At 45.5% G+C, this 54,914-nt stretch overlaps 2 protein-coding genes and 1 pseudogene across 3 annotated transcripts; 1 reads left to right on the forward strand and 2 right to left on the reverse strand.

The window, feature by feature from the left end:
• Positions 1-16,618: 16,618 nt before the first annotated feature.
• On the reverse strand, positions 16,619-28,211 carry Cd300lb (CD300 molecule like family member B). 2 transcript variants are annotated; one of them, NM_001347651.2, is made up of 4 exons: positions 28,049-28,211; positions 22,134-22,239; positions 19,864-19,954; positions 16,619-18,901 (listed from the first exon to the last, which is right to left on the reverse strand). In NM_001347651.2, the coding sequence occupies exons 2-4, from the start codon at positions 22,231-22,233 to the stop codon at positions 18,733-18,735; spliced, it is 360 nt and encodes a 119-aa protein (NP_001334580.1). In that variant the 5' UTR covers positions 22,234-22,239; positions 28,049-28,211; the 3' UTR covers positions 16,619-18,732. The 2 variants fall into 2 exon arrangements, with proteins under 2 accessions (NP_001334580.1, NP_954691.3); NM_199221.3 differs by having other exon boundaries at positions 22,134-22,463.
• Gm11699 lies at positions 26,711-27,111 on the forward strand (annotated as a pseudogene).
• Positions 28,212-49,944: 21,733 nt separating the features above from the next.
• Positions 49,945-54,347, reverse strand: Cd300c (CD300C molecule). Its single transcript, NM_001368239.1, has 4 exons — positions 54,185-54,347; positions 53,407-53,754; positions 51,364-51,484; positions 49,945-50,265 (listed from the first exon to the last, which is right to left on the reverse strand). The coding sequence occupies exons 1-4, from the start codon at positions 54,255-54,257 to the stop codon at positions 50,118-50,120; spliced, it is 690 nt and encodes a 229-aa protein (NP_001355168.1). The 5' UTR covers positions 54,258-54,347; the 3' UTR covers positions 49,945-50,117.
• Between the last annotated feature and the right edge of the window lie 567 nt (positions 54,348-54,914).

A 54,914-nucleotide genomic window follows, 5' to 3' on the forward strand; every position in this document is an offset into this window, starting at 1 on the left:
GTCTACAGGCAGGACAGGCTTCAAATAGGTGGAGAGATACAAAGCAGACACTGAGAAGCATTTTAAACAGATACATTTCATTTCTACATGAATGATATTTGCTTGTGTATGTGAGTGCACACCTGGGTGTGCCCACATACCAAGGTGTGCCAAGGCGTGCATGTAGAGATCCAAGGACAAGTTGGAAGGAGTCAGTTCTCTTTTACCATGAGAGGTTCAGGGATTGAACTTGTATTGTCAGACTTGGCAGCAATTGCCTATAGGCATTGAGCCATCTTACCAGCCCAACAGGCTTTTTACTCCTCCTCCTCCTCCTCCTCCTCCTCCTCTTCCTCCTCCTCCCCTTCCTCCTCCTCCTCCTCCTCCTCCTCCTCTTCCTCTTCCTCCTCCTCCTCCTCCCCTCCCTCCTCCTCCTCCTCCTCCTCCTCCTCCTCCTCCTCCTCCTCCTCCTTTTTTTCTTTAAAATGAGACAGGGTTTCTCTGTATAGCCTTGGCTATAGTGGAACTCACTCTGTAGACCTGAAAACTCAAGAGTTCTACCTGTCTCTGCTACCTGAGTACTGGGATTAAAAGCATGTGCCACCACGCCCTGCTACCAACGCGCCTATTCTTGAGATACACATTTACCCAGTAATCTATGTCCTAATCCCTATTCTTTCCCTGAGAAGTACTGGTGAGGTATTGCTAGTGTAGCAGAAACTAGAAGCCTCAAATCAGACCAATGACTCATTGCAATGAGTATTTGCAATAAAGAAATATGGAAAAAATGGTATACTGTGGGACACATGGCAACACGCTACAGCTTCCACAAGAGTTTTTTTTTAATTTTTATTATTATTATTATTTATTCTGAGGGGGGAGGTGGCAAGGACAGAAGGTAGGTATGAAGAGATAGGGAGATGAATAGGATCCAGGTGCATGATGTGAAATTCACAAAGAATCAATAAAAAACTAACTAACTAGCAATTCTGACCAGAAGAAGAGGAGGAGGAGAGAGAGAAAAAAAAGGAAGAGGAGGAGGTTAAGGAGGAGGAGGATGAAGAGGGGAGGAGGACAGGAAAGAGGAAGAAGAGGAGAAGGAAGAGAAGAAGGAGGAGCAGAAGGAGGAGAAGGAGGAGGAGGAGGGGAAGGAGAAGGAGAAGGAGAAGAAGGAGAAGGAGAAGGAGAAAAGGAGAAGGAGAAGATGAAATGGTAGTAGTAGTAGTAGTAGTAGTAGTAGTAGTAGTAGTAGTAGTAGTTGTTGTTGTTGTTCAGATAACTGAACCCAGGGACTCAAGGATGCTAACCAAGTGCCCTGCCACTCAGCTATGTCCTTGATTCTAATACTCTTTTTACTATTTTATTTAGAGACTGGTGTCTTGTTAAACTGCCCAGGTTGACCTTGAACTCATCCTGTAACTCAAGCAGGCCTTGAACTTGCTATCTATCCTCCTGCCTCAGTTTCACCTGGCCCTACTGCACAACAGGGGTTAAAATTCATATCTGTTCAGATGGAATGGTCAAAGTAGAGACATCCACAAAAGAGGATCACCATGGATATTTACATGACGACAGTAACTGTCACCAAAGAGTCTGCCCAAACCACAGGCTTGCACAAGTCATGATGACCTTGCACAAAGAACCACAGCCTTGCAGCGCGACATCAGCCCAGAAGCTATCTGTTCAGCCTCACACTGGCTCCACCTTTAATACTGACCTTTGTGGTGGAGGACCATTGCTTCAACACAGCTTATGTAACCTTCCCGACCTTCCTGTTAATCCTCACCTTCCTTACTCTCTCACCCTATGACATCTTGCACCCTCTCTGGCACACATGTTCCATATTGTACCCAATAGGCTCTTTTCCCACCTATTCGGTTTAGCTCAACACAGTATCTTCATATCATTCTAGCAGAGACCCCCCCCCCCCCCCCAGAAGGAGAGTGTGCTAACTAGCTCTCTGTCAGCTTGATCATTTGGGAAGAGGGAACTTAAATTGAGAAAATGCTCCCACCCGACTGGTCTGTGGGCAAGCCTGTGTACATTTACTTGACTGATGATTGACGTAAGTAAGGTTCAGTTCACCGTGGGAGGAGCCATCCCTGAGTGACTGGTCCTGGGTTCTATAACAAAGCAGGCTGAGCCAGCCTGAGGAGCAAGTCACTAAGTGGCACTTCTCTATGGCCTCTGCATCAGCTCCTGCCTTCAGGCTCCTGCCGTGAGTTCCCACTGTGACTTCCCTTGGTGATGGTTTGTGGTGAGGGAGTGTATGTGAAATAAATCCTTTCCTCCCCAAGTTGCTTTTGGTCATGGTGTTTTATCACAGCAATAGAAGCCCAAAGATAGAGGGGGTTTGGAGTATTTCTATCCATCCAGGCTGCCAGCCAATTGCAGCTGGCAGAATAATGAGCTGAAAGATGTCCTTGTTCCAATCCCCAGAACCTATGAATGTATTTTACTTAAAAGATACTTTACCCCCTCTAGCTGCCATCTTGTACCCCCATGTGTGTGTGTGTGTGTGTGTGTGTGTGTGTGTATGTGTGTGTGTGTGTGTGTGCCTGACTCAGCTGGTCTGCCCTAGACCCCCCTGAGCGTGAGCCTCAGTCCCCCTTGAGGTCCCACTTTCACTCCAACAAGATGAAAGAATCGAACGATCGTGAACCAGGAAGAACTCAGGCACAAGTGCACATCAGTGGGAAAGAAGAAGGTGGTTCACAGAGCAGCCATGGCAGATGATAACAAATTGCCATTCTCCTTAAAGAAGTTAGGGGTAAACAGTATCTCTTGTACTGAGGAGGTGAACATGTTTATAAAACAAGGAACAGGGATCCATTTTAACAACCCGAAAGTTCAGGCATCTCTAGCAGCAAACGCTGTCACCATTACAGGCCACTCCGAGACAGAGATGCTTCCCAGCATCCTCAGCCAGCTTGGTGCATGCAGTCTGAGTAGTTTAAGGAGACAGACTGAAGCTCTGGATGCCAAGGATGAAGTTCCAGATCTGGTGGAGAATTATGATGAGGCTTCTAAGAGTGAGGCAAACTGAACTGAAGCAACCTCTGAAGAAGGTGACTCTTGCAGAAGTTACAGGAACTGCTATTTTATGTCATGACTGCTTTTTAAAAAAAAATTTTTTTTTGTTGTTTATTATGGATCTGATAAAATCTAGATCTTTAATATTTTTTTTAGCTCAAGGCCCCCGGACACTGCAGCTCTTTTTAGTTTTCGCTTATACCTAGTTCATTCTTTGCAGCAAATTAAGCTGAAGAAGCCTGGGTGGGAATAAAGTTTGGAAAAGGTTAATAAAATTCTTTGCCAGTTTAAAAAAAAGGCACTTTACCTAGGTGATGGCATGTGGATTTTGTGTGAGACTCTGTGTGTGTGTGTGTGTGTGTGTGTGTAAAGTGAGTCTGAATTATCAAGGTATTTTCAGCTATATGTAAGAATGTGAAGAGAGCCTGTGCTAGCTGTTACTGAGAAGAATGAAGGAGTTGTGAAGATAGTACACTGGCTCTGAAGATGGACATACGGACCATGAGCCAAGGAGTTCAGGGGACCCCTGGCAATGAGAAAAGGTAGGTGAGGGGACGCCCCCTAGAGGCAGAAGGAGGAACAGCCTATCAACATCTTGATTTAAGAATTTTGATCCAATATATATCAAAAGATGGCCTAGTCGGCCATCACTGGAAAGAGAGGCCCATTGGACTTGCAAACTTTATATGCCCCAGTACAGGGGAATACCAGGGCCAAAAAGGGGGAGTGGGTGGGCAGGGGAGTGGGGGTGGGTGGATATGGGGGACTTTTGGTATAGCATTGGAAATGTAAATGAGTTAAATACCTAATAAAAAATGGAAAAAAAAAAAAAGAATTTTGATCCAGAGATGTAAGGTCTGTGTTGCTTTAAGACACTATAACCTATTGAATGGTTTTGGCGTCTTTATCAATAATCAAGTGTCTATAGGTGTGTAGGTTTATTTCTGGTTCCTAGATTCAATTCCATTGATCAGTGTGTCTGTCTCTGTATCAATTCCATGCAGGTTTTTTTTTTTTTTTTTTTTAGATTTATTTATTTATTTATTCTATGTAAGTACACTGTAGCTGTCTTCAGACACACCAGAAGAGGGAGTCAGATCTCGCTAAGGATGGTTGTGAGCCACCATGTGGTTGCTGGGATTTGAACTCTGGACCTTCAGAAGAGCAATCGGGTGCTCTTACCCACTGAGCCATCTCACCAGCCCAAAGTTTTGTTTTTGTTTTTTTTTGTTGTTGTTGTTTTTTCGAGACAGGGTTTCTCTGTACAGCCCTGGAACTCACTTTGTAGACCAGGCTGGCCTCGAACTCAGAAATCCACCTGCCTCTGCCTCCCAAGTGCTGGGATTAAAGGCGTGCGCCACCATGCCCGGCTTCCATGCAGGTTTTTTTTAATCATTATTGCTCTATAGTACAGCTTGAAATCAGGGATGGTGATTACCTCAGAAGTTCCTTTATTGTTGAGAATTGTTTTTGTTATCTTGGGTTTTTTTTCCATATGAAGTTGAAAATTTCTCTTTAAAGGCTTATAAAATTGTGTTGGAATTGTGTTGGGGATTGTACTGAATTTGTAGATTGCTTCTGGTAAGATGGGCTTAGGTTAATCCTACCTACCCACGAGTATAGACTCTTGGGGCTCTCAGAGACTGAAACACCAACCAAAGAACATACACAGGCTGGGCCTAGGCCTCCCCACACATATGTAGCATATATGCACTTTGGTCTTCATGTAGGCCCCAAACAACTGGAGCCGGGGCAGGGGGGCCCTAACCCAAAAGCTTTTGCCTGTATGTGAGATATGTTCTTCTAGCTGGGCTGCCTTGTCTGGTTTCAGTGGGAGAGGATGCCAGGGTGGGGAGATACCTGGGGGCCCCACCCACTCAGAGGAGAAGGAGATGGTGATGGGTAGAAGGATTGTGGGAGGGGGTGACGGAGAGGAGGCAATGAGCTGGATGTAAAGTGAACAAGTGAAAAATAAAGAAATAAAAGACACTATGACCAGCGACTGCAACTACGAGCTCTGAGCTTGAGTAGAACGGCTGCTGGTCAATGGGCCCAGCTAGAGATGGAGTCCCATGGGCAGTGGTGTCATAGGCAGCCCCTGAACAAGGTGGGCCCCAGGGAGGACTTGGCTCAGCCATGAGAAGACAAGCCCTCAGAGAGAAGTCGAGTGTCCTCAAGGCCTGTGAATTGAAGGTTCGGCTGTCAGCTTGTAGATGTCCTCCTTTCAATGCCATCACAGTGTCAATTAAATTCATCCCTGAGTCCCTCTGTGGTGGCTCACACCTGTGATCCCAGACAGAAGAACCTCAGAGGGTCTGAGGTTATCCTGGGCTACATAGTGAGGTGTAGGCTACAGAGTGAGTCTGTGTCTCTGAAAACAAACTAAACAATAAAAACAGTTTTAAAGTGAGTTTGAGAGAGGACCTTCAAAATATGGAAAGATTCAATGCTATGTCACTCAACAGTGAGGACAGGCTCTGAGAAATGAGTTTGTGGACAGGACTTGGAGCATGCTAGGCAAACACTCTCACAACAGAGGCCTGTCTCCAACACCCCCACCCCCCACACTATAGTTTTATATTCCTGGCAAAGCTGTAGGTGTGTTTATTTATACCACACTATACACCCGCAAGTAATGGTTTCAGCGACAATGTTAGGCAGCTCCGGCGTCACGAGGGAATAATTGTCATCTCATGACATTCTTTGAGATCCAACATCACATATGTGGTCTGTCGTTGACTAGATGTGGTTCTGTGGCTTGTGACTCTACCCGGCCATTTTGCACATATTCACGTAGATGTGGTCCTCATGTTCCTGCTCCCTCGGCCACGTGGATGCTGGGCTTCCCATTCTGAGCCCCCCTTTCCCACCCCTCAGTGTTTCAGGCCACAACTACCTCAGAGATCATTCTACATTCTCATGTAAGAATGGCAGCACCATACCATAATAATCCACTGCATGACTATGCTGGGTAAGTGTTCTACCACTGAGCTACACGCCCACCCCTTTAAATTCTTAGCTAAATTCAGGACTCCCTGAAACAGGCTCAGTGGTGGGTAAGACTACAGGAAGAGCAGTTGCAAAGCCCCCTCTCCTTAAAAAAATTAATTAATATTAATTAATTATGCTCACCGACAGAATCTGATGGAATGTATGTTAAGTTAGTCCTAATCCATCTGTCCAAAATTATTGCAAAGACCTAAAGTTTTAAACCATAACCTCAAGGCAGGATGGCAAGTTCAAGGTCAGACTAGAGTATATTAACAGACCTGTCCAAGGGGAGGGAGGGAGGGAGGGAGGGAGGGAGGGAGGGAGGGAGGGAGGAAGGAAGGAAGGAAGGAAGGAAGGAAGGAAGGAAGGAAGGAAGGGAGAAGGAAATGGTCTGAGGAACACACTGCCTTTTTGGCTGACTTTGCACTCACTGAGTGTGATGGTTTATATATGCTCAGCCCCTGCAGTGGCACTATTAGAAGGTGTGGCCTTGTTGGAGCAGGTGTGTCACTGTGGGCATGAGCTTTAAGACCCTCCTCCTAGCTGCCCGGAAGCCAGCCTTCTGCTAGCAGCCTTCAGATGAAGATGGAGAACTCTCAGCTCCTCCTGCACCATGCCTGCCTGGATGCTGCCGTGGTCATGCCTTGATGATAATGGACTGAACCTCTGAACCTGTAAGCCAGCCCCAATTAAATGTTGTCCTTATAAGACTTGCCTTGGTCATGGTCTGTTCACAGCAGTAAAACCCTAACTAAGACACCGGGCTGCCCCAGTGGTTTTGGGAGCTGATTCCACCTTGGAGCATAACTGAGGGATTGGACAGCCAATGTCTCCACCCTGTGGCCACTGCTAGAATCGCACATGTCTTGCTCTAGCTGTCCAGCCGGGACAGAGAATTTTGCATTTTCTGTGTCTTGCGACTGTGAAGGGGAAGAGCTTGAATTAAGAGGAAGGACAACAACCCTTGCCTGGCACTCCACTCCCCTGCCCTCCCCTTGATGTGGAAAGAGAACCCGAAACTTCCTGATCGCGCGTTTCCTGTGCTGTGCTCTGTTATCTCATCCTGATTCTTGACGTTTTCCATTGATTGCAGCCTGCCCAAGGGAAGGTCAGTCACTGTCCCTGTGGTGGGTATAGAAAAATGGGGGACAGAGTGATAGACAGTGAGGCAAGAAGATGCACAGATATTTTATTTTATTTTATCTTATTTTATTTTAATATCTCATGTACCCCAGGCTGGCCTCAAACTTTCCAGGTAGCAAAGGATGGCTTTGAACTCCTCATCCTCCTGCCTCCACCTTTCAAGTGCTGGGATTACAGGTGTGTGCCATCATACCCAGTTTTAACTGGTGCTGGGGATAGAAGCTAGGGCTTCCTACGGACTAAGGAAGAACTCTATTATTTAAGGCTATCTAAGTATTAGGCCTGGAACACAATGCCCAGAGGCCCCACATTGGTCCTTGTCACACGCAATGCCCAGTGTCCCAGCCATTGGTCCTTGTTGTCACCCAGACTCTCTTCCAGACCTGGACTCACTCACGTGCAGTTTCCTTGCTGCCTGCCCAAGCTTCCTTTGGATTAGACCCTACAAATATGGACCACGCAGCTCAGCAGAGCCCACAATGTACTTCTGAAACCCAAGAAACTGTCAAACCCAGAGTTCTCGACTGCCTGGGCAGAAAAGTGAGGAATGGGAATGGCAGAATCCATGGACACAGTTTAGTGGGGGCACCAAGAAGGATCATTGACCCCCCCAAACATCCTATTTATATAAATGACTTCCCTTCCTCTTTCCTTCCATCCATCTCTTCCTTCTTCCCACCAATACATAGGTCTTAGTTTTAAATGGAGACAGAGTCTCAAAGGGACCTGGAGATCAGCTATGCTCAGATGTCAACACTGTATGAAGAAATACCTTCAACTGCAAGGATAAAGCCAGCCAGGTGCTGGGTGTGGTGGCACATGCTTGTAATCTCAGGACTTGGGATCAGGAGTTCAAACTTATTCTTGGCTACACGTTGAGCTGAGGAGCCAGTGAGCAGGGGGGACAGGCCTCCTGCTGAGGTAGAGGTGAGCAGGCACCATGGTGGCTTCCTGAAAGTAACTCTCAAATGGTGAACAGAGTCTCATAAATAGAAGAGACCAGTGACCGAAGAAAAGATGTGATGTTTGTATGTCCACGGAGGAGGAGTGTGCATGACCCTCAGAAGTCAGAAAGTGGGGAGTGCTGAGAACAACTGGGGAGGCGTGAACCTGCTTGGATTTTTGTTTGTAAATAATTTTGAAGGCGCTGGGAATGTATTTTTAATGTTGGGAACGATTGAGGAATAATCATTGTAGAAAAAAAATGGAGAAGAGGCTAGAGACACAGCCAGTTACTAAGAGCATCCACATGGAGACTCACAACCGCCTGTAACTCCAGTCCCAGGGGAGCTGACACCCTCTTCTGCCCTCTGTGGGTGCTGCACAGTGTGGCGACAGACATTCACGCAGGCAAACAGTCAGACACATAAAATAAAGTAAAAGAAATAAGCTTCAGTGCCTGGAAATAATTAAAGAAAAGCTGAGCCACGCCGCACTCTGAGAGACCTAGAACACCATTCTTACATCTTTGAAACTTTCTCTCTATGCTGCTGACTTAATTATAGTTAGCTATAATTAGCAAAGACTCACCCCTGTGAATCTGCCCTCCTAACACTTTGGAAGTTGAGACAGGAGGATTGCTGCAAGTTTGAGGCCAGCCAGGACTAAAGAGTGAAGCCCTATCTCAATGAACAAACAAACAAACAAACAATAAACAAACATCTTAGTTAACGTGCCTTTTCTCCCATTCTCTATCATGCCCATCTTTCCCCATCCCTCCTTCCTGTATTTAGCTTGTGTTTATCAACTATCTGCAAGACCCCGGCTGGTGCCATAGCCCTGGGGATGGGGAAGTGAGGACATAAACAAGTTTTCTGCTCCCGGGCTTCTCCTTCTTCCTCCCACTGCTTGTCCCCAACAACGAACTTCTGGTGGTGGCTGCCACAAAGAAGAGTGCTCACGTGCTTCTGTAGAAATGAACTATAAAAAGCCTGGAGGGTGCGAGTTGACTCAGGGGTAAAAGTGCTTGCCTCTGTTTTGAGTTTAACCCCCAGAAGCCATGTTAAAAAGCTGGACGCAGTGGTGCAAGCCTGTAATGTTAACACTGCTACTGTGAGGTGGGAGGTATAGACAGGAGGATGTCCTAGAAGCAGAAGCAGTGGATAGAAATACATCTTGGTTTCATGATAGGAAGAATGCACATGGCTGTCTGTGTATGTTCCACCAAGCATGCTATTCTCCTGGATTCCAGTCACAGCTTCCTACTGTCTCTGGTTAGCCTGCCCCCTCTTTATGGTCAGGAAAGTGTCCTTCCATAAGGTCTTCAAGGCGAAGGTTTCGTATATTTTTTAGGTGGGTGGGGAACACTTTGTGTGGGACCCTCTCTCCCCATAGTTGCTCTGTGGGGTCAACTATGAAACGGTATTCACTGCTCTTAGGTGTCCTGTGGTGTCTCTGTGTGTCAGAGTCGGAAGAAGGGCAGTGTTGACTTTCTGTTATCCTGGCAAGTCTATATGTTGGGAAATTTCCAGCACTAGTTATTGTAGGAAGCAGACAATGGCTCTCGACACAGGCACATCACTAAATGAGTCCTAGAAAGACACATCAGAGTGTCCTCTCTCCTACATAATTGAATCTATGACATGTGGCATCTTGCTGCATCTCTGATAACCCAGGTAAGTGGCCCAGTGACTGATGGATAAGATTAATGTCCAAAGGGCTGGAGAGATGGCTCAGTGGTTAAGAGCACTGGCTGCTCTTTCGGAGGACCTGGGTTAATTCCCAGAACTCACATGGTGGTTCACGGCTATCTGTAACTCCAGGTTCAGGGGTCTGATACCCTATTCTGACCTACGTGGACCCCAGGCACATACATGGTACACATACATACATGCAGGCAAAATATCCATATACACAAAATAAAGACATAAAGTTAAAAAGAGTAATATCCAAGGTGGAGGTCCAGCCAAACAGCTTTGTCAAGGGGTCACACTGGGTGCCACAGCTGTACACAGGGACCTTTTGACAGGGACTTTAAGCTGTGACTGGTGGGATTTCTGTCACTTCCTTCTAACCCTATGCCAGCAGCACTCTATCTTCCTTTGGCTGATGCCACCTGAGGATACCCTGAGATTAAGATGTATCCTCCCCAGAGTCAGAGAGGGGACCCGAGTTAACACTGGAGAAATGCCTGTTCCCTGATGAATAGTTTTAAGGGATAAATTGGCAGCCAAATAATACAATATTCCTCCCTCCCTCCCTCCTTCCTTCCTTCCTTCCTCCCTTCCTTCCTTTTTTCCTTCCTTCTTTTGTTAGTTATTTAGTTATTTATTGATGGATTATTAATACATTGGCAGGAATATAGCTACTGGATTTGTCACACGCATCTGGAAAGCAGTGATCATCTAGGCTTCCTCTATGAAGAATCAGTTCCCTCATAGAACCTTTTGTTGAAGAGAGAAACATTACCTTGTCCTGGAGACTGAGCTGAGAGGCTGAGCTGAAAGGTCAAATTTCCAAGACTGCATCCCACAGAAAACTCACACTCACACACAAAAAATGCCATCTGCAAAATATCAGTTTTATGCAGGAGAGGGATGCTTTAGTGTGAACCCTGGGCTCTCATGATGGGTCCCTGTTGAGACAGGATGAGAGAGTGAGGGGCTGCTGTGCCCACACACACTAAGGGGCAATATGTGAAAGGTCCAAGAGCAGAGCAGAGTTCCAGCAAAGCTTGCTCAGAAGCCTCCTGCCCAACTGCCACACCCACAGTGAACTGGCAGAGGATTCTGCACCTGGTTGCGAGGTGCTCACACTCATCTTATCATTGGTTTGTTTAAAGGTGACCCTATGAGTCTGAACCAGGCCACAACAGTTCAAGGGAGATGTGGAAAGAGTGCCTCATGGAATGTTTTAGAAGAGACGGTTCATCTCTTCCTTGGAAGCCACTGGGGCTGAGTGTGATGACGGTGTGCTGTGTGCTTCCTGGGAACTAGGAGGAGTCAGTGTTAGCACGAAGGTAAAGATGGCGACGGCCAGAGAACAGGAAGGAACTTGCATCAGCCCACCCACAAAGGCCCCAACTAGACTGGCTTCAAGTCCTGCATAGTCAACAGTGAGAACATAGAGGAAGTGGTGGCTGCCCTGAGCCAAATGCCCGAACCAGGAGGCTCTTCAAGGAGGGGAGCTTAATGTGGTAGATTCAAAATCATCTACCTAGGAGCAAAGTAGGAACATGAACAGATGAGAAACAGTTAAAATATAACTGGGGGGCTGGAGAGATGACTCAGCGATTAAGAGTGCTACCTGCTCTTGCAGAGGACCTGGGTTCAGTTCCCAGCACATACATGGCAGCTCAGAACCATCTGTAGTTCCAGTTCCAAGGGCTAGGGTACCCACATTTTGCTTCTATAACACCAGGCATGCATGAGGCATGCATATATATATATAGACAAAACACTCAGAAACACAAAATAAAAAGTGAGTGTTAAAATATAGATGGTTTACCTTATTGCTGAAGACATCATGTGGGAAGCCGTTGCAGAGTGGCAGTTACAGAGTGGCAGTTGCAGAGTGGCAGTTGCAGAGTGGCAGTTGCAGAGTGGCAGTTGGCTACTGCTGGCCACCACACATACATAGGCAGTAAAGGTTCTTTTGCCAAGATGAGGTTTTGAGAATTAACCAAAGTTAAACAATCAGATGAGAGACAAGTTAACCAATCAGATGAGAGACAAGTTAACCAATCAGATGAGAGAGAACACCTCTCCTAGGCCTATATAAGCAGCACCAGTTCTGGGCTTGGGGTCACTTCGCCTCTGTAATCAAGCTCTCCCAATAAACGTGTGCGGAAGGGTCCTGTTGCAGCGTCGTTCTTCCTGGCCAGTCGGGCGCATGCAAGAACATCACACAATGCAATTATAGGTCACAAAAGAATAAAGCTGGAAGCTTCTCCTTAGAAGCTAATAGTGCAGGAAAGCGCTATGTACGTGATGGGGATACTTACCCAGGGGGACGATCAGTGGTCTTACCCAATATAAACTTTGAATATTACAATATCAACCTGTCAGGCAAGACGGACTCACTGATGTAAGAGCGGCATGGCTGTTTTGAGCGTACCTGGTGGGGTCTGGGAATCACCGCACAAACCACTCAGACACCAATCTTGGTCAAATAGGGATGGCTTATTGAACATCACATCCCAATACTGATCCATCAGGGATGCAGCCCAGACTCGGGAGCTGAACTGCGTCCTTGATCTGGACTGCATCCTTAAGTTAAGATCCTACAGGGCTTTTAAGTCCCAAATCTACAATCATGTGTGCCAAGTGATTCCACCAATCAGGATTTAGGGATGGTGGTTTCCTTAGAAACATGCCTTTGTTGTACATGCATCCTGATTCAGTTGGTTGGGGTATTCAGTGGTGGCAGGGAACTTGCCTTGTCTAACATTCATGTCTTAACATACCAACCAGGATGTCAGTTACCCACATACATGTCTCTTTCTGCCAAGTAGGAAGCCAGTTCCCAGGGAGGTAAACTTTACTTGACCCCTACTCAAAATGGAAGTCTTATTCCATATAGATTCTTTTATTGGTGCAGAGGTCCCTCTTATGTTGGGGGTCCATCCCAGGGACAACTTATAAAAGCAAAGACCATAAAAGCTCATAACCAGGTGCAGGAAGTGCTGCCCGGTGGTTGGTTCATGTCCAAGCTTACTGTGGCTAACTATACAAAGCAGTTCTAAGTGACTTCTGTTGTGATTGGTTTCCAAGAACACCAAAGCACAGAACCTCCTAGTGAAGAGCAGAAATAACATATGAGAAAGTTTCCTAGTAACATTAGTAACAGCACAAAGTGGTAGACCAGACAGGCAACCATTACCTAAAACTTAACCTTTCACCTAGGCCTTAACAGTAGCCAACCACTATCTGCTTGAATTTCAGGCCCACTACCTGGGAAAGAGTGACAGCCTAGTACTGTACCCTTGCTCAGAAGCACTCTGGTATTTTGCCAAACAGACACATAGTCAAACTGCTTTCTAAATATTTGTGTTTATATACAGGGACTAGTGCTGCCCTTGGCCTTGGTTGGAGAAGAAGAACCTCCTCCTGGTCCAAGTGCTGAGAATGAGTGACTGTGGGTACTCGTCCATAAACACCACATCCGTGTCACCCCCTCCAAGGCCCAGGGAACACTGAAGAAGATTGGCTGCAGAGAGTGCAAGACTTGAAGGATGGGAGGATGGCTTAGTTAGGGTTGACTGCTGTGAACAGACACCATGACCAAGACAACTCTTATAAAACACAACCTTTAACTGAGGCTGCCTTCCAGGTTCAGAGGTTCAGTCCATTATCTTCATGTAGGGAAGCATGGCAGCATCCAGGCATGTTACTAATGTTACTAGGAAACTTTCTCATATGTTGTTTCTGCTGTTCACTAGGAGGTTCTGTGCTTTGGTGTTCTTGGTAACCAATCACAACAAAAGTCACTTACAACCAACACACACAATCAACCAACCCACAAAAGAAAAGGGAAAAATATTTATTCACGTAACAGGAGAAGATCGACTTCCAGGCGGGTAGAACAGGGTCTTAAAGTCCACACCCACATTGATACACCTACTTCAACAAGTCCATACCCACTCCAACAAGGCCACAACCACTCCAATAAGGCCACACCTCCAAATAGTGCTACTCCCTGGGTCAAGCATATTCAAACCACGACAGGAATACTGTGAAATGCTGTCCTCTGGACATGATGTAGATGTTGCAATTGTGATCACAGAGCAGCTGTGGCCACCTGCACAAGACTCCTTCCCACCCCCCACAAAAAAACAAACAAACAAACAAACAAAAACAGTAGCAAGATTGAGATGAGAATGGGAGAAGGCAGTGGGATTGGATGTGATAGTACACTGTATACATGTACAAAATTGTCAACAAGATTTTAAAATATAACTGGAAAACAGGTTGGGATGTAGCTTAGTTGGTAGAGTGCTGTGTCTGGGTTGAATCCCCCACACCACATAAAACTGCACACGAAGAAACCACACCTGTTGTTCCAGCAGTTTTGAGGTGGAGGCAGGAAGATCATGAGTTCAAGGCCATCCTCAGCTACATAGTGAATTCAAGGCCAGCCTGAGATATGTGAGAGTCTGGCATAAACACACAACCAACCAACCCACAAAAGGAAAGGGAAAAATATTTATTCACGTAACAGAAACAATGTTGTTAGTTTGGGATGTGACAGTCTATTTTACACTCATGTGAATATGCTTTAATCTTCTCATAGAAAGTGAAGTCCTTACCCACCTCTAGCAGCCAGCTTGTTTCAAGTCATGTTTGCCCTGCCATAAATTATCCACAACTTCATATATAGACAAAAAAGGAACACTCTTTTTAAATTTCTTAATGATTTATTTTTATTTTATGTGCATTGGTATTTTGCCTGCATTTATGTCTATGTAAGGATGTCAGACAGTTGTGAACTGCCATGTAGATGCTGGGAATTGAACCTAGGTCCTCTGGGATGCTGGGAATTGAACCTGGGTCCTCTGGGATGCTGGGAATTGAACCTGGGTCCTCTGGAAGAGGCCAATGATCTTAACCACAGTTACATCTTTCCAGCCTCTGAGCAACACTCCTTTAATTTTCTTTAAATTTTTATTGATTCTTTGTGAGTTGTGCATCATGCACCCCAGTCCCACTGATCTCTCCACCCCCTTGGATCCACCCTCCACCCTTATAACCTCCCCCCCAAAGTAAAAAACACACAAACAAATAAACAAAACAAAACAATACAGAGAAAACATCTCATCATGGATGCTGTGGTGTGTTGCAGTGTGTCTCACAGTGTGTCCCACACTGTATCCCTCTGTCCACCTTCTTTACTTTTAGATGTTCATTACGAGTCATTGGTCAGGTCGAGATCTCTGGCTTCTGTGACAGTATCAGTATTGGATCCTCACTGGGACTCCTCCTGGTTACTCTGTTGTTGCCCTGTGTCATGGAGATCCTGCAGCTTTGGATCAGCAGGACTGGCCGTTTCCCATGCTCCAACAGTTCACAGGATGATGTAGATTTTGGGGTGGGTTAACTCAGAGCCATGGATCTGGACCTGGGTGGTAGCTAAGCTGAATAGCCTGCCAGCTCTCCTTTATCTGAGCCACCAGGGCAAGCTCTCCAGCAATGCTCTGGCTAGGCCACCCAATGCAATCATTGGCAGAAGGCAGGGTCAGGTCTCTCACTCTCATGCCCTCTGGACTGGCTCACCCATACCCACACCGCCAGAGTCAGCTCCACTGTGTTGCTTAGTCAAGGTGCAGAGCCATTCTCCCAAGTGCTACAGCTGGCAATGGGATGGGCCAGTTCTCCTGCATCTGTACTCTTGAGCTGGCTTACTGGTGCCTTTGCCATCAGGACCAGCTCCACTGTGTTGCCCAGGCAAAGTGCAGGGCCCACTTTCCTGAGTGCTACAGGTGGTGAGGGGCAGGGCTAGCTTTTATGACCCTGGGGTCACTGAGCAACACTCTTCATAGAGTATAAAGAATAGTTACATGAGGCTATACCAGTGCCTGGCAAATACAGAAGTGGATGCTCACAGTCATCTATTGGATGGAACACAGGGCCCCCAATGGAGGAGCTAGAGAAAGCACCCAAGGAGCTGAAGGGGTCTGCAACACTATAGAAGGAGCAACAAAATGAACTAACCGGTACCCCCAGAGCTCGTGTCTCTAGCTGCATATGTAGCAGAAGATGACCTAGCCAGCCATTATTGGAAGGAGAGGCCCTTGGTCTTGTAAAGTTTATATGTCCCAGCATATATCCCCCAGTATATAAAAGGAAGGCCAGGGCCAGGAAGCAGGAGTGGGTGGGTTGGGGAGCAGGGCGGGGTGGGGGGGAGGGTATAGGGGACTTTCAGGATAGCATTTGAAATGTAAATGAAGAAAATACCTAATAAAAAATAAAATAAAAAATAATTCTGTTGCTTAAAACTCTTGAGCTTATGGTCTGGCTAGTTCCCAAAGCTAAATGGTGCCATCTAATTATAAGGGAAAATTTCCTCTTATGTGATTTCTTTTGTCCTTTGCTTCAGGAAAAATAGGTTCCTTCTCCCTTTTCGCCCAACAATAAAATGTATTGTGTAGCTAAAGTAGACTGCATTGCAACTGCAATGTGCAAAACTGAAAACACTCAATAAGTTTCCTCATCTTGGCTGTAAAAAAAAAAGAATAGTTACAGAATGGGAGAGAATGTTTAAAAATAGTATATCTGAGGAGAGATTATATCTAGAATATATAGAAAAACAATCTGGCTAAAAAGCAGACAAAGCGAGCAGGAGCCACAGCTCCTCAGTTAACAACACCCACTGTTCTAGCAGAGGAATGAAGTTGGATTCCCAGCACACAAATCAGGTGACTCACCGCCATCTGTCACTCCAGTCCCAGGGGATCTGATGCCCTCTTATGACCCTCACAAGTACTACGTCAATGGCACAAAGCTACATGCAGATGCACATAATTAAAGAATACAAATTAAAGTAAAAAAATTGTTTTTAATGGACAAAGGACTTGAACGGTAAGGGTGTAGCAAGATGCCCAACATCTCCAATTATCAGGGAAATAATATAAATTAAAACACCTGGAGAAGGGTTGTAATCGCAAATAAGCAGACAGAAAACAGTAAATGTAGATGAAGTATGTGGAGAACTTGGAATGTTTACATCCTGTTGGTGGGAATATAAAACATTGTAGCCATTGCGGAAAAGGATACAGAGATCATTCCAAAAGATTACAATGAGGATTGTCACGTGACCCAGCAATACTCTTGGGTATACATGCTAATTACTTGTGTCACTGCTGTGACAAAACACCTGAGAAAAGAGACTGAAGGGAGGAAGGAAGGTTTGTGTTGGCTCATGGTTGGAAGGGCTACAGTCCATCACGTTGTGGACCGCATGGCAGCTGGAGCGGATCTATTTGTAGCACCAGAGTCAAGAGCTGGCTAGCCACACTTTGTTCTTAGGAAGGAAAGAGAGACGGACCAATGGATGTTCAGTTTGCTTTATCTCTTTCCTCCCTTTTATTCAGTCTGAGATCCCAGGTTATGGGATGGTGAGTGTCCACAATCAGGGTGGGTCATCCTTCCTCAGTTAAACTTCTTTGGAAGCACCATCATAGAGAGGCTTGGAGGTGTGTCTCCTAGGTGATTCTGAACCCAGCAAAATCGACAATCAAGATTAACCATCACAATCATAGGCAAGAGAACTGAAGACAGCATCTTAAAGTGAAACCTTCACCTATACACTCATGCTCTCTGTAACATTATCCACAAAGGCCAAGAACAGACAAAACACCTGTGAGTAAATGAGCAGAGGAAGAAAGTGTGGTATATCCACACAGTGGGATGCCTTTCAGCATTTAACATAAAGGAATTCTGTCATCCACTGGAAGGTGGATGGTCCTTGGGGACGTGACTGATGCTAAGGCAAAGCAACCCCAGAACGATAGACACCTCTTGATTCCACTCGGGTGCATTAGCAAAACTCCCAAGGGCAAAACGTTAGATGGTGGTAGCCAGGGCCTGGTGAGGTGAGGTAGTGTTGGGGGGTCGGGGTGGGGAAGGGAGGCATTGCTCAGTAGGCTTAGAGTCTGAGTCTTGCAAGATGAGACTGTTCTGGAGATATGATGTCTTTGCAATGTGCACATCAGCTCTGTGCTGTGCAACGGAAGCACCTCGCAAAAGGCAGAGTTCATGTTAAGTTTCTTCCCCACACCCCAACTACAGTCAAAGATAACCCTGTGAGCAGGGGACCATTCTCGTGGCCTCTACCTTCCTGGCTGGTGCTGTTGGTAGTTACTCTATGAGCTACCCTTGGCCTGACTTCCTCTGCAGTGCAGATGTATGCAGTATGGGCCAAGGGGAGTCCAGGTGGGAAGACATGGCTCTCTCTGCCTCCTGAGCTCTCTGCTGCCCTCTCCTGGCTAACCTTTGCTTAAAACCCGCATGCCTCCAGTCTGAGATCTATTTAAGGCTGTGCAGCCTTCTGCCCCTGACCCCTGGAGCAAAACACACCTGCTGGCTAAGTCATGGATCCTCAAGTTCTCTGCAATCTAGATCCTGGGCCTGTCGGGCAGGCGTTAGTCTTCTCCTTTCCTCAGAAGTGCACGCTAGGGGCGGGCTCAGTGTCCAGAACATGGAGAATGAACGCTTGCTCTGCTTTCACAGAGTTTCCTATGACAGAGTCATAGGATAGGTGGTCTAGACACCCCACTGGTCCCTTATGCTTTTCTGTGCTTCTGTTCCAGGCCCTGCATAAGCTTTTCCAGCAGGGCACGCACAGCTGTCTTTCTGCAGCTTGGGCTGTGTTCCATCGATTCTCACCCTGGTTGACCATGGTGGGTAGATGGGGTAGGGCTGATGAAGATGTAAAGAGAGAGTGAGGTGCTGGTCATGCAGTTGAGATGATACTTCAGGAAGATCCTGAGTTGTAGCTCCACGCTATGCAGAGTGTAGCTCATGCCTGGACTAGCCTTCCAGGCACCAGCCTTGGTCACCACCCACCGAGGATTTAAGGACATTTCTTCCCTGGTCCTGGTCTCCTCTGAAATGAGAGTCCAGAATGGGAAGGCTCTGCTTATCCATCAGTCTAAGGAGAAATGTCTTTAGCTAGAAGTTCAGAGTCCAAATCGCTACAGAGAGTGTGTCTCCACTGTTCCTCAGGGACCTTCTGAGTTGACCTCTTCAGCCAGAGGACAGCACCAACCAAGATGAGCAAGGCAGGCACCTTCACAAATACCAGGAGCATGTAATAGGTCCTGTGACAAAGACACAGCCATTAGGGTCTCATGCCCTCGAGCCCCATTATACCCTATCCTCCAAGACATGGAAGTCAAGAGCTAGCTCATCACACCCTACTTGGAAGATTCTCTCAGGGACCTTCTCCAAGCTTCACCCAACCATGAGGGCATCTCGGTGTCTCCAGGTGGCCTTGATAGGGCCTGTCCCCTTATCCTAATTTTATCTTCTGGGGCTCTCCTTTCCCATAATATCCCTCAACCCAGCAGAAACCTGAAGCTCTCTATATCTAGGTTGTGTTTGCTTACTCTGCCCTCAACAATGGCTCCAAGTTAGCAAATCATTGTCTCTGCCCTGTTCTCATGATGATATGGGGTCCTTGTCTCTCCCTTGGCAGTCACAATGCTGCCAGGGCTTTTTTGACCAATTGGCTGGGTAGTGATGGACAGCTCTGCAGATTAGTTTCCTGGTAGGGCTGGAATGGGGACCACAATGGGTGGGAAGTGCCAGGGGCAGAGGTGGCTTGGAACCTTGAGTCTGGACTATGACAATCACTAGCTCCTAGTGATAGCACATGGGTAGGAGTCTCCAGGCTTGGCATCCCCATAGGAGGAACCTGTGTAGAGGAGTGCCATAGTTAGGGTTTTACTGCTATGAAGAGACACCATGACCAAGGCAACTCTTATAAAGACAACATTTAATTGGGTTCACAGGTTCAAAAGTTCAGTCCATTTATTATCATCAAGGCAGGAGCATGGCAGCATCCAGGCAGGAAGGATGCAGGCAGAGCTGAGAGTTCTACATCTTCATCTGAAGGCTGCTAATGGAAGACTACCTCCATGAAGCTAGGAATAGGGTCTTAAAGCCCACACCCACAGTGACACACCTACTCCAACAAGGCCACACCTCTAAATAGTGCCACTCCCTGGGCCAAGCATATACAAACCGTCACAAGGAAGGAGGGAAAGACCTCAGGACTCACCTCTTCTGCAAGTCAGAAGACACCATGTCTGTACTGCCGTCCACAGTGGGCCAGGGAAGTTGATTAGAAGTCGACATGGTATCTTTACCCACTAGACATAAACAAAGATGGCCATAGGTTATGACACAGATTGGGGAATAGTTCATGCATGGCTCACAAAGGTATCCCAATCCAACCGGCCTTCACCAGGTGTCTTAGTCAGGGCTCCCATTACGATGAAGCACTATGACCCAAACAAGTTGGGAGGAGTTTATTTGGCTTATACTTCCATGTCCATCACTGAAGGAAGCCAGGACAGGAACTCAAACAGGGCAGGAACCTGGAGGCAGAAGCTGATGCCAAGGCCATGGAGGAGTGTTGCTTGCTGGTTTGCTCAGCCTGCTTTCTTATAGAACCCAGGACTACCAGCCCAGGGATGACAACACCCACAATGTGCTGGGCCTTCTCCTATCAATCACTAATTAAGGAAATGCTCTACAGGTTTGCCTTCAGGCCAGTCTAGCGACATTTTTCTTAATTGAGGTTCCATCTGCAGTGGGTCTAACTTGTGTCAAGTTGACTTAAAACTGTCCAACACATCAGCAGATCTTTCTTCTCCTGGATTAGGAAGACTTGTCTCTTTGATACAGTCCTTTGACTGCTATCGAGCTGTCTGACTGCCCATAACTCATCTCCTCCATCATTGTTATTAGTAGGAGAAATGACAGGGAGATATTGACCATAGTTTATTCTGGAGGAGTAGACATACCACAATCTCTTTCCTCTCACTTTGATTAGAGGCAAGAATCTCTGTTCCTTGCCACTAGATAGTAACTGAGTAAGGCTCAAGGAGAGATGATCTCAGAAACAAGTGTCTACTGACCAGGATGATAAATGGCAAAGGACTCCTGGAGGTCAGTGAGCAAGAAGGCACAATGCTAGTTAAATCATGAAGGACTATGAGGAAGGAAATGTCACCATGAGGAAGCTCTGGGGTGTCTTGCAGTGGGCGGCTGGGTCATGGATTCCTGAGTTCATCTCTGAATTACAGCCATCTTTTGAGCTACTTCTTGACCCAGCAAACCATCCACACAAAGGCTCTAGGTTTTAATCATGCTTGGCAGCTGAGAAGAACTCTGGATAACTCCAGTTCTAACAGTCCTCTGACCAGCCACGATCACCATACAAGCTGGTGTCCCCTGTCCCCCTGGACACTCAAAGCTCCACATGAGGCACACTTTTTGGCCACTTCGTCTTTTGCCTCTATATCTTAATCAACCCCCTTTCTGCCTCCACAGATCTTCTCAGCTTCCCTTCAGTGGTAGTCCTGGGGAAGTCCTATTAGGGTCACCCTTTCTGAACTTCACTTCCCTCAGGAGGCAACTTCTGTGTCTCTCTCACTGGTATCAGCCCTACCATCTCTGCTGCCCTCTCAGGAGTCAGTGTGGCTGCTGAACTGAAGAAGGTCTGCATATGGCTAGATGGGTGGAAGTGGGGTAGGCTGCTCCGCAGGCGCCAACAGAAGGTCCTGGAGTCCCTCACTGAGGCTGAGGCAGGGAGAAGCGGGAAGAATCAGGGAAGTCTCTGTTTCTGATTTAATAGCTTTCTCTTTGAAGCATCCACTAGAAACTTCTCAGTCTGATGAGCTGAGGACTTCTTCAGGCATCTGAGACCTACGTAAGCCTCCAGTGGAAGAATGGGAGTTTCCAGGGCTGTGTATCTCCAGGACAGCAGGGCTAGGTCACGGGTTCCAGAGGGAGATTTTTATTTTTTATTTTTTTTTATTTTTTTTGGTTTTTCGAGACAGGTTTCTCTGTATAGCCCTGGCTGTCCTGGAGCTCACTTTGTAGACCAGGCTGGCCTCGAACTCAGAAATCCGCCTGCCTCTGCCTCCCGAGTGCTGGGATTAAAGGCGTGGGCCACCACGCCTGGCTCAGAGGGAGATTTCTAAGCCCCAGTTCCACACCAACATCTGCCAATCAGGACACATGTAGGTGGGATTCCTTGGAGAAACCTCAGGGGCTGACGTTGGTAAAGGTGTTCCTTACGTCTGTTACTGCCTTGTTCCATCTATCTATCTGTCTGTCTGTCTGCCTCCCTCCCTCCCTCCCTCCCTCCCTTCCTTCCTCCTTCCTTCTTTCCCTCCCTCCCTCCCTCCCGCTCTCCCTCCTGCCTGCCCAACCGACCGCCTGCCTGCCTGCCTATCTGCCTTCTAGGCTTTCAATCCTTTCTTTATAGCCTTTTTAGCCCTGAGTGCCAGGGCCTTGTGGTACCCAAGGGAAAGTGCTTACCCGAGTAGACGTTCACTTTAACTCTGGTCCCACGGTCAGTTCCGAACTTTTCAATACCACACCAGTAAGTGTCCGTGTCATTTTGCCTGAGCATCTCCATGGTAACCTGGAATGAGTGATTTTTCTGATTGTCCCTGATGGACAGCCGGCCGCTCTTCGTTTCTTTCTCTGACCCAGTGGATCGGATGAGGACCCTGCAAGTGCTCCAGCTTGCTCCCCGGCACCACCACTTCTTGTTGGTTTGCCATCTTGAGCTATAGCGACATTGCACAGTCACTGACCCCTGCTCTGGACCCCTCACCAATGCTGGGCCTTGGATGGAGAGGCAGCCTGAAAAACACAATGTCAGGGCATGGCTTCTACTCCTCTGAGTCAAGCCAGTGTCCAAAGAATTAGATAAGGGTCCTGGTATTCCAGCCAGCCTGACCCACTTGAATCCTCACATCTATTTTCATTAACCCCTGAATGACTGTGTCCTGGACTCTCCAGACTCTATCTTCCCAGGTCTCCTGCATCATGTGACGCTTCTGATTTCCTGTCCCATTTTCCATGTCCTCTTGCCACAATTCTTGTCTGATGGTCTCCTTCTGTGACTACTCCACTCTGTGACCTCTTCCTCCCTGCCATCTCCTTCAGATCTTAGAGTAATTAGTGGCATGCTGGTAAATGTTTAACAACTTTCTATCTAGGTTAAAAAATGTTTTGTTTAGTAACATCTGTCAGTCTCTGGGATGTAAATGTCCCCACTGTGACCGACATCAGGGTATCAGTGAGCATGGAGCTGAGGTGATACATCTCAAACCAACAGCCGTGAGCTACTGTGAACTGGTTCTACAGGCAGTTGGGAAAATCCAGGACCTGGCTCACTTTCTTCCTGGATGTGACAAAAGACTGACAGGCAACTTAAGGAGGAAGCAGCTTTTTGTTTTTTTTTTTTAATTTAAATTCAGATTCATGATGGACGGGAAGCATGCATCATGGCAGGGGCGGTGTGGGCAGTGTGGTGGTGGGCAGATGAGGTGGCCGGTCACATTGCGTCTGCCGTCAGGAAACAGAGATGAAGTCTCAGCCTGCTTTCTCATGAATATATTCAGTCCGGACTCCCACTCCATGGCATGGTGCCACCCACATTCAGGGTCATCTCTCCTCCTCACTTATGTCTGAGGAGATATCCTCACAGGTATACCCAGATGTGTGTCTCCTAAGCGACTCTACATCCAGTCAGTGTGACCACAAAGCATCACACCCAGGACTCTCTCGCTAGCCTTCTTGCCTCCACAGAGGGAATGGCCCATGCCTGTGGTTCTAATTAATGCATCGTACAATGTTCCAAGTGCCATTTGTAACCCAAATGTTCCCCTTGGGTCTAGGCCACCATTCTGAGTACCCACCACATATCACCACCTCTTCCACAGAGCCCACTCTGCTGCTTTCTCTCTCTAACAGGGGATGGAAAAAACCAGAGCCAAAAATAGATTGGAGAATGTCTATGTGGAATGTGTATCCTGCTGGTCTGTGGGGTGACTCAGTAAAATTGACTAAACACAGATACACTCTTTCCTTATAGTAACTTCTTGTTTTCAGTCAGTTGGATGCAAAGAGATAGAGGGCTGTGGTGGGGACCTTTCTTGACCATAGCTCAGCCTTGGGGTTTGGCCTCCGAGAATGGGGCAGGTTTGCACAGTATCACCACCTCCCCACTCATGGGACTTTCTCCTTAGAGTTAATTTAGTTTTATTTGAGTTCTGTATCTATGGTTGATAGAATAACCCTTCCTCACAGACTGTTAACATTTTTCTTTTCTTTTCTTTTTTCTTTTCTTTCTTCCTTCCTGTCTTTTTTCTTTTTTCCTTCCTTTCTTCCTTTCTCTTTCTTTCTTCCTTCCTTCCTTCCTTCCTTTCTTTCTTTCTTTCTTTCTTTCTTTCTTTCTTTCTTTCTTTCTTTCTGTCTGTCTTTCTTTCTGTCTTTCTTCCTTCCTTCCTTCCTTCCTTCCTTCCTTCCTTACAAGGTCTATGTAGCTCTGAATAGCCTGGGACTCACTACATAGACCAGGCTGGTCTCCAGTTCACAGAAATCTTCCTGTCTCTGCCTACCAAGTACTGGCTACTGATGCCTAACACCCAACCTGTTACTATGTGGCCTCACACAGACAGAGGGAGGAGGGTGAGGTGGATACATGAGTAAAAGCACAAACTTGCAAACCTGAGTTCAATCCCCACAACGCACCTGTGTGGAAAGAGAAAAATGACCCCACAAAGCTGTCCTCTGACCTCCACACAAGCTCTGTAGCACACACTACACACCAAAGAAAATAGCAGAGAAGACCCTTTGATGTGCACATCCCTGTCTGTAGTTTTAAAAAGAGAGAGAATAAAGACATTTGTAGGTGTGACTAGAGATATTGAGATACGATTGTCCTGGATTATTCTACGCATCCTGATGTTGAATTGGCTTAGGTTTGAAGGCAGGCAGGCTGCTGCTGGCCTTGAAGAGGAGGCGAGGCCATGAGCCAACAGACATATCAGCGCTTTTGGATGAATCCAGGAAATGGATTGTTCTCCAGACTCCAGAAGGGACTCAGCCTTGGCCAGTGAGACTCTTGATCTTGGAACAGTAAGGTAAAGTTGTGTTGTTCTGGGGCACTGAGCTTTTGGTCGCTTGTTATAGCAGCCACCGGAGATCCAACCTTAAAAGCACTAAGCACACTCCATCAGGAGCCTGGTTGGAGATTTAACATCTATACTGGTCTCTCCTCACCGCCCCTTGGCGAGTGCTAGGTGATCAGTTCAGCCAGCCCCACCTTGGAGATGCCAACCCAAACCATCTCCTCTACACCTCTGCTGCCACAGTGCAAGCCACATCACGACTGAGCAGAGAGAGTGTGGGCTTTGCTGGCAGATGGACACATCTACCATGGCATTGTTGAGAAACCCTGGGTAAGTTACTTAACTTCTCTGAGCCTTACTTCCCTCTTTGCACAGCTGCCACGCTATAATCACATACTGGCTGTTAAAAACACATGTAAGCCACTAATGCTGGGCATTGGGGGCTGTTTGGCTAGACATGACCTCCATCTGGTACCTGGATCATGGCAGGAACATTCAGGAAAGCCCAGTGCATTCAGATAGCTGCTGGGACCGGACTGAGCCTGTCTCTTCAGCGGCACCAGAATGTCAGCTACTTCCCTGCCCAGAGTGACTTTAAAAACTTCATTTCTGGCATGCATATCTTACTGCAAACTGGTTTTAGTTTCTCATTAGAGTCAGACCTTGTTTGCTCCTCTGTGGCCACCTGTGCTTTCTTTGCCCCTAACCCCAGTGTGCCCTCTTAAGGCTGTGGACTTAGTCCTTCCTGGACAGTCCTCATCCCGGCCACCCTCCCTAACCCCTCCAGGCCAGGCTTCTACCTGGTGCTTTATCCCCTTCTTGGAGCTGCCTCCCTCCTCCTGTTGGCCTCCTGGCCTCTTATCTGGAGCCTGAGCACTTGATTTCAGGTGCCTATCTCTTTCCCTAACTCTAGATATGTTTCTCACTCTCAAAGCACAGAGGTTCTGTGCTTATTTTCCCTCCATCTCCAGCCCCAGAGTCTTGCTCAGTTTCTAGTTCATGGTGGGCACCACTAAAGTTGTTGGTTATTCTGTAAAGAATCTATGTTTTGTGCTCGTGCACACACACACTTATTCCAGTCTTAGGATTAATACAGACAGTGGAACATGGGGAATTAGCCTTAGTATGGATGTAACAGTAAACACCTGGAAAACTCAAAGACCATTAATAGGGAATTAGACTGGGAAGTTCTAATAGAGCAATAGCATAAAAAGTAAAGAGCAATGTCTAAACAATGACAGGAAAGATGTCCAAAGCACTTTATTAGATTATTTTTAAAATTTACCTAATGAAGTGAGTATAGTGGCATATGCCTCTAATTCCAGAATTAGGAAGGCAGAAGCAGGAGGATCTTTAGGAGTTTGAAGCCAGGCTGGTCTACATAGTGAGCTCCAGGCTAGTCAGGGCTATACAGTAAGACCTTATCTCAAAAAAGGAGGGTGGGTGGCTAGAGAGATAGGTTAAGAGTACTGGCTGCTCGCTGGGCGGTGGTGGCCCACGCCTTTAATCCCAGCACTTGGGAGGCAGAGGCAGGCGGATTTCTGAGTTTGAGGCCAGCCTGGTCTACAGAGTGAGTTCCAGGACAGCCAGGGCTACACAGAGAAACCCTGTCTCAGAAAAAAACCAAAAGCAAAACAAAACAACAACAACAACCCCCAAAAAACAAACAAAACAAAACAAAACAAAATGTACTGGCTGTTCTAGTAGAGCATCCAGGTTCAATTCCCAGCTCTAACATGGTAATTTGCAACCATCCATAACTCCAGTTTCAGGGGATCCAATAACCTCTTTCTAGATTCTGTAGGTACCAAGCACACACATGGTATGTACACTTACATACACACAGGTAGAACACCCATACATATATAATAAACCAAAAGAATAAAATCCTTTTTGTGAATGGTCTCAGCTTATGGCTTCTTAAGAGTGTGAATACTCCTTTTTGCTGGGCGCTGGCTGCTTGCTGTCGAAATGGGCAAGTTCACAAAACCAGGGAAAGTGGTGCCAGTCCTGGCTAGATGTTACTCAGGACGCAAAGCTGTCATCATGAGGAACATTGATGATGGACGCACACCAGACGGTCCTTATAGACATGCCCTGGTGACTAGAATTGATCACTAAAAGTGACAGCTGCCATGGGCAAGAAGAAGATCGCCAAGAGATCCAAGATCAAGTCCTTTGTGAAAATTTACAGCTACAGCCCATACCCACGAGGGACTCTGTGGATATCCTCTTGAATGAAACTGTTGTCAACAAGGGTGCCTTCAGAGGCTCAGCTCTGAAACACAAGGCCTGGGGAGGCCAAGGTCAAATTTGAGGACCAATAAAAGACAGGGAAGAACAATTTTTTTTTCCAAAAGCTTCACTTTTAGGTGTGTTTTTGTTTCCATTGCTAAAAAACTAAAAAACAAAAACAAAAAACACCCCCCAAACCAAAAAACCCATCCCCACCAAATCCCACAAAACAACAAACAAGCAAACAAAACTCCCCAAAACTAACCAACCAACCAACCAACCAATCAAAGAGTGTGAATGTGAGCGGGTGATCCTGGAGGTACGGACAGAGTGTGTAGATGTACGGACTGTGTGTAGATGTGCAGCCTTTGAGTATACTAGTGAGCATTGCTCTACTTGTGTGCAAGCCATGGCAGAGCTCACTCTTGGCCTGCTTGGCGTCTAGGAAAGCCCGGTGTTGAGGTTTAGAGTGCAGGCAGCTAGTTGGGGGGCCTGGATCTCAGACACAAGCCCAGTGGTACAGGCACCCGCTATTGTCCCTCGTTTTACCTTTATGCAGTTGCAAACTCACATTTAGCCAGTGTCCCCTCAGTGACCTGTCCACTGAGTGCTCCCTTTGCATGGGTGTGGCAGCTGCTCTAAGCCTGTAAGTCCTTCCCCCAAGCCATGCCCTCTCCCCGGAGTGCATGTTCTGCTTGCTGCAAGGGCTGTAAAGATCTGCTTCCTTCTGAGGTATGGAAGGAGCTGGCTCAGGAGAGCTTTCTGTAGCTCCCTCCGTGGTACCAGCTCTTTCCCCTGAGCTCTTTTTTCTTGTGCTTCTTCCTGCATGTCTCACCTACAAGAGCATCTGGAATCTCCTTTAATGGTCACCTCCATTTCTCCTTTCCCTTCACGTCCCCAGGTCCTGACCCATGCCTGGCACAGTGTAGAGCCCAGCGTCCTTTTGCTGAATGAAGCTACAGAGCTACCCCACATTTCCCTGAAGGTGGCAGCTCTCCTTAAACCTGGGACAGAGCCCTCTATTGCCACTCTACACCTGCAGTCCCAAGCCCCCCAGGCCGTAGCTGAACATACCTGGAAAACTGAGAAGAAGCAAAGCTGGGGACAGCCACATGGTCCTGCCTTCCCACTTTGCTGCACTCCTTGATGAACAGCCAGCAGCAAATCCAAATCTCAGCGGGATACCCAAAGCCCTGGAGATCTCAGCTGACTCGTTCTGTTTGTCCAGGTTGCCTCTGAGTGTCTTACTCATAAGCTTCCTTTTATAGCGTGGGTGTTTCCTGCCGTCAGTTACTCAGCACAAGAGACATCAGTTAATGCCAGAGCTGGGTCACTCAGTAGAAACGAGGAGGCCAGGGAACTGTGCAGGGCAAGCAGAGGCAAAGGAGGGAAGCCTGTAGACCAGTGGTGGGGAAGTCTGGACAATCTGGTCTTGGGTTAAGGGGTAGAGCACTCTGGATATTGGATCCAGAAAGGTTCTATGCTATAATGATGGGCCCAGCAGCTGAGAGTCTCAGCTCGTGTTAGTGGGCTGTGCTCAGCACACCTGGCATTGGATATTTAATCCCCAGTAGATGATGTTCCTTGGGTAGCTTTAGGAGATATGGCCCTGCTGGAGGAAGTATGTCACTTTGAGGTTTCAAAGCCTCCTGGCATTCCCAGTAGCCTCTCTCTGCACCCTACTTGCGCTCTCACCTGTTTTGTGTCTGCTGCCTGCTGTCAGGATTCCCTACCATGATCGACTCTAATCCCTCAGAAACAGAAGCCCAAATCAATCATCTCGTCTATAAATTGTCTTGATATGGCAGTTTTGTTCGTTTTTCCAAAATATTTTTATTGATGATTTGGGAATTTCACATCATAAACCCTGATCAAGCTTAATTCCCAGTCTTCTCAGGTCTGCCCCTCACTCTTGTGACCTTTCCTGCAAAATGAAGGAAGAGGAGGGGGATAAAGAGGAGGAGGAGAAGAAAGAATAAGAAGAGGAGGCAGAAGAGAAAGGAGGAGGAGGAGGAGGAGGAGGAGGAGGAGGAGACAGACAGAGAGAAAGAAAGTAAGAAAACAACTTACACTCATTGGAACATGGTCACACTCCCAGTGGCCAGCCCCTTAAAGAAAATTGAGTCCTTCTCTGTTTGTACCCCAGCTGAGGCCATCAATTGTGAGAACTACAGTTCCACATCCTCATCACAGTTTTTAAGACTTCTTTTCAATGCCATTCTGTCTAAACTGTTACTTTTTTGAGGGGTGTGGTAGAGGTAGGATTTGTCACAGACTCTTTCTATGTCACACTTTCTCAATGAGTCTTCAGCCATTGATACCACTGAAAGAGTAGCTTTCTTGCCCTTCACAGTCAATGGAAGCAGGGATCATGGACTTCCACATGGCTTCTGGCAATGGCATGGACCACAGACATCCACACAGTCTCCAGTGGCAGTACAGACCCCAGACATCAACATGACCCTCTGCCACAGCATAGGGTATGGACACCATCATAGCCCTGCCAGCAGCACAGGCCAAGGGCATCAACGTGGCTGCAGGTGTCAGCATGGCCCTCCAACATCAACATGGCCTCAGGTAACAGCACAGACCATGGGCCACAGACATCAACACAACCCCCAGCTACAGCAGGATCATGGATCTAGACCTGGCCCTCAGCAGTGGCAGACCCATGGATTCTGTTGGGTTTCAGACCTGGGACAAGCAGCTGAGGTGCATAGTTAATATACCAGAGTGGACCTGGCCCCCAAGTTCTCCTAGCACCCCTCAGTCTCTGCCTGTTATAGGGCATGGCCAGCATACCCCACCTTCTCTGTGAGCTTTTCATCCCAGGGGCTGGGCTTCCCCTCCCCAGGAGCTCTTCCCTATACAATCCAGACATTTTGGTCTCCCTCCTCTCCCTCTCTCTGCATTTCCTCTCCCTACCTGCACATGCTCTTTCTCTCTTTCTATGGCCCCTCCCCGTCCCTCTGTCTCCCTTCTCATGGTGACTTTCTTGGGACCAGTGAACCTGCCTGAGAGCTGCACCCAACAAACCTGCCTTTATTCTTTGATTTGGCTCATTTCACCGGTGGAGAATAACATCATCTGGTGCAGAGAAGTTGAGCTCCAGCCCCACCTGGAAATGGGGGACTGAGATTCTTCCCCTCATCTTTCTCTTCATCTGATGAGATCAATTCTGGACTCCATGAGCAACCACCTCCCAGCAGCCTTGGAGCACTGGGTTCTCCTTCCAGGTCTCCAGACCCCTGGGATTCCCTGCCAAGGGCAAGCCAGAACAGAGTCTTTGGATTCAAAGATGTTTGACCTGAGGCTTCCTCATCCTGCCACACACACACACTCACACACTTTATGACCCCAGGCTTATGTTCAGAGCACTGCATAGTTGAGCCTTTGGGTTCCAGGGAAGGCTGGGAAAATGGACACCATTGTGGCTAAACCTCGACTGCCAGACACACCACCAGGCTTTATCTAAATTGCGTTTGTTTCAGACCTTGTACAGACTTTAGTCTGAACTCCACACATCCAGGCTTTTTTTTTTTTTTTTTTAAGAAATCAGTTTTTTGTACCCCCTTCAAGAGTGACTGGGCATATATGTCTTCAGATGCCACCTATCTCCACCCCCATCATGTCCATGCCGTGGTAGCAGCAATGGTGGCAGTGACAGAACAGCCTTGGTCCTTTAAATTGCCTGTCACACCCACTTAACTACATCAGAGCCAGCAGGGTGGGGGACAATATATACAACACATGGCTGGTCACCATCTTCACTATGGGATAAGTAAAGTGGACTCATAACTTCACCACCATCTTGATTAAGGGCAGCCACATGACTGGCAGCCATCTTTGTTTTGGGAACGTCATCAGCACCACCATCTTTTTTGTTTTTTGTTTTTGTTTTTTGAGACAGGGTTTCTCTGTATAGCCCTGGCTGTCCTGAAACTCACTTTGTAGACCAGGCTGGCCTTGAACTCAGAAATCCACCTGCCTCTGCCTCCTGAGTGCTGGGATTAAGGGTGTGCGACACCACGCCCGGCCATCACCACCATCTTAACTAAGGGCTGCCAAAAGTACTCAGTGCCTTGCTGACAGCCATATCTAACTTCTCTGTCTAAGCTTTAGCTCTTTGGATAAACTAAACCAACAGAAAACTACAATGGCCTATAATGGTGAAATATTTGTAGTCTCAGCAAAATTGCCAGTCTATGAACTGCATCTATGATTAACATTTTTATTTTAATATTAGAAGAGCTTCAATGGAAAAATTGTGAGTTTTAAGGTTCAAACCTAACAGGGGTGTCCTTATCTAACCTCTTGTATATGTCTTCAAGGTTAAGCCCAGGACGAATAGTTAGAAACAAGTCAAGTTTGTCTATTCAGCTATATTTTACAAAGATAGATGGTACTCGGGACTTCAGAGACCTGCTGAATATGGAATTTGATATGCTTTAACTTACCTTGACAGATAGAGATTTCCAATTCCTAATAGTGACTCTCCCAAGGTCTCCACAGAAGATAAATGGGGCAACAGCGACTCCACCTGTATTGTGGTAATGCTAACCACTGGGCATAACTGCCCCTAATGCCTCACCGAGTGCCAGAACTCTGCCCAAATTGTGGACAGGCAAGACACTGGAAAACTGAATGCCTTACTTTGTCTAGACAAAAATAGGACAACCTCCCCAAGTTCCTGGTTCACAGAAAAGTCTATTTAGACCTGGCAACTGAAAACTGATGCTTGCCTGGGGCCTGTGCCCTCAACTAAGTCACCAACACCACAAGAGCCTAATAGGGTGGTCATCTAGGTAATGGGTAAGTTCCTGTCACTCTCATTGATGCATAGGTCATTTAGATTATCCTTCTCATGTCTCTGATGGGTTTAAAGATGAGACTAATGGAAGAATCAACTTTTTACCATTTTCTTTATCTAAAGGAACTCACTTACTTTACAGTGACTGCTCCCTGTAATCAACCCCCCCCCCCCGTGTCCTCTGGTGAATAATTGGATGGGAAGGAGTGTGTAGTTTATGTAAAATCTGAGGGTATAGAATCTTAAGTTGTGAGGGTCTAAGAAAGTGTTTGGGTACTTAAAAAATGTAAATAGTGACAAGAAAATGATTAAACGTATATAAAAGGAACAAAAGGTGCTTCAGATTTCTTCTCCCGGTCGTCATCACCCGGCCCCCAAAGCGCACGGCCTTTGCATCCGTGCCTGCTGTCTGCTGTCTGAGACACGGCAGCGAAGAATCCAGACTTGTCTTTCTCTGCTCAGCTTGCAATCTTTCTCTACAATATCGCAATCCCACTTTTAAAAGGCATCTTCCCAAAAGACTTGCCTTTTTTTTCTTAGTCACTCCAGAGCTATTGCGGGCTCTGCAGACTCCTTTTCTGCGGCTGCTTCACGGGTCTCCCAGGCTCCTTGGAGTTTCAGCGGCTCTGGACATCTTTGTTTTCTGTTGGGACAGTGTTTTATCACAGCAATAGAACGCTAATACACCCCATGAAGATGAAAGAATTGGAAAGAAACCGATTTTTATTATAATTGAAATTCATACATATAAAGATGAAAAGAAAATTGTAAAATTTTAGAACGTTGTTTTACACACACACACCCCTAAATAAACAAGTGAATAAGCAAAGATCTATTTACCTGTAACGAATAACTTCAAATCTATTAAATCTATTAATCTATTAAAAGATAGCATTTAGGGCTGGAGTGATGGCTTCCTGGGTAAGAATTACTGTAAAAGCACGAGGCCTGGTCTGAGTGTGGATGCCTGACCCATAAAAGGTAGGCCAGACAATGTGCACGTGCGTGCACACACACACACACACACACACATAACTCACCTCACCCAAACACATACACATACATTATCTAACACACACACACACACAAAACCACACATAAAATACCATTTAATAATAATCTTTTCCCTTTTTGTGTGGAACTGGGATCAAACCCAGGACTTTACACACAGTAGACAAGCAAACTACCATTGAGCCACATCTCCAGTCTAAGGACACCATTTAAAATAAAAATATGGGGCTGGAGGGATTGTTCAGTGGTTAAGGGCACTTGCTGTTCTTCCAGAAGGCCCAAGTTCTAGTCCCAGCACCCACTGAGGTACACACAAATCACCTCTGTAGTTCTAGGAATTTCTGAAGCTCTGATTTCACACAGATGCACAATTAAAAACTAATACAAATGCAGGCTTAAGAGAGACAGCTCCATTCTCAGGTGCTCCAACACACCCAGGATCAGAGGATCAGAGGTGAGGTGGACACAACATCTGTCCCCAACACCGGGAATAACTGGGACCAGCGGGACCCAGGCACACAGGAACTCCACCAGACCAGTGGCACGGGTTCCTTCCGGTCTTTCTGGGCTGCTGCCCTGAGCAGACCTTGCGTGCAAAACTCTTCAGCCAGCCCCACAACACCCAGAGGCAGCTCCACTCCCAGGCACTCTAACACTAGAGGATCCCAGCACCCCAGGAGCTTGGTCACACCAGGATCTCAAGGTCCCAAAGGCAGCTTGACTCCCAGGAGCTCAGATACACCTAGGATCTCAGGATCTCAGGATCCCAGAATCACTAGATCACAGAGACAGCTTGACTTGGAAGAGCTCTGACACAACCAAGATCACAGGAAGGACAGGCTCCAGTCAGACATAGCCAGGGCAGGTAGCACTAGAGATAACCAGATGGCAGGAGGCAAGTATAAGAACACAAGCAACAGAAACCAAGGTTATTTGGCATCATCAGAACCCAATTCTCTCACCATAGCAAGTCCTGGATACACCAACACATCGGAAAAGCAAGATTCAGATCTAAAATCACTTCTCATGATGATGATAGAGAACTTTAAGAAGGACATAAATAACTCCCTTAAAGAAATACAGGAGAACACAGGTAAACAGCAAGAAGCCCTTAAAGAGGAAACACAAAATTCCCTTAAAGAGTTACAGGAAAACACAATCAAACAGGCGAAGGAAAGGAACAAAACCATCCACCATCTAAAAATGGGACTAGAAATAATAAAGAAATCACAAAGGGAGACAACCCCAGAGTTAGAAAAACCTAGAAAATAGATCAGGAGTCATAGATGCAAACATCACCAACAGAATACAAGAGATAGAAGAGAGAATCTCAGGTGCAGAAGATACTATAGAAAATATTGACATAACAGTGAAAGAAAACGCAAAAAGCAAAAAGCTCCTAACACAAAACATCCAGGAAATCCAGGACACAATGAGAAGACCAAACCTAAGGATAATAGGTATAGAAGAGAGTGAAGATTTCCAACTTAAATATCTTCAACAAAATTATAGAAGATAATATAGATAATATAAAGATATATAGATAATATAATAATATATAGAAGATAGAACTTCCCTAAACTAAAGAAAGAGATGCCCATGAACATACAAGAAGCCTACAGAACTCCAAATAGACTTCACCAGAAAAGAAATTCCTGCTGTCACATAATAGTCAAAACACCAAATGCACTAGACCATAAAAGAATTTTAAAAGCAGTAAGGGAAAAAGGTCAAGTAACATATATAGGCAGACTTATCAGAACTACACCAGACTTCTCACCAGAGGCTATGAAAGCTAGAAGATCCTGGGTTGATGTTATACAGACCCTAGAGAACACAAATGCCAGCCCATGCTGCTATACCCAGCAAAATTCTTAATCATCATTGACAGAGAAAACAAGATATTCCATGACAAAACCAAATTTACACAACATCTTTCCACAAATCCAGCCCTACAAAGGATAATAGATGGAAAACACCAACACAAGGAGTGAAATTACATCCTAGAAGAAGCAAGACAGAAATTTTTCAACAAACCCACACAAACATAATTCCACCTCTAACAAGAAAATTAACAGGAAGTAACAATCACTTCTTCTTAATATCTCTTAATATGAAAATTAATATTACCAACAAATCCTAATCAATTGAAATTCAAAAATATGAGGAATTAGAAATTTATCAGCTGTCATCCTGAGGTCTCTCTAATTTGGTAATGGGAGAAATAGGTCCAATATTGTACAATCCATATACACTTTCTGCTTCTTTGTATGTGTCAGGGTCTTGCTGTGTGCCACATAATGGTCTTGAAATCATGCTTCTCTTATCTCAGCCTCTCCATTAGTAGGATTGTTTACTTGGTGTTTTTACACTACACTGTGGTTTTCAGAACAGCTGACATATTTCAAAATTATTTATACAGCCAAAAGAAATGTAGACAATTAATTTGGGAGGTGGCTTGTAAGAGAACAGAAAAGAGTGAGACTGAAGGCTTTGCTAATGTTTATAATTATCGTATTGATTTTGAAGAGTAGGGCTTTATAAGTTACTCTTATTCTGAGATGAATGCTTTTCAAAATCATCACAGCCAAGGAACCAGAATCTTACCCTTACCTAATGTCTGTGCCACCCTCTGAACAATGAAACAGTTGATGAATGACTTCTTGGTAGACCATCTTCATTCATACAGCATTTCTTAAATGAATGTAACCTGCTGCCTGTGGGCTGAGAGTGACGACAATCACTCAAGTCAAATAGCATTGACTGTAGCAGGAAATCTGTATCCAAAATTGGTGCCTACAATTCATTCCTTGGCGCAGTATAACTGTCAACTCTTAGTTTATCTACTATGGAGGTAAAAATCCTCTGGCGATCTGAGGGACATTCAAGTACAGCCTTATTACAATGAACTCCAATGTCCAAAAACTGTTCTTATTTTGTGTTTGTACCACAGTAAGAACCAAGACTTTGAGCTCTACTAAAAACAAAACAAACAAACAAAAAGACTTTATTTATATTCACTAAAAAACTAATAGTGATATATTATTTTAAAATATTGTATAGTTAATATATTTGGAGTTCTTTAAAACTTATATTGAAAGGGTAAAGTGTCCACACTTTGGTCTTCGTTCTTCTTGAATTTCATGCGTTTGGCAAGTTGTATCTTATATCTTGGGTATCCTAAGTTTCTGGGCTAATATCCACTTATCAGTGAGTACATATTGTGCGAGTTCCTTTGTGATTGGGTTACTTCACTCAGGATGATACCCTCCAGGTCCATCCATTTGCCTAGGAATTTCATAAATTCATTTTTTTAATAGCTGAGTAGTATTCCATTGTGTAAATGTACCACATTTTCTGTATCCATTCCTCTGTTGAGGGGCATCTGGGTTCTTTCCAGCTTCTGGCTATTATAAACAAGGCTGCTATGAACATAGTGGAGCATGTGTTCTTCTTACCGGTTGGGACATCTTCTGGATATATGCCCAGGAGAGGTATTGCAGGATCCTCCGGTAGTACTATGTCCAATTTTCTGAGGAACCGCCAGACTGATTTCCAGAGTGGTTGTACAAGCTTGCAATCCCACCAACAATGGATGAAAGGATGGACCATCTAGTGATTGCCATATGCAGGGATCCATCCCATAATCAGCTTTTAAATGCTGACACCATTGCATACACTAGCAAGATTTCGCTGAAAGGACCCAGATATAGCTCTCTCTTGTGAGACTATGCTGGGGCCTAGCAAACACAGAAGTGGATGATCACAGTCAGCTATTGGATGGGTCACACGGCCCCTAATGGAGGAGCTAGAGAAATTACCCAAGGAGCTAAAGGGAACTGCAGCCCTATAGGTGGAACAACAATATGAACTAACCAGTATCTGGGAGCTCTTGTCTTTAGCTGCATATGTATCAAAAGATGGCCTAGTCGGCCATCACTGCAAAGAGAGGCCCATTGGACTTGCAAACTTTATATGCCCCAGTACAGGGGAACGCCAGGGCCAAAAAGGGGGAGTGGGTGGGTAGGGGATTGGGGGGGTGGGTATGGGGGACCTTTGGGATAGCATTGAAAATGTAAACGAGGAAAATACCTAATTAAAAAAAAACTTATATTGAGAAAGATATATGTATTTTCAGTATTGCTGTAGACAAACATCTACATAAGACTGTTCAATTGATTATTGTTTTATATCAAACAACTTTTATAATGCTCATTTTTATTGTTACAATATTTTATAAATTTTAAAGAATATGATAAAAGATGAAAGATATTGCAGGTTTTGATCGGGGGGGGGTGCTCTCCAGGAGGAGTTGGGGTACAAAAGAGAAAGAAGAATGTGATGTAAGTCAATTTACTCAAAATATGTTTTTAAATGTTAACAAATTCAGATAAATTGAAATTATGTATCTTTTCTCATCATAAGGCAATAAAACTTAAATCAAACGGAAAAAAATCTAAGTTAAATAGAAAAAATGCAGGCTTAAGCTATAAATACATAATTAAATAAATATAAGGAGTTAGATAGGTGGCTTATGAGTAAGAGTCACCTCTGACCTTCATGGACAACTGCATTCACATATGCATACCCACACACAGTCATACACACATATAGATAATTAACAATAAAGTCGGGGACTGGAGAGACAGCTCAGTGACAGAGTGCATACTGCTCTGTCAGAGGACCCAAGTGTGGTTCCAAACCCATGAGTGATGGCTCACAACCACCTGTGACTTCAGCTCTGGGAGATCCATCACCCTATTCCGTTATCCAGGGGCATTTCACTCACACGTGCATGTGTTTCTGAGTCACACACACACACACACACACACAATTATAATAAAACAAATCTTTTAAAGATCTCAAGATAAAAATGTAATTCATTCAAAAACAAATTTAATAAACACACTAACAGGTTGTAAAGAGAAAATCATTTATTTAAGAACATTTTATGATTTGCTTTAAATTGCATTTCTTGTGAGTGTGTGTGTGTGTGTGTGTGTGTGTATTGTGTGATGTGTTTGTGAGTGTGGAGGTTCAGCACAGCTTGCACACGGGAGTCAGATGACAACTTCTGGGTGTTGGTTCTCTGCTTCCACCTAAGTCCTGGGCACAGGCCTCAGGAGACCAGGTTTTCACAGCCAAGCTGACCCATCTCACCAACCCTTAGAAGATGATTTCAAAGTTCCCGAATAGTTGGGTTATTACAGTCCATGCTCATAGATAAGGAAGTTACACTAAGGGTGCATTCGATTCTCTGTGCTGTGTTGGGAGCCGCCCTCACATTTGCCATTACAAGATGGCGCTGACAGCTGTGTTCTAAGTGGTAAACATAATCTGCACACGTGCAGGGGCAGTTTTCCCGCCATGTGTTCTGCCTTTCTCGTGATGACAACTGGGCCGATGGGCTGCAGCCAATCAAGGAGTAATACGTCCTAGGCAGAGGATAATTCTCCTTAAAAGGGACGGGGTTTTGCCATTCTTTCTCTCTCTCTTGTTCTTGCTTTTTCTCTTTCTTGCTTTCTTGTTCTTTTTCTCTCTCTTGTTCTTGCTTTTTCTCTCTCTTGTTCTTGCTTTTTCTCTCTCTTGCTCTTGCTTTCTTGTTCTTGTTCTTTCTCTTGCTTTCTTGTTCTTGTTCTTTTTCTTGCTCTTGTTCTTTTTCTCTCTCTTGCTCTTGCTTTCTTGTTCTTTTTCTTGCTTTCTTGCTCTCTCTTGCTCTCTCTTGCTCTCTTGCTCTCTGGCTCCTGAAGATGTAAGCAATAAAGCTTTTGCCGCAGAAGATTCCGGTTTGCTGCGTTCTTCCTGGCCGGTCGCGAACGCGTGTAAGAGTGCTGCCTGGCTTTTATGTCCACTTGGTCCAAGTTAGAGTCATCTGAGGGAAGGAAACCTCAGTTGAGAAACATCTCCATGCCAGCAGAGTGGTACAGACCTTTGACACCAGCACTAGGAAGGCAGAGGCAGGTGGATCTCTGTGAGTTCTAGGACAGTCCCTAGGGACTACATAGAGACTCTATCAAAAAACAAAACAAACAAAAAACAAAACAAACAAAAAACAAAACAAAACAAACCCCCCCCCAAAACCCAATAACAAACAGAACTCCTCTATCAGATGGAAATGTAAAGAGCGTTTTCTTAATTAGTGATTGATGGGGGAGGGACCAGCCCATTTCAGGTTTGGGCTGATGGTTCTGGGTTTTGTAAGCAAGCCACGAAGAGCGAGCCAGTAAGTGGCAGCCCTCCATGGCCTCTGCATCAGCTCCTGCCTTTGGGTTCTTGCCCTGTCTGACTTCCTGTTTTGACTCTTTTGATGCTGAGCTGAGATGTGGAGGAGACAACCAAGTAAACCCCAGAGCTGCTTTTGGTCGTGGTGTCTCCTCACAGCCACAGAAACCCCGACTGACACATGTGCTCACACTCAAAGCCCCAGAGTGCACTTTTCAGAGAACTTCTCTATCCTTTTTTTAAAGCATTATGTTAATTTTTATATATGATTTTTTTCCTGTCAGTCTATGCACGATATAAGTGCAGTGCTTACAGAGGCTAAAGTGAGGCGTTGATCCCTGACCTGGGTTGTGAGACATCTGGGGTGGGTGCTGAGATCTGAACTCAGCACCTCTGCCTGATCAGCCACTGCTCTCCATTGAACCATCCTCTCTCCAGCCCATACTTGATTTTCCTTTTAGGAACTTGATTGGCTCGTCCTAAGATGTAAGCAGCAGAGGACCTGGCCAGTGCAGATGGACACTTACCTAAGAAGAGAGCCGTGCACCAAGACCTGAGAGTACAGCTCTAGCTAGAAGACCGCAGTGCACCAGTGTGAACCACGCTGGCTCAGTGGGTGTCGATGCTGCACAAGCCTGGTGCCCTGAATTCAGTGCTCAGAACTCACGGGAAGGTGGAAGGAGAGAATGGATTCCATGAAGGTCTGCATGGACTGTAGCATGCAAGCACACACACACATGTCACAACTATATTCAATAATGATAAAAAATTAAATGTAAGGAGTTAAACATACAAATGTTTACAATACAGGAAAACAATTTAATTTTTACGGTGTCACCGCCTACTCTTTTGTTATTACTATTCATCTTCTTAGGTTGTTTGTGGTTACTTGAATATTTTTTTTATATTCATGTGCCTGAGTGTTTGTGTCTCCATGCATGCGATTGCACCTGGCAGTGCTTAGACAGAGCAGAGGAGGAAGTTGGATCCCCTAGAAATGGAGTCAGAGATCACTGTGAGCTGCTGTGTGGTGCAAACCTGGATGAGCAGCTTGTAACTGCTGAGCCTGCTCTCCAGCTCCTACCTGATATTTGAGGCAGAGTTGTATGTAGTCTAAGATGACCTGGAATTTACCTTGTAACTGAGGATGAAACTCCAGATTCTCCTGCCTCTACCTCTCGTATGCTGGGATTGCAAGCATGTGCTTGTCTTGGTGTAATAATTTCTTAATTGAAAGCCAAAGGCATAAGTCACAAGAGAAATGTTGACTAATTTGCTACAGTACAATTAAAAGCCATTTATCAAAAGATATGTCTCCTTCTGTATGTCTCTATCTATATGTCTATCTCTATCTGTATCTATGGCTATAACTATTTGTATCTATCTGATTATATATATATATAAGGTGGTGGAAGTAGTTCAGTCAAGAGGGCTTGCTGTACAAGCTTGAGGGTCTGAGGCAGATCAGCTGAACTCACATAAAAAGCAGGCCTTGGTGATATGTGTAATCCCAGCCTGTGTTTTATTTTATAACAAAAGCAGGGTGGGGGAGGGTGGAAGAGGAGAAAGAGGGAAGGAGGGAGAAGAGAAGGGAAAATAGGCTCTAAAGTGTTTAACCGCAGAAGAAAAAAAACAATGTCCCAGGGCACTTACATAGCCAATCAGAGGGCAGCATAACAGGATGCAGGTTAGAAGGTCAACATATCAGTTGTGTGAATCTCAGAGAGACAATGTTATATGATGAAGTCATGAGGCTTAGAAATGAAGCATGTTACTGGGCGTGGTAGAACCTGCCTATAATCCCAGAACCGGGGAGGCAGAGGCAGGAGGATTGGGGTTGGAAACTAGCCTGGTCTATATAGTCAGACATTGTTAACCAAAGAAGGAAGGAAGGAAGGAAGGAAGGAAGGAAGGAAGGAAGGAAGGGAGAAAAGGAAGAAACAGATAGGCAGACTGAAGGCAGGCAGATAGGAGGGTACAGTGGGATGCATCTCTGTGGCAGAATGCTTGGTCTATGTGCCAGGCTTTGGGGTTACTCTAGAACAGTGTTGGAAAAAAGTAACACTGGTGCTGGTGTGGTGGTGGAGGTGAACTTCTATGAGTTCCAATCCAATCTGGTCTATAAAGTGAATTCTGAACCAGGCTTCCACAGTAAGACCCTATGTAGGAAAAAAAAGTATAACTCTGTTTATATAACAATCAGACACAGGAAAGCTAAGCAATACACCCTTGGCCTGCCCATGAGCATGCATGTAGCTGAAAGACTCACAACGTGAGGACTTCCCCACGTTCTGACTCAGGAGAGGCGACACCCCAAATCACTCACAAGAAACGGTCTTGCTGCAAACTGCAAGAGGACTTTTATTCAAGAGGGCTCTCAGGCCCATGGTCATACACCACGCAGGGGTAGAGAACCGTGGCACCCTGAGTAGCTGGGTAAGGGGGTATTTAAAGGAAGAAACCACAACTTAAGGAAGTGGGGAGGGCGTTGTTGGAAAATATCAAAGATACCAGTTAAGAGTCCCAAGGAAGTGCAAAGTCACAAGAGTCACAAGGAATACCTGGTAATTGTGCAGGTTATCTCTCAAGACAGTTTCTAAGAGCCCCTAACAATATCACATTTGCATAGCGGGTTCCAGCAATGGTCAGGGTGACTTTCTTTGAATGCACACTCTTTGAACCCAGGAAGAGGGTGGGTGGAGGAATGTTGCTATCTGTTTTATGATTAGCAAACCTTGGAGCATTAAGTCATAGAGGTCACATTCCCAAGCCTGGGGCTAAAGGCCTAGAATTTTGTTTTTACATTATACTTTCATAGAAAATCCTTAAGACAAGCAGATATAATATCCTAGGTTCAGGTTGTCACTAAGGTGGCTGGGAGGCAGAAATGTGCCATCAGACAGGGAGATCATCATTATTGCCCACGATCTATAACTGAATCTGGAGGACACATTGTCATGAGTATTTCTCATGGAGAGTGTACATATTTATTGGACAAGCTGTCAAATTGTCTTCTAAAGTGTAGCTGCCTGTGGCTACACCAACCAGGTGCTTAAAGGGGAGGCTGGGGCTGGATGGAGAAAAGACAGAGAGAGAAATACAAAGACCAAGACAAAGATACTGATCAAGGCCCAAAGTTTACTTAAGAGTCTGAGCTGATAGAGGGGGAAGGCCCATCGCCCACCACGCCAGGTTCTTGATGCTTTGTCTCCAGGTTGTCAGCACTTGGCTGCCAGGCTGTTGCTTATTCAGGAATGTCTCAGGAAGTCAGGTTCAGCCTCTCAGCGTGTAGCAGCATCTTGGAGAAAAGCGCAGAGGTGGCAGAACAATAGACCTATGTAGGTTGGAAGACTCTACCCTAGGTGGTCTCCTTTCACAATGGCAGAACAGGTCATTGCCAGCCTGCTCAAGGCTAGGGAAGGCTATAATTCCTCTTTAAATATATAATAAAAATAGGATGGACTGGGGCATAAAATTTACTTATGCTCTATGGTCCTGTCTGGGAATTATGGTGGCTGGTGGCCAGGCCTGTCTTGGGACTTCGGTCTCAATGGACTTATTCTTATCCATCCTGGAGAACATGTGTAGCTTGTTTGTGGTTTTTTTTTTTTTAACACAAACAACGCTATATGGTGCTATGATGAACAAACCACGGCGCATGCCTCTGTCTTAGATTGAAATAAGTCAGAGACCCAGTGGCCCATTGGCTGCCAGCCCTCATAGCACACTGTTTTTCCCAATCATACCAAAGCCACAATATGTACTGAATGCATCTCTTCAATTGATGGATTTCTGCCACCTGTTTTGCTGAAGGCGAGCCTGCACTGAGGTAACTGACCTGCTTAGAATATAAAGCTGAAAGTTGAAAAGCAATAGGATTAAGGCTGCCTGTAGGGAAGTCCAGGTACTCTATTCAGTTGCAAATTAGCAATGATCAATCCCGAGCTCTGGCCTCCTGGTGTGGGGGAGGTGGCATTGGGAATTGACAGAAAAACTGTTAATTCTCAGGAAAAAGTGGAGGCTGTGCTCCAAATTAACACTTCTGGCTAGATAAAGATTTTTAGCCATCATCAAAATTGGAATCATACTTACTAGAAGATTCAGGATCTGTGTACACTTGACAAACCAATCTTTTTCTTTTAATTAATTACATTAATTAATTATATGTAAGTACACTGTAGCTGTCTTCAGACACTCAAGAAGAGGGCATCAGATTTCTTTATGGATGGTTGTGAGCCACCATGTGGTTGCTGGGATTTGAACTCGGTACCTTCCGAAGAGCAGTTGGTGCTCTTAACCACTGAGCCATCCCGCCAGCCCCTTGACAAACCAATCTTTCAGGCAGCTATCATGCTCCATTTTCTTTTTGTGAAAACAAAAACAAAAACAAAAACAGAAAACCACAAACAGAACCTCTTCCCCATATTAAAACAGGGTCTGGACCTTTACCCATATTAGTTAGGGGGTCCCGCCACTTAATCATGGCATATGAACTGGAAGTAACTGGATGCCAGTGACAATCTGCTGCAGACTGACCTTTAAGGTCAGTTTGCAAAAAATTTAAAACAAATAAGACAAAATTGAGATATGCTTTTGGTGATCTTGGGTGGGGTGTATAATTGCTCCTGGTTGTTTGTTTGTGTTTGTTTTTGTTTTTCAAGACAGGGTTTCTCTGCATAGCCCTGGCTGTCCTGGAACTCAGTTTGTAGGCCAGGCTGGCCTTGAACTCAGAAATCTGCCTGCCTCTGCCTCCCGAGTGCTGGGATTAAAAGTGTGTGCCACCACGCCTGGCCCCTGTTTTGTTTTTAAAAGCCATTTTTTTCAGAGTGCAATGGATGAGCATGTTCAATAATTCCTTATCCCACTGAGTTATAAGGGATTCCGGTTTTATGTTCAATACCAAGTTTCTTACAAAATGAAATAAAATTGTTGCCAGTATAGGATGGCCCATTATCTGTCTTAATGACTTTAGGCAATCCCATACCATTAAAGGCTTGTAAACAATGATCAATTGCAGTTCTAGACGCTTCTCCCATATGTTGAGAAGTAAAAAGAAATCCTGAACAAGTGTCAATACAAACATGTATATATTCATGTATATATTTCAATTTTCCAAATTCTGCATAATGAATAACATCCATTTGCCAAATATGATTGGGCATAAGGCCTCGTGGAGTAACCCCTAAATTTGGAACTAGAGATAATGTAATACATTTAGGGCATTGTTTTATAACCATTCTTGCCTGCTCCTTAGTGATCTTGTGTCGGAGTCTTAAGGTATGGCTAGAGAAATGAAATTTATCATGATCACAGCTAGCCAATGCAACAGGGTCTGAAACTAAGGCCTCTCCTATTAGAGCTCTGTCAATTCAATCATTGCCTGCAGCTAAAGGTCCAGGAAGACCAGAATGAGCTTGTATATGACCCATATAAAATGGATTTTTTTCAAGCAAGAATGATGTTTTGCAATTGTGAAAACAGAGATCCTGCCAGCATATTAAAATTAAATGTACCACAAGTTTCCATAAAAAAAAATGACTGTGCAACATATAAACTATCAGAAAGATATTAAAAGCACCATTCACATACTGAAAAGCATTCAGTACCGCTGTCAGCTGTGCTAACTGAGCTGAGAGCCCAGGAGTCTCTATGACTACCTGTTGATTATTCATAAGATATTCAGCTCACCCTTCAAGGAGCCGTCAGTAAAAATCAAAAGAGCATTAAACAAAGGCTGTAAAGATGTCATATTAGGAAATATCACCTTATATACATTTAAAAATTTTTATTAACCTATCTTGAGGATAATGATTATCTATAGTTCCTATAAATCTTATTTCAGCAAGCAACCAATCCATACTGTGCTGCTTCAGCCAAGTATCTTGATCTATATTAAGAGGCTGAACAATGATATCTGGCTCTTTGCCAAAATAAGTTAGCACCTGCTTCCTTCCAAGTATAATCATCTGGGCTACTGCCTCATAATATGGCAGGATATTATGTTTAGGAGATATCCTTGAATGTATCCACATTAGAGGAGCCCTTTGCCACAACAATCCTGTAGGCATATGAGTCGTATTAAAAATTAACAGATGTAAAGACAAAGAATAATCTATATAAGTAACAAATTATTCTTCAATAGCTCTTACTACTTGTTGTAAGGCCAGCAATCCTTCTGAGGTTAAAGATCTGAGGGAGGTAGAATCAGGACTCCCTTTAAGAATATCAAATAAAGGTTTCAATTCCGTTGTAGTAAGCTTTAAATAGGAGCAAAGCCAATTTATATCACCTAACAGTTTTTGAAAATTATTTAAAGTTTTTAAGCTGCCCCTGTGAATAACTATTTTCTGGGGAAAAACAGCTTGATCCGTGAGTCTAAAACCCAAATAATTATAAGGATCCCGAGTCTGTACCTTCTCAGGAGCTATTTGCAGTCCTTTATAAGCTAAGGCCTGTTGTAAATCTCTATAACATAAAAGCAAGTCCTGAGGATCTTTTCCTGCTAATAAGACATCATCTGTGTAATGAACGATGTATATCATTGGTCATTATTGTCTTACAGGCTGAATGGCTTGTGCCACAACCTTTTGACATAACGTAGGACTATTAGCCATGCTCTGGGGGAGAACTATCCATTGATATCTTTTCACAGGTTCCTTACAATTAATAAGAAGCAACACTGAAAGCAAATCTATCACAATCCTCAGGGTGCAAAGGAATAGTAAAGAAACAATCTTTCAAATCTACCACAATTTTATAATATCCTTTAGGAATGGCTACTGGAGATGGAAGCCCAGGTTATAAAGTTCCCATGGGTCCCATGGTTTCATTAACCTTTCTTAGATCTTGTAACAATCTCCATTTACTGGACTTTTTTCTTTATAACAAATATTGGAGTATTCCAAGGAGACTGAGATTCTATTAAATGCCCCTGCCTCTAATTGCTCCTGCACTAGCGAAGAGACAGCTTCTATCTTTTCTTTAGGTAAAGACCACTGATCAACCCACACTGGAATATTATTAAGCCATTGAATTTTATCAGTATTGGATGCAGGCAAGATAGTGGCTATTACGGAAAATACCTCAAGCCTCTTGTGTTAGAGTGAGGCTTAGGACCTTCAAAAGTCTTAATACCTTGTCCTTCCTTTCCTAGCCCCCAACCAGGCAAAAATATTTGTTTTAGCATCTGCTTAGTCACTACCTCATTAGGACTGCACATTATAAGGCCCCTCTGTGACAAAAGATCTCTTCCCCAGAGGGTAACAGGCAAATTTGACATAACATACGGCTGAATTTGTCCTGAATTGCCCTCCTCATCTCTCCAGGTTAGCAATTTAGAGCTTTGTTTTGGGTTATTGGCATAACCAATTCCTTGAAGGTGAGTAAGTGTATCAGACCAAGGCCAAGTTGAAGGCCAATCTTGTCCTCTAATAATTGTTACATCAGCTCCAGTATCTATTAATCCTTCAAAGCTTTTCCCTTCAATTATCAATTTAAGGTTAGGCCTCTGACTAGTGATTGGTTGAAACCAGTACACATCAGAGGAACCAAAGCCACTCTGTCCTCTCTCATTCTTAACAAATCTGGATGGTAGCAGATGCAAGGGAACTAAGATAAATTGAGCAATTCTTTGATTAGCAGTACAGTTATAATACCATGAGGGGAAACAGCCAGAATTTTAATTTCTCCCTCATAACCATTATCTATAACACCTGGATAAACCTGCAGTCCTTTTACAATAGAACTGCTTTGTCCTAAAAGAAATCCCCAAGTTTCTGCAGGTAAAGGTCCAAAAACTCCTATAGGCAGAGTTTGAACTCCCATTTCTGGGGTTAATACTTCATGGGTGGTGGAACTGAGGTCCAATCCTGCACTTCCTGGGGTTACCCTGATAAGCTCAAAAACAGATTTCCTTGGCTGGGCAGCAGCTTCATAGCCCCATAAGCTGCTTGCTGTGAGTGTCTTAGGGGCTGAGGCTGGCCCCTCTTCTTGTTTCCTGACAGAGAACGGCCCTGAATGTCTTAGATTTACAGTCTCTGGCCCAGTGGTTACCCTTCCTGCATCGAGGACGAACTCCTGGAGCATAGCCTGATTGCCTGTTCTTGGCACCTCTATTCCTAGGACAATCATTTTTAAAATGGCCCAAACTTCCACACTTAAAACATGGCTTATTCCCTCGTTTCTGTGCGAGCATTTCTTGCACAGTGGTTCCTTGCAAAGCAGTGGCCAAGGCCAAAGCCTGATTATATGAAGGCCAATCTCTGCACAAAGACAGATATACCCTGCTACGTCTGTCTGTCCTTTGTGTGGCCGAGAAGTGGCTTGACATGCTGCGTTAGCATTCTCATAAGCCAATTGCGAAACAAAAGGATTTCCCATTTGAGATCTCCATGAATTCTACTGGCTGCTTTCCTTAGCCTATCCACAAAGTCCTGGAAAAGCTCACCAGGGCCCTGCCAAATAATGGCTACACTTCCATTGACATCCCCTTTAGTCGGTAACTGATTCCAAGCGTGGCGGACAGCCATTGCAACCTGTGCATACACTCTAACAGGAAACCCAATCAGATTAGCATTGCTTTCATATTGACCTTCTCCTAAAAGGATGTCAGTATCCCAATCTGGGTTTCCTGTCTGACCACTCAAAGTGGCAGTTCTCTTACTGGCTTCTCGCCATTCAGAACTCCAAAGTAAGAAATCTCCTCCTGACAAAGTATCCTTACATAGAGTCTTCCAATCTCCGGGGATTAAATTTGACTCCATCACAGTATCCAATGATGCTTGTGTAAAAGGAGCTGTAGGGCCATACTGTGCCATAGCTGTTTTTAACTCCTTTATCACCTTGAACTCCAAAGTCTGATATTGTCTGACTCTATTGTTCTGCTGGTCAATTATCTCAACTACAGGCAAAGCTAGCATGTCAGATGTATCCTGTCCTTTGCCAGAAGCCTGACTCATAGCTCTTTCTAGTGGCGATTGGTACATCTCAGAACAGCTCTTCTTCCCTGTATTTGTCACCTATTTTAGCTCCTGTAGCTCATTAGTCAATTTCTGCAACTTAATTTCAAACTATAATTTACTTAGTTGCATGTCCATTTGAGTAGCATCTCCTTCGGTAGAGGCTATAGCTGGAGCAGAAGGTACTCAAAAGGCCACCTCCTCATCATATTTGGTGGCTCCTTGTTCAGAATGAGCTTCTTCATCTAGTGTTAGCTCACCATTAGTATCTCTATAACTTCCTAATTTAGGGTTGAGAAGGCCCTTTTCTGAGGAAGTCCTCTCTAGCAGGCGTTCTTCCTAAGATTCTTCAAGCTCTCCCTGGGCACTGTCTGACACCTGTGAGGTCTCTTCATCAATAGCATCTTTTATGTGCGCCCAGAGGCAGAAGGTGAAATTATCTGCCTGGGTGTTTCTCAGAGCTTCTCCAATAATCTCCCAGGTCCTCTTATCTAAAGTTCTTTCTCCTCTGAACCATGGGCAGCAAGAATCTATCTGATCTGAAAAATCCTCTAACAATTGTCCTTCAAACCCTACTCCTCTCACCTGAAGCAGCTCTTGAAGGCTGGGGACAAATGCCTGTTTAGAATTTTCTGATCCTATTTTCTACTGTTAACCCCTAAGTGGAATCAGTGCTGGGTCAATGCTGTCCCAAATTAGCCTCTATCCTTTCACACCTACAGCAACAATTTCAAAAAGATGAAGTTTAGACCCAGTGCTAGCATGAATACAAAATGTTGCTTACTGTGCTGGATACCATCTTCTTACTTTTCTCTCTTCTTGTGGAGCTCCACCAAGACAGTGTTCCCTCAGTCGATCCTTCTGAATTCAGTTCCCTGTTCAGGCACCAACTGTATTTGCCTGCAACTACAGGAACTGGGTGCCTGAAGGGGAGGCTGGGGCTGAATGGAGAAAAGACAGCAAGAGAAATACAAAGACCAAGACAAAGATACTGATCAAGGCCCAAAGTTTACTTAAGAGTCTGAGCTGATAGAGGGGGAAGGCCCATCCCCTACCACACCAGGTTCTTGATGCTTTGTCTCCAGGTTGTCAGCACTTGGTTGCCAGGCTGTTGCTTATTCAGAAATGTCTCAGGAAGACAAGTTCAGGCTCTCAGCAGGTAGCAGCATCTTGGAGAAAAGTGCAGAGGTGGCAGAACAATAGATCTATGTAGGTCAGAAGACTCCACCCTAGGTGGTCTCCTTCACAGTGGAGGTCTGAACAGGTCTGAACCAGTATGCTCAAGGCTGGGGGAGGCTACACTAAAGATCTACACCTAGACCTTTAAGTGGTGCTATCTTTGGCCTTGGTTGGAGCTGCTTCCTTCTGCTGTGGTGTAAGTGACCATCAAGCTCTTAGCCTAAAACACCCTCATCCCAACCCATGGTAGGGAGGGAGAAGAAAAAATTCCACAGCCAGAGGTTGAGGAGGAGAGTGCCCTGAATGCTGTTTTCTGTGTGTGGCATTGTCTCTTGATCAAGAGTTCACGGCAGCTTTGTTTACCTGCACAAGACCAAGTCTGCAAGATCAGCTAGTGTTCCATCAGGCTGCACTGTTACCAGAGAGTTACAGAAAGAATAAAAGAAATGTCGGTGGCGGGGGGTGGGGGGAGAGGAGACTTGAAGGGGAACAGGGAACACATGACTAAGGGGGTGGGATGGTGGGGTCGAGGTGGATATGATACAGTCATGTTGTACACAAGTGTGAACTTACCATGGAATAATGAAAGGTATCCAATTAAAAATCTACTTAATTTTATTTAAAGAGATTTATTTATTTATTTATTTATATGAGTGTTTCATCTGAATGTACACCTGCATGCCAGAAGAGGGCATCAGGTCTTTTTACAGATGGCTGTGAGCCACCATGGGGTTACTGGGAATTGAATATAGGACTTCTGGATGAGCAGCTGGTACCATTGAGCCATTTCTCTAGCCCGAAATTATTTAAATATATAGGTGTTTATTGGGTAAATTCTCTATGTGTTTAATACAGCACAAAGAATCTTCTAAAAGTTTCAGAGCATTCTAAAAAATACACATTTCCTGGCTCTTCTCAGCCACTAGAGGAGCTGTGTCCAGGGACAGGGCCTTGATGACAGACTTCACTGGTTCTCATAACAGGGCCAAGCGCTGCTTCCCCCAGAGCACCTCTGAGGCCTGTTCACCCAGAGCAAGGCACCAAGCATGCTCAGGAACAGGGGCAACTTCAGAGACACCAGGATCCAGAAGTGGGGGCTGCTCAGAAGAGACCTGTAAGGGACAGAGTCACAGTAAGCTCACTTCCCAGAAGGTTACAATAATGCCCTGTGCTATGTGACTGTCTCTTACCCAGGTCTGTGTCCACAGAGATCTATGCAAGGACAAGGAGAAGGACTGCCTGAATGACCAGTGTGATAAATACAGAGCCCAAGAAGTAGCCTTGAACTGAGGGCTTGACCTGCTCTCTTGAGACTAAGCCCATGGGCCTCTCCCCCTATGGCCTATAACATTGCAGGAATTTCCTCCCCAACCCATACCCAATTATCTTCTAACTAGACCCCTCCCACTCTATCTTGGTGGCATTTATTTATTTATTAAATTACTTACCTTTTTTTATTTTTATTTTTTTTTATTATGTAGCCCTAGCTATCCTGGAACTCATTATGTAGACCAAGATGGCCTCAAACTCATAGAGATCCATCTGCTTTGGCCTCCCAAATACTGAGTGGCTTGTGCCATCATATCTAGTGGCTTAATCATTTTACATAGTTAATTGTGTGTGTGTTTACTCATGTGTGTGTATGCAGGTACACATGTGTATGCCTGAATGTGGGCATCAGAGGATAACCTTGGTCATTCCTCAAGAGTCACCCCTTTGTGTTTGTTCTGAGACATGTCTTGCTATGCAGCACTGGCTAGAATGGAACTCACTATGTAATCCAGGTTGGCCCTAAACTCCTAGAGCTTGCCCTGCCTCTGCCTCCCAAGTGCTGAGATTCAAGGTGTGAGCCACCACAACTGGCCTATCTATCTCATCTATCTTGTTTGTGACACAATCTCTCACTAGCCTGCAGCTTGCCAAGTAGGCTGGCTAGTCAGTGAGTCACAGGCATCCTCCTGTCTCTATCTCAGCAGCTCTGGTATTTCAAGTAGGTGCTGCCATGCTGACTTTTCGTGTAGGTGATGTGACTCAAACTCAGATGTACTTCACCAGCAGACCCATCTCCACAGAGCAACTGGCACTCACAAGACCATCCCAGGTCAGCCTGAGATTGGGAAATCCATATAGGAGGGAGATACAAACAGTTCCACCTGTGCTCTATGACCCCTGCTCCCCATCCAAAGGAGTCAGGGATTTCGGTTCCTCACCGAAGCTCAGGGCTGGGAGCAGGAATTGTGTCGTCTGTGGTCACGTTGGGCTGAGTGTGCACCGCTGAGGATGTGGGGGAAGCCAGAATGTTGATACCGTTCCCAGGGCGTGAACCTTTGACTGGAGCAAAGGATGGAAACACAAGACAGTTCTCATGACCTCCACTCCATGCCTTACCCACTAAAGCCTCTGTCACTCTGCTTCACACAGGTCCCTAGGGGCATGTGGATTATCTCCCAGCCCATATCATGGTGAGCAGAGTCTGGGTGGCATTTGCAAACATGAACCCAGTTTTCTTAGAAAGGACAGCTTAAGTGTCCCAAGTGTCTTAAGTGACAAGACCTTAGTGAGTGCCAGGTCCCATCCAGCCTCAGCCACACCTTTTGCCTCCTTGTCCACCATCTTTCTGGGGACAAACAGGGTAGTGGGACTCCATGTCTGCCTGGCCCATTCATTCCTAGTGTCAGCCAGACAGTCTTCTCTGAGGAATGAGGAGATAGAAAGTTCTAGAAAGGCAGATGTGTGTAGGCCCCTGAGGAGAATGGACTCTACTGCAGAGTAGTGATGTCAGTGGGATTGAAGCTCCAAATCTTCAGTACAAACCCACAGATGAGGTTTCAGTGAAACATATAAGGGGAAAATCAAAGTGGAGAACCAGGCACCAGAACCTGGGTGTGGTGATAAATGCTAGCAATTCCATACTGGGGAGGCAGAGACAGGAAGATCAGGCATTCAAGATGAATCCTAAGTACACAGTGAGATGGTGGTTAACCTGGGCTACACAAGATCCTCTCTTCGAATAATGATGATGGTAATGGTGATGGAGAAGGAGAAGAAGAAGGAAGAAGAGGAATTAGAAAGAGGAAGGGGAGAAGGAGGAGGAGGAGAGGAAGAAGAGCAGAAGGAAGAGAAAGAGGAGAAAGAGAAGGAGGAGGAGGAGAAGGAGGAGGAGGAGGAGGAGGAGGAGGAGGAGGAGGAGGAGGAGGAGGAGGAGGAAAAGAAAAAGAAAACCTGGGATTAACAGAGAGGATGGGCCCTTTCCTTCAGCCCCTGTCACTACCTCAATCCTTAAACTGATGCACTGATTTGGTTTCTGTGAACAAGGGAGGCTCCATTAGAGGAGAATCAACTACAAACATGGAGAATATTGGAGAGCAAAGTAGCTGAAAGCCTGTCTTCCATCCTGCTTGACCCTCAGCCCTAAGAAGAGGAACCTTGGAGGGATTCTCTGAGTCTCTTCCAGCAGTTAATGGTTCCTTGGAGAAGGGACACAGGGGATCTTGGAGGGGGTAAGTGGGTTCCTCGGGGCACTGAGAAACCCCATAGACTGCCTAGGCTCCTCCTTGTGTCTCTGGTGGTCCCTCAGAAGTCCCAGAACCAGTGATGAAGCTGGTACCCAGAAGGGAAGTCGGGGTACCCAGGTCAGAGCCACCTTTGAGAGAGGGGAGCTGATGAGCTAGGGTATCATTCATCTATGGAGAATGGAGACAGGGCCAGAGACCTGGGAATGTGTACTTGAGTCTTAACAGGACAGGAAGTCACAAAGAGCCAGTGATGTGATTCAGAGCCTGTTTCTAGAAAGTTTCAGGCCTGAGCCTGTCCCATGGTGCACAGAGAATCCCCACCAGGGGCTGATGAGATGGCTCAGGGGGGAAAGGCCCTGCTTACCAAGCCTGATGACTTGAGTTTGACCCACAAGGTGGAAACAGAGAATTGACACTCAGAAGTTCTCTGTTCACTCACACACTCCAAGGGAAGTCCCCTAGAAACAAATACATGAACACACAAACAAATAAATAAAATAACACAGTCGTTTCTAAGGACACAGGTCCCCACTGTGCCTGTGTGCGCACACACATGTACTGGTGCACATATAGTATCACACGTACCACACATGCTCTCATGGAGGCGCGTGTGCACTCACACTCCCTGTCCTGAATCTCTCACTAGCCAAGCTCAGCATGCTGAGGTTCCTGGCTTCCTTCTTCCATGAGGGAATGGCAGGCCTGGACTCAGGCTGCCCTGGCAGGAAGGAGGCTTACCTGGGACCACGAACACCTCAACCTTGAAGGACTTATCGATCTGTAAGTAGGCATCATAAAAGAATCCTATATCCACCATACACATGTAGGTGCCTGCATCCTCCAGGGTGAGGTTCTCCAAGGTCACTGTGAAGGTGAGGTTGTCTGGATGGTCCCTGATGGACACTCGGCCATTCCTAGCTTCTTCTGAGGCACTGGTCTTGACAATATCTTTACACAGTACATTAGATTTCCATTTGCACCAGATTTTTTTTTTAGTTTTCAATTTCTTCTCATACTGACAGGACACACTGAGTGACTCCCCCACAGTGCCTGTGACAGTGCTGGGACCACGCACAGGGAAATGGCCTGGAAAACACAGACCTCAATTCTGCACCCTGACCGCTGGGGAGTAGGAAGTCTTCCCTTGCGTCAGGTCTTAGAAAACCCTCTGGTCTTGAGGAAACCATGAGAAAGGAGACAGGCTTTGTCAGATCAGGAGTCAGGACTGAGGTCATAGAGAGATTATAAAATAAATAGAGATTATGCGGTTATGGCACTGACTGTCACAGGTGACCCTCCCAGTTGTCCTGAATCTGCCTCAGGTGTGGTAGACATGACTGTATTGTGCACAGAAACCTGGCAGCCCCTGGGGAGCAGATGCTGATGGTCCTGGACCCCACCCAACCCCACCCTTCCTGCTTCTCTCTAGACCCCTCTGCCTGTGCTGACTTCTCTCTCTGTCCCTCTCTCCCACCTCCCATAGATTTCCCCTTTCAAGTAAACCCAATACACCTACCTCCATGCATATCTGAAACCAAGGAGAGTAGCACAGCTGAAGGCAGCCACAATCTTATTACTCTGGGATTCATTTCTTCAGCTCAGCTGTCTCCTGCACCCACACCAGGGCCAAGAGAGGAGAAGGACATGTCTCCTTCTAGACAGTAGAATGCCCTCTTGCCTAGTTCTCCTTTCTGTCTTCTGCTTCCTGGTCCCTGGCTCTCACTTCAGGCTCCAGATGAACAGGTGCAGGAAGGGCTCTGTTGATGTTCCAGGCCTCAGAGGCTTTGGTTCCTACCACACCCAACAAGTGGGGAAACCCACGGCTGGGGACTGAGGATGCCATCTGTCCCCTAGCCTTTACCCAAGGGCTTCCACCCTCCTGCCAGAGGCCTGGGGAGCATTTCTGTTTCTGGTCAGGTTGACCACCCTCTGTGACAAGCCCCTTCCTGAGTGGATTGGAAAGCTGCCATTCTGTTGCTCTAACTGTGTGATCACAGAGCAATCACCTCCTTCCAAATATCAGATTATAGGGCACTCTTAGTCCTTGGGGTGTCTAGGACCATTTCCGGGTTCACACTGCTGGTCAAGGTCATGCTGTGACCTGATCCCTTAATCAGAGTTTATCTGGGTGCTGTGTCCCCACAAAGAGTACAGACCTGTAGGTCACAGCTTTCACTTCTCTTGTCTTATTCTGTTTGGTTTGTTGTTTTTCTGTGGCAGAATCGCTATCCTAGGCTGGCGTCTAT

Source organism: Mus musculus, chromosome 11, assembly GCF_000001635.26.
Source record: "Mus musculus strain C57BL/6J chromosome 11, GRCm38.p6 C57BL/6J".
NCBI lineage: Eukaryota > Metazoa > Chordata > Mammalia > Rodentia > Muridae > Mus > Mus musculus.

Excerpts from the sequence above, each read along its gene's own strand:
- Cd300lb (NM_199221.3), bottom strand. The coding sequence starts at position 28,088 with ATGTGGCTGTCCCCAGCTTTGCTTCTTCTCAGTTTTCCAG. Across the intron at positions 19,955-22,133 it reads TAAAGTGAACGTCTACTCGG|TGGGTAAAGATACCATGTCG; the intron begins GTAAGCACTTTC and ends GTTTATGTCTAG. Across the intron at positions 18,902-19,863 it reads TCTTCTGACTTGCAGAAGAG|GACCTATTACATGCTCCTGG; the intron begins GTGAGTCCTGAG and ends TCTTTGTCACAG.
- Cd300c (NM_001368239.1), bottom strand. The coding sequence starts at position 54,257 with ATGAATCCCAGAGTAATAAGATTGTGGCTGCCTTCAGCTGTGCTACTC. Across the intron at positions 53,755-54,184 it reads GGTTTCAGATATGCATGGAG|GCCATTTCCCTGTGCGTGGT; the intron begins GTAGGTGTATTG and ends TGTGTTTTCCAG. Across the intron at positions 51,485-53,406 it reads TGAGGTGTTCGTGGTCCCAG|TCAAAGGTTCACGCCCTGGG; the intron begins GTAAGCCTCCTT and ends CCTTTGCTCCAG.